The sequence below is a fragment of the Thamnophis sirtalis genome, unplaced genomic scaffold (assembly GCF_051295495.1).
Source record: "Thamnophis sirtalis isolate CommonGarterSnake01/CBP01778 unplaced genomic scaffold, rThaSir2_p1.2 scaffold_7, whole genome shotgun sequence".
NCBI lineage: Eukaryota > Metazoa > Chordata > Lepidosauria > Squamata > Natricidae > Thamnophis > Thamnophis sirtalis.
The window spans coordinates 93,685,266-93,756,774 of record NW_028261387.1 but is presented as its reverse complement, the minus strand read 5'-3'; the positions used below and the strand labels follow the sequence as shown (position 1 = coordinate 93,756,774).

General features: G+C 45.6%; 2 protein-coding genes and 1 long non-coding RNA gene across 3 annotated transcripts in view; 1 reads left to right on the top strand and 2 right to left on the bottom strand.

Moving 5' to 3' along the window:
- LOC148044777 (tyrosine-protein phosphatase non-receptor type substrate 1-like) overlaps positions 1-8,608 on the top strand; it is a 143,815-nt gene extending 135,207 nt beyond the window's left edge. Inside the window, exon 8 of the mRNA XM_087720875.1 lies at positions 7,023-8,608. Coding sequence (XP_087577001.1) covers positions 7,023-7,280 — 258 coding nt within the window. The 3' untranslated portion in view covers positions 7,281-8,608. The remainder of the gene's footprint in view (positions 1-7,022) is intronic.
- Positions 8,609-16,589: 7,981 nt separating this feature from the next.
- LOC148044776 (uncharacterized) lies at positions 16,590-24,388 on the bottom strand. Its single transcript, XR_015697415.1, has 3 exons — positions 24,232-24,388; positions 19,411-19,540; positions 16,590-16,772 (listed from the first exon to the last, which is right to left on the bottom strand). It is a non-coding gene; the product is annotated as an uncharacterized LOC148044776 (long non-coding RNA).
- An 11,849-nt stretch (positions 24,389-36,237) lies between these two features.
- Positions 36,238-38,536, bottom strand: PDYN (prodynorphin). The gene is made up of 3 exons (XM_014054287.2): positions 38,408-38,536; positions 37,487-37,636; positions 36,238-36,681 (listed from the first exon to the last, which is right to left on the bottom strand). Exons 1-3 carry the CDS (start codon positions 38,534-38,536, stop codon positions 36,238-36,240), a joined length of 723 nt encoding a protein of 240 aa, XP_013909762.2.
- Positions 38,537-71,509: the final 32,973 nt, after the last annotated feature.

Here is a 71,509-nt window from a genome sequence, read left to right as displayed (position 1 = left end):
CAAGTAGAAAAATAGGAACCACCTTTGGTGGGAAGGGAACAGCGTTCTGTGAGCCTTCGGCGTTGAGTCATGCCGGCCACATGACCACAGAGACGTCTTCGGACAGCGCTGGCTCTTCGGCTTTGAAACGGAGTTGAGCACCGCCCCCTAGAGTCGGGAACGACTAACACATCTGTACAAGAGGAACCTTTAATTTTACTTCAAGGAGGTTAAAAATGAATTAAAAGACGAAGGCTTTCAGGGGCTTAACCAGCCCCGCCCCTTTGAATTTCCATCACGAGGACTAGAAACTTGGTGTGTGTGTGTTTTTTTTAAAACAACAAGCAGGGGGGGGCGGTTCCCCCCCTTCCCCGAAGCGAGCCTTCCTCCCTCCCTCCACCACCCCGTCCCCAAACTCGATCTTGTACCGTACAAAAGAGAAGACTTCGTCCCTTTTGACAAGATTGCTGGCTGTACGAATTTTATTTTATTTCCTTTTTGTTTTCCCCCCTTTCGTTCCCGTCTCCCCGAAAAGGTTTTATGAAAAGGCCCAGCTGCGCAAAAGAGCCGAGCCCGAGTCGTATTTTTAGAGGGAGGCTTTTGAATGGCACCATTGTGCGATTTTTGCTGAGCCAACTGAGCTCCCCGCCTGGGGGTTTGGGGGGGGGGAGGTTGGTACCGTCACTGCTTTCTCGCCGTCCCGGTTAGACAGTTGTGCGTCTCTGCAGCTGTCTGCAGGAAACGGAGCCGCGACAACTTGGCTCACACAATGGAGGCTTGACTGGCTTTGTCTGCAGACAAACTCAAAACTGCTGGAATCGTTTGCAGAACAGCTGCCCGGCCCACCCACCCCCCAACCCACCCACCCCGATATCCATTCCTGGGGCTGCAGAGAATAGCAATAGCAGTTAGACTTATATACCGCTTCATAGGGCTTTCGGCCCTCTCTAAGCGGTTTACAGATTCAGCATATCGCCCCCAACAACAATCCGGGTCCTCATTTTACCCACCTCGGAAGGATGGAAGGCTGAGTCAACCTTGAGCCGGTGAGATTTGAACCGCCGAACTGCAGATAGCAGTCAGCTGAAGTAGCCTGCAGTGCTGCACTCTAACCACTGCGCCACCTCGGCTCGGAGAAGAGCAACAAAGATGACCATAAGGGATCTGGAGGCGAAATCATAGGATGAACCAGGATAACTGAGTCGGAAGGGACCTTAGAGGTCTTCTAGTCCATCCCCCTGCTGAAGCAGGAGAACCCTATATATCAAAAGAGAATAGCACGGGGTTAAACTGGGGTGGGTGGGTGGCATTATCTGAGCTCGCTGGTTTTCTTGAAGACGTTTTAATACCCAACTAGGTAACATCATCAATGCAGAAGAAGGTGGTGGAGGCGGAGGAGATTCAGGAGCAGGAATAACAGAGTTGGAAGGGGCCTTAGAGGTCTTCTAGTCCACCCCCCTGCTCAAGCAGGAGACCCTATATCAGAAGAGGGTTGAACTGGGGAGGGGGGGGTGTTCCTTGGTGTTCTCTGAGCTCGGTGGTTTTCTTGAAGATGTTTTAATGCCCAACTAGGTAACATCATCAATGCAGAAGCAGGAATAACAGAGTTGGAAGGGGCCTTAGAGGTCTTCTAGTCCATCCCAGTGCTCAAGCAGGAGACCCTATATCAGAAGAGGGTTGGACTGGGGGTGGGGGGGGGGCGTTCCTTGGTGTTCTCTGAGCTCGGTGGTTTTCTTGAAGACGTTTTAATGCCCAACTAGGTAACATCATCAATGCAGAAGAAGGTGGTGGAGGCGGAGGAGATTCAGGAGCAGGAATAACAGAGTTGGAAGGGACCTTAGAGGTCTTCTAGTCCACCCCCCTGCTCAAGCAGGAGACCCTATATCAGAAGAGGGTTGAACTGGGGAGGGGGAGGCGTTCCTTGGTGTTCTCTGAGCTCGGTGGTTTTCTTGAACACGTTTTAATGCCCAACTAGGTAACATCATCAATGCAGAAGGGGTGGTGGAGGAGGAGGAGATTCAGGAATAGGAATAACAGAGTTAGAAGGGACCTTAGAGGTCATCTAGTCTGACACCCCCCCTGCTCAAGCGGGAGACCCTCCACCATTTCAGACAAATGACTATCTCTTCTTAAAAACCTCCAGTGATGGGCCATCCATGAGTTCTGGTGGCAACTTCTATCCCACTTGTTCATTGTCCTCACTGTTAGGAAGTTTCTCCTTAGTTCCGGTTTGCTTCTCTCCTTCATTAGTTCCCATCCATTGCTTCTCGTCCTGCCTTCAGGGGCTTTGGAGAACCGAACCACAGGGTAACAGAGTTGGAAGGGATGCTGGAGGTCTTCTAGTCTGACCCCCTGCTCAAGCAGGAGAACCTTGTACCATTTCAGACAAGTGGTGGCCCTACCTCCTCTTCTCAATTCAGTTGAACGATTGAGGGAGTTTGGTATGTCTAGCCTAGAGAAACAAAGGACCAGGGGTGAGATGATAGCCGCATTCCAGCATTTGAGGGGCTGCCCCAAAGAAGAGGGAGTCAAGCTATTCTCCAAGGCACCCGAGGACAGGACAAGAAGCAATGGGTGGAAACTAATCAAGGAGAGAAGCAACTTATAACGCAGGAGACATTTCCTGACAGTGAGAATATTCCTAACACAAGGCATGGTGGGAAATGTGCCTAGGTGAGCAAACACACACACACACACACACACACACACACACACACACACACAGTCCCCATTCGAAAGCAAGCTCACTTAGCGGGAAGGTGGCAGAATTAGAATTGCAGTCCCTCCAGATTTACGCCTCTTTTTTTTAGCCATATGTTGTTTATCCATTTGCCCACTAAGAAAACGTGGATTCTACCAAGGGTAGACAGATTGAAGCTGGTTGGTGTTAAGATCTTAATTTAAAAGGAGCGAGGAGAGAACTTGCATTATATTTGAGGACCAGCTGAGAAGAGCCGAGGTGGCGCAGTGGTTAAATGCAGCACTGCAGGCTACTTCAGCTGACTGCAGTTCTGCAGTTCGGCTGTTCAAATCTCACCGGCTCAGGGTTGACTCAGCCTTCCATCCTTCCGAGGTGGGTAAAATGAGGACCCAGATTGTTGTTGGGGGCAATATGCTGACTCTGTAAACCGCTTAGAGAGGGCTGAAAGCCCTATGAAGCGGTATATAAGTCTAACTGCTATTGCTATTGCTATTGCTACTCGGGCTTTGCAACAAAACTATGTGATCGGGAATGCAGGAAACATCCAGTTCACTCCGGTTTGATCCGTTCGCTCAGTGGTTGGTCGGTGATTGAAACACAGAGGTGTAGACATTGTGATGAGGTACCGACTTTTAGTACTGTAAGGAGCTCCAGACAACTCCTGAGGGAAGGAGTGTTCACAATCCGTTGGCTCAGTGGTGGTCGGTGATTGAAACACCTAAGGGAATATCGCTCCCGCCGCCTTGAGTCCGGAAGCCGTTCCGTAGATGGAAGGCGTAGACATTTTGGTGAGGTACTGATGTTTAGTACTGTAAGGAGCTCCAGACTGCTCCTGAGTGAAGGAGTGGAGCGTCAGCCAGTTTGAACTGAGGTAACGGAATGTGAGGCAACTGGCAGTTGGAACAGAGTTCTTTTCAGGTGGGGAGGGGGAGTAGAACTCCTTAGCATCAGAGCGTGTGATTTACTGTATAAGAAATACTAATGATCTGACGGTCATTTCGAATAATCCTTTCTTAGCGAGTACCTAGAAGCCAAGAGGAACATAACTGTACGTGCCAAATTTCAAGGTTGTAGGCTTTACGGTTCTGGAGATTTCGTGATGAGTGAGTGGTACTTGGCATTTAGATAGATGATAGATAGATAGATATTTGAATTGAATTGAATTTATTAGGTTTCTATGCCGCCCAATCCCGAAGGACTCCGGGCGGCTTACAGAATAAAAAGAAATTAAAAGAACTTAAAAACAATAGGACACACAAAGTTAAAAAAGGACGCAGATAGATAGATAGATAGATAGATAGATAGATAGATAGATAGATAGATAGATAGATAGATAGATGATAGATAGATAGATAGATAGATAGATAGATAGATAGATAGATGATAGATAGATACATAGATAGATACATAATGATAGATAGACAGATATGATAGATAGATAGATAGATAGATAGATAGATAGATAGATAGATAGATAGATAGATAGATAGATGATAGATAGATAGAGATAGATAGATAGATAGATTGATAGATAGATAGATATAGATGATAGATAGAGAGATAGAGAGATAGAGAGATAGAGAGATAGAGATAGATAGATAGATAGATAGATAGATAGATAGATAGATAGATAGATAGATAGATAGATGATAGATGATAGATAGATAGATAGAGAGAGAGAGAGAGAGAGAGAGATGATAGATAGATAGATAGATAGATAGATAGATAGATAGATAGATGATAGATAGATAGATAGATAGATAGATGATAGATAGAGAGATAGAGAGATAGAGAGATAGAGAGATAGAGAGATAGAGAGATAGATAGATAGATAGATGATAGATGATAGATAGATAGATAGATAGATAGATAGATGATAGATAGATAGATAGATAGATAGATAGATAAATAGATGATAGATAGATAGATAGATAGATAGATGATAGATAGATAGATAGATGATAGATAGATAGATAGATGATAGATAGATAGATAGATGATAGATAGAGAGAGAGAGAGAGAGAGAGAGAGAGAGATGATAGATAGATAGATAGATAGATAGATAGATAGATAGATAGATAGATGATAGATAGAGAGATAGAGAGATAGAGAGATAGAGAGATAGAGAGATAGATAGATGATAGATGATAGATAGATAGATAGATAGATAGATAGAGAGAGAGAGAGAGAGAGATGATAGATAGATAGATAGATAGATAGATGATAGATAGATAGATAGATAGATAGATAGATAGATAGATAGATAGATAGATAGATAGATGATAGATAGATAGATAGATAGATGATAGATAGATAGATAGATAGATGATAGATAGATAGATAGATAGATAGATGATAGATAGAGAGATAGAGAGATAGAGAGATAGAGAGATAGATAGATAGATAGATAGATAGAGAGAGAGAGAGAGATGATAGATAGATAGATAGATGATAGATAGATAGATAGATAGATGATAGATAGATAGATAGATAGATAGATGATAGATAGATAGATAGATAGATAGATAGATAGATAGATAGATAGATAGATGATAGATAGATAGAGAGAGAGAGAGAGAGAGAGAGAGAGAGAGAGAGATGATAGATAGATAGATAGATAGATAGATAGATAGATAGATAGATAGATAGATGATAGATAGAGATAGATAGAGAGAGAGAGAGAGAGATGATAGATAGATAGATAGATAGATAGATAGATAGATAGATAGATAGATAGATAGATAGATAGATAGATAGATAGATAGATAGATTTATAGCAGAGTTTCTCAACCGTAGCCATTTTAAGATGGCAGGACTACAACTCCCAGAATTCCACAACTCTTTGCTTGTGTTTTCTGAGATTGGTTGCTTAGGTTGTTTTATTGCAGATGTTTCATGACCCAACTAGGTAACATCATCAGTGCTAGAAGGGAGGGAGGTTTGCAGAGAAGGAGAAAGAGAAGGGAGAGAGGAGGAAGAAGAGGAGGAGGAGGTGGATAGACACAGATGACAAATCTCCTTCTAGCACTGATAATGTTACCTAGTTTGGTAACGAAACATCTGCAAGAAAACAACCAAGTTCAGAGAGCCTCAAGGACCCCACAGTGCTCCTCCTCACCACAAACCCCACTCCCTGGTAGCACTGATGATGTTACCTGGTTGGGTAATGAAACGTCTGCAAGAAAACAACCAAGCTCAGAGAGTTTGAAGGACCCCACAGTCCTTTTCCAGGTGTGGTAAGACCACATTTGGAATATTGCATCCAATTTTGGTTGCCATAGTACAAAAAAGATATGGAGACTCTGGAAAGAGTGCAGAGAAGAGCAACAAAGAGGATTAGGGGACTGGAGGCTAAAACATATGAAGAACGGTTGCAGGAACTGGGGATGTCTAGTTGAATTAAAAGAAGGACCAGGGGAGACATGATGGCAGTCTTCCAATATCTGAGGGGTTGCCACAAAGAAGAGGGAGTCAAGCTATTCTCCAAGGCATCTGAGGGTAGAACAAGAAGCAATGGGTGGAAACTAATCAAGGAGAGAAGCAACTTAGAACTGAGGAGGAATTTCCTGGCAGTGAGATCAATTAACCAGTGGAACAACTGGCCTCCAGAAGTTGTGAATGCTCCAACACTGGAGGTTTTTAAGAAGAGATTGGACAACCATTTATCTAAAACTGTATAGGGTTTCCTGCTTGAGCATGGGGTTGGACTAGAAGACCTCCAAGGTCCTTTCCAACTTTGTTGTTCTGTTATTCCTGTTCCTCCTTCCCTTCTCCTCCACTCCCTTCTAGCACTGATGATGTTACCTAGTTGGGTCATGGAAGGTCTGCAAGAAAACCACCAAGCTCAGAGAGCACCAGGGATCCCCACAGTTCTCCTCCTCCTCCTCCTCCTCCTCCTCCTCCTCCTCCTCCTCCTCCTCCTCCTCCTCCTCCTCCTCCTCCTCCTCTTCCTCCCCCTCCTCCTCTTCACCCCACTCCCTTCTAGCACTGATGATGTTACCTAGTTGGGTCATGAATTGTCTGCAAGAAAACCACCTTAGCTCAGAGAGCACCAGGGATCCCCACAGCTCTCCCCCTCTTCTTCCTCCTCCTCCTCTCTGTAAACCCCACTCCCTTCTAGCACTGATGATATTATCTAGTTGGGTCATGAAACGTTTGCAAGAAAACCACCAAGCTCAGAGAGCACCCAGAACCACCTCAGTTCAACCCCGAGTAATTCCCTTCTATCAGAATCCATCCTATTATTTAAAGAAAAATAATAATAGAATGTCTCTTTTTCTCTTCCCATCCCTCCCTTCCCCGCTCCCCACTTCCCTCCCTTTCCCGCGGCTGCCCCGCTTAGGACACCGATCCCAACAACGTGGCCTACGCAGACCTAAACTTCGAAAAGGTAGTCCAGAAGAGACCCGTCCCGGGGGTGGAAAGCCCCCTGCAGTCGGAGTACGCCACCCTCCAGGCGGTGCAGCCTTTGCCCAATGACGACAACGTAACCTACGCGGACTTGGATATGGTCCAGCTGAACAAAGCGCCGAAACGGCCGGCGCCGAAGGCCGAGGAAGCCGGTTCGGAGTACGCCAGCGTCCAGGTGCAGAATAAGTGACGGAGAGGAAGAGGAGGCAGCCATCTTAGGCGCTCCAAGGATCTCTGAACCAAGCGGGTTGGGGGACATCTTCTGCTAGGGCTCGGACTCTCGGTGTCGTGCTCCTCCCAGGTCTCGGCGGGAATCCCTTGGAAACTGTTTGGTGCTACTCACCGGCTGCGTCCTGGTTTATGTGCGTTTTATTTTGGGAGCGTCTTCTTTCCCTGCTCGCCCGAGCGGACGGAAGGCCTCACGACGGATCTAACACGGCTTTTCTCACCCCGAGCACCTCCGCTCTCTCTTCCTCATACTTCGTCAACCACACGCCTCCCCCATACACACACACACCCCACCTCGCCCAAGGACAAACAGACCACGAGAGGCCTGTGTGTGGGTGCAGGCTGGTTGCCGTGTCTGGCTCTTCCCTTGATGGAAGCTCTCCTCGTTGGCCGTGGAGGTCCCCAAGCTGCTGAGATGCCACCTTGAGATTCCTCCCTCCGTTCGGTGGCCCCAGCTCACCCCTAAAACTGAAACCAACTTCAGGGTTGGGCCCTGTGGTTCCCTTCCGAGGTCAGGAGGACGATGACGACGACGGCTTCCCCGGTGCGTCTGGGCAAGAGGAAGTCTCCATTTTTGGCCAAGATGGTGTCTACTTTCACTTTCTTTTACTCTAACCCGCAGATACTTCCTCGGTTTCTCCTTTGAGGAGACGTGCCTCCTTCAGCTGAGTTAGCTTCTGTCAGGCTTTTGCTGGCAAGGCCACAATCCGTAGAAAAAGCAGCGTCCATCTCTTCTTCTTCTTTTTCTTCTTCTTTTTTTTAAATCAGCACTTCTTCCCTTAAGGACTTCTCGTTTAGGGGAGGCCACAGACCACGTGATGCAACCTCGGTGGTCCATTCGGGCCTTAGGAAATTAGGAACCTCACTCGCTTGAGTTCCTGACCCATCCACGATCTCCGTTACTAGCCTTCTCCCGTAGTAAGCTAAGAGTAGCTCCTTTAACGGTAAAGATCTGTGCGTGCGTGCGTGTTTGTGGGTGGGTGGGTGTGTTTCGGAAAGGTGGCCCACCCTTCTCTTTCCACCGTCCTCGTGGAAAAGGCCACCTGCCTCCAAGAAGATAGGTTCTACAGCAGAGGTCTCCAAGCGTGGCCACTTTTGAGACTTGTGGACTTCAACTCCCAGAATTCCCCACCCTCTCGCGGTCTTAAAACTTCATTTGAAAGGAGCGGGGGAGAGAAACGGCATGATAGTTGAGGATTGAAACCCGGAGATTTAAACCAGAGCGTGGCTGGCTGGGGAATTCTGGGAGTTGAAGTCCACCTGTCTTAAAATGTGGACCAACCTTGGTCTACAGCAGTGGTCTCCAACCTTGGCAACTTTAAGACTTGTGGACTTCAACTCCCAGAGTTCCTCAGCCAGCTTTGCTGGCTGAGGAACTCTGGGAGTTGAAGTCCACAGGTCTTAAAGTTGCCAAGGTTGGAGACCACTGGTCTACAGCATCCCTGTGTCTTCTCTGTAGCCCCACCGTAGACCTTCCCTCATGAATTCATCCGATGGGTGTCGAGAAGGACAACGGTTGACCTTGATAGCAAGGATGAGGCCTTTGGGAGGAGAGGGCTGTTGGTTGGGGGTCTTCTTGATCTCCTCCCAAGTGGATGGAGTTTCGGGAAACATCTCCAGATGAACTGAGAGGACCAGGGCCTCCACGTGGCTTGGCCGGATGTCTCTTTAGGGAGACCCCAACCCATCCCCTTCTTCACTTCCGAACCCGTCAGATCTGTGGAGCTGATTTTTCTTTCCCCCGTCTTCTTTAAGTCACTCATTATTTTAATTTTTTCAATTCTGGAAGTGCAGTTGAATCAGAGTGAGGGAAGGAGAGAAGACAGTCCCTAAAAAATGGAGGTCCGTTTTGCCAACCTTACGGGTTTCGGCAGGGGATGGTGGGCCTCACGAGATGCTGCTGCACTGGCCGACGGTGACTGTTCCACATTATAACCGTGTACTCCTTTTACGACTAAAATACCAATATTTGTGTACGTTCTTTGTAAGTGAGTGTAGTACTGTGTACTTAGCACTAGTGTGAAAAGAGAAAATAAGGGAAGGGCCTGAGCGTTGGGGAAGAAGAAGAAGAAGTCCACGTCAAAGGTTGGGCCTTCCCAGGCCTGAGGCCCTCCAGATGGTGAGGATGGGATCTGTAGCCCCAACTTCTTGAGAAGTTGCCCAGCTGAGGGAAGGCTGCTCTGAACCTCCACAACCAACTTTCTGTGGCTCTTGCTACCAGTAACCAAAATTCTTCTTGATGGTCCTTCTTGTTTTTATACCTCCTTACTATAATGTTTAGGGGCTAACTGGCAATTTTGGTGGACATGGAAGGATGGAGGGAAGCAGAAGGGATGTCTTCCAACATGCCCGTGTCCATCTTGCAACCAATGTCCATCTTGAGCACCCAAGAAGATCTCAAGAGGTCCCAGGGAAGGGAAAATGGGACCACTGTGAGGGATCTGGCATTACTTCCAAAGCAGAAGATCCCTCACCTTCTCCCCCCTGTCCTCTGCTGCTTTTGGCTGGCTCTCCATCAAAGGCTGTGAAGGCCATCTTCATCTTGGACAGCCTCTTTTCACCACGTAGCTCATTCAAGGTCACATCTCAGAGCCCTGGAGTTGACCCTCCCTTGGAGGTTCACCAGGTAGAGCCAAGCGGGGAAGGGGATTTGAGGGTCCAGATACTGCTGAAGTCCTTGCTTTTTCTTAAAACTCTACGGGAGAAGTCGTACCTGCATTAAGGATCTCAAAGGGGAGATGTGAGAATGGAATTCGGGGATCTGGGCCCCACGGACCTTTCTAGGTTGCGAAGACCAAGTTAGGTGAGAACTTAAGGCCCTCCAGACCTTGAGGAACTACATCTCCCGGGAGGTCCCCTTCTCGCGTTGTAGTTCTGCAACATCTGAAGGCCTCCATTCCTCCATCCCTGTTTGGGAAGGACAAAAGGATGGAACGTCCTTTGGGAAGGACAAGGGTTGGCAGGTCCCTCAAAGCCAATGTAGATGTTCCTTTGGGCAAGCTACTGAAGCTTGGCTCTTTCGTTCCACCTCCCCTTCTCTATCTGTCTCATCCAGCTCAGCTCTGAATTCTCACTCCCCCGGGCTGTGCCACAACTGGAGTGGGGGACAAAGCCAGTTGCGATGCTTGTAGGCTCATGGACACCACGGAGGAGGAGGTCGGTGGCCCTTTAGGGTTGACTCGCTGGTGCCATTTGGGACGGACACACCAGCATGGTGGAGATCTCACACCGGCTGTTTGCCTGCTTTAAATTACAAGCGCTCCCGTAGTGACAACGATTGTCCAATCTTCTGCAAAGCCAGGGAATGGGGATGTGATTAGTGATTGTGTAGAGCAGGGATGTCCAACGTCGGGGACTTTAACGATTTGTGGACTTCAGCTCCCAGAATTCCACCATCCGGCAGCTGAATTCTGGGAGCTGAAGTCCACAAGCCTTAAAAAGTATGGCCGTCTGAGGAATTCTGGGACTTGAAGTCCACGAGTCTTAAAAGTTGTCCAGGCTGCACATCCCCGACGTAGAATAAACCTTCACCCACCTGCCTTGGATTTCAGTTCCCAGAATTCCACCCTCCACAGCTAAAGGGATTATGGGAAACGAAGTCCAAACGACGGCGAGCGTCCCGCTCCGATTGTGAAGTTGCCTCAGTGCTTGGCCTCAGTTTTGCAGGAAGGATAATGGAACGAAGGCCAGGGAGGGGAGGGAGGGGAGGCGTTATTGGAGTCGTTGGGATATATTTGTCGTGGATCAGAAAAGTACGTGTTTGTATGAATTTGCACCTTAATAATTATTATTTTCCTGTTTCGGTTCGGTTTCTTCTTCTTTTTTTTTTTCGCTTGCAAGATATTTTTGTAATAAAAGGTTCTGCATCATCCGTCAGATTTGTCTGAGTGATCCATGGCTGAGCGGGATTTAAAGGCCTCCGGCGGGTCCTCGAGTTACGATCACAACGGAGCCCCCAATTCAGGCAGTTTGTGAAGTGGATATGGCTCCGTTTTTACGACCTTCCTTGCCGCAGTCGTTAAGTGAATCGCTGCGGCTGTTAAGTCAGTCACATGGTTGTTCGATGAATCTGGTTTCCACGCTGCTTGTCCGGCGGTTGCAAAAGGGAGTATCACATATGACCCCGGGAGACTGCAACCGTCATAAATATGAGTCGGTTGCCAAGGATCTGAATTTTGATCTTGTCACCATGGAGATGATGCGACTGTCCTAAGTGTTAAAAACAACAGTCGTAAGTTGCTTTTTTCGATGCTATTATAACTTTGGACAGTCACTAAATAGTGGTTAATACCACTTTACGGTTCCACCACAAAACCGCGCTCGACTAAACCGCGCCCGACTGAACCGCGTCGCTGACGTCATCAACAGGGCGACAACAGCGCAGAGACAGAAGCACGATGTAAACCCTAAACCAAAAATTAACACCTAAACCTAAACCTAACCCCCCTAAACCTAATCCTAAACCCAACCCTAAACCTAACCCTTAACCTAACCCTAAACCTAACCCTTAACCTAACCCTAACCCTTAACCTAACCCTAAACCTGACCCTAACCCTTAACCTAACCCTAAAGCTAACCCTTACCTTAAGTTGAATCGGCTTGCTTGCAAAGCGCTATTTAAAGCACCCTTCTTTCTCTGCGCTGGCTGTTGTCGCCCTGTTGATGACGTCAGCGACGTGGTTTAATCGGGCGCGGTTTTGACGGGTCACGCCACTTTATAATGCCTTGGTAAAGCCACACTTGGAATCCTGCATTCAGTTTTGGTCGCCACGATGTAAAAAAGATGTGGAGACTCTGGAAAGAGTGCAGAGAAGAGCAACAAAAAGGATTAGGGGACTGGAGGCTGAAACATAGGAAGAACGGTTGCAGGAACTGGGTAGGTCTAGTTTAATGAAAAGAAGGACTAGGGGAGACATGATAGGATTAGAACAGAACAGAACAGAGTAGAAAATATAGAATGGAATAGAATAAAATAGAATAGAATAGAATTCTTTTATTGGGTAAGCGGACACACAAGGAATTTGTCTTTGGTACAGATTTGCTACAGTCTTTGCTACAGATACAGATACATAAAAAGACAAGATACATTCATTAAGAATCATAAGGTGCAACACTTAACGATAGTCATAGGGTGCAAATGAGCAATCAGGAAACAATCAATATCAATATAAATCTTAAGGAAAAAGCAACAAGTTACAGTCCTGCAGTCATAAGTGGGAGGAGATGGGGGGATAGGAAGGATGAGAAGACTAATAGTAAGGCAGCCTTAGTGAATAATTTGACAGTGATAGCAGTCTTCCAATATCTCAGGGGTTGCCCCAAAGAAGAGGGAGTCAAACTATTGTCCAAGGCACCTGAGGGCAGAACAGGAAGCAATGGGTGGAAACTAATCAAGGAGAGAAGCAACTCAGAACTGAGGAGAAATTTCCTGAGAGTTAGAACAATTAATCAGTGGAACAGAATTTGCCTCCAGAAGTTGTGAATGCCCCAACACTGGAGGTTTTTAAGATGATTTTGGATAGCCATTTGTCTGAAATGGTGTAAGGTTTCCTAACTAAGCACGAGGTTGGACTAGAAGACCTCCAAGGTCCCTTCCAACTCTGTTATTCTACTCTACCCTACCCTACTCTACTCTACTCTACTCTACTCTATTCTATTCTATTCTATTCTATTCTATTCTATTCTATTCTAAATGAACTATAATAAATCGAGGACTATCAGTGCGCATTTCCGGCCGGAAATAACAAATCTTTTCTGCTCCATTGCAAGGAGAAAAGTAGAACTTGAAAAGAAAGTCCGATCTCAATCGTCCATCCAAATATTTGAGCACAGCGATGCAAAATAGGAAAATAGCTTGCGTTTGCAAAAAAAAAAAAAAAAGGCATATATTTCACGCTGGCACAAACCAGTAATTATCGAGGGGGGGAAAAACACAAGGCAATCTACAATTACCCAGAAGTGCTCCGCTGAATGGGAAGTCCAATCCTTAGCTTATTCGCCATTCTGAAGGAGAACAATAATTCTAATTATTATTGTTTGGACTTCAGCTCCAGATGTTTTATCTCTCGGCTAGCAGCCACGGGACAGATGGGGGAAAGGGGGCTAGTGGTTCTTTATTTCCCACACACCCATCTTGAAGAAGAAAAAAAATATTGTGATTTTTTTCTCCCCACCCCGAGTTGTGTCTCCCAAAACTCTGCGCGTAAGCAAAAAACAGCTTTCTGTAATTTGGGATTGCATCTGTTCGCATAATCATCGGCCTATGAATTGATTTTGCACTCCGGGTTATTTTCCCCGATCTCACAATGCGCACAATGCCAGCTTGGGTGTATGTATTTCGCAAAACAGCTCTCGGGAAGTTTGGCGACTGTTGATCGCACAACCGATCAGGCCCATGGGGGGCACACACCCGTTTCCCCCAACTTTTAAAACTGCGTTATTGCTCATTTTGGGGGGGGGACGCGATGATTCAGTGGCTGAGACGCTGAGCTTGTCAATGAGAAAGGTCGGCAGTTCGGCGGTTCGAATCCCTAGCGCCGCGTAACGGAGTGAGCTCCCGTGACTTGTCCCAGCTTCTGCCAACCTAGCAGTTCGAAAGCAGGTAAAAAAATGCAAGTAGAAAAACAGGGACCATCTTTGGTGGGAAGGGAACAGCGTTCCGTGCGCCTTCGGCGTTGAGTCATGCTGGCCACATGACCACGGAGACGTCTTTGGACAGCGCTAGCTCTCCGGCTTTGAAACTATCGATCTGTTTCTCTATCTGTCTCATCTTCCTCTCTCATCTCTGTCTATCTGTCTGTCTATATACCTATCTATCTATTTATCATTCTATCATTTTATCTATCTGTCTATCATCTCTCTCTCTTCCTCTCTCTCTTCTATCTCTCTATCTGTCTACCTGTCTATCATCTTCTATCTATCTATCTATCTATCTATCTATCTATCTATCTATCTATCTATCTATCTATCTATCTATCTATCTATCTATCTATCTGGGACATGGTGGCTCAGTGGCTAAGATGCTGAGCTTGTCGATCAGAAAGGTCGGGAGTTCAGCGGTTCGAATCCCCAGCGCCGCGTAACGGAGTGAGCTCCCGTGACTTGTCCCAGCTTCTGCCAACCTAGCAGTTCGAAAGCAAGTAAAAAATGCAAGTAGAAAAACAGGGACCACCTTTGGTGGGAAGGGAACAGCATTCCGTGTCCCTTCGGCGTTGAATCATGCCGGACACATGACCACGGAGACCTCTTCGGACAGCGCTGGCTCTTTGGCTTTGAAATAGAGATGAGAACTGCCCCCTAGAGTGGGGAACGACTAGCACGCATGTGCAATGGGAACCTTTACCTTTTATTGCTCATTTATTTATTTTTATTCCATCTTGATTTTTTTATAGACAACTCAGGGTAGCAAAGATACCTAATGCTCCTTCTTCTTCCTACTTTCCCCACAATAACAGCCCTGTGAGGTTGGTTGGGCTGAATGATTGTCTCAAAGTGATGCAGCTGGCTTTTGTGGTTAAGAAGGGACTAGAACTCCCATCTCCTGGTGATTGGCCCAAGGTTACCCAGCTGACTTTCATGCCTAATGTGGGACTAGAACTCTCAGTTCCCTGGTGATTGGCTCATCACCACCCAGCCAGCTTTCCTGCCTAAGCCAAGACTAGAACTCACAGTCTCCTAGTAATGGGCCCAAAATCACCCAGTCAGTGTTCATGCCTAAAGTTGGACTAGAACTCACCCTTACAGTTCCTACACCACTGCACTAAAGTGACTCCTTCTCTTCTCTTCTCCTCCTTTCTTCTTATTTTATATTTCCTTCTTTCCTTTTCTTCTCTCCCCTTCTTTTCTCCTTTGCTTTCTTCTTCTCTCCACTCCTCTCTCCTCTGCTCCCTCCTTATTTTGTATTTGGCTTCTGATGTTCCCTCCCAAAGATTAAGATTAAGATTTAGTTTATTTGTATGCCGCCCTTCTCCGGGAGGGACTCAGGGCGGCAAACAACTCAAAGGGGGGAAAAGGGAACATAAAACACAATACACGTGATTAAAATACACAAGAGTCATACAACTATACAAGTCGAGAGGGGAGGGGAACTCATCAACCCCAGGCCTGCCGGCACAGCCAGGTTAGCCAGATTGGCTAACTGTTCCATCTCTCAGGCTGGGGGGTGAAATTATACGCCCCTCAGAGAGGGCTCACAATTTGGGAGTCCTCCTGGATCCGCAGCTGATGTTAGAACATCATCTGTTGGCTGTGACCAGGGGGGCCTTTGCCCAGGTCCGCCTGGTGCACCAATTGCGACCCTACCTGGATCGGGAGGCCCTTCAGACAGTCACTCACGCCCTTGTGACCTCAAGACTGGATTATTGTAATGCGCTCTACATGGGGCTGCCCTTGAAGAGTGTTCGAAGGGCCAGCCACTGCTTGCAAAAACCGGTTCGGCGAACGAGATATAAAATTAGCATCCAGTTCACCCAAACCAGTCCGAACTGGCTGAATCCAACCCCCTGCTCTGATCAGAGGATCTAGTCCAGTGTTTGTCAACCTTACTAAGGTAAAGATGGGTAAGTATTGCAGCGTCGGAAAGATATCGGCCTGTCTGCTCTCCAAGACTGAGAAAGTTCGGTAATTGTGAACTACCTTGAAAGACTCTGGGAGAGGAAAGACTTTGGTGGAGAGGAATTGACTGTCAATTAAATAAAAGAGGTTTATAGCAATAGCAGTTAGCAATAGCAATTAGACTTATATACCGCTTCATAGGGCTTTCAGCCCACTCTAAGCGGTTTTACAGAGTCAGCATATTGCCCCCAACAACAGTCTGGGTCCTCATTTCACCCACCTCGGAAGGATGGAAGGCTGAGTCAACCCTGAGCCGGTGAGATTTGAACCGCCGAACTGCAGATAACAGTCGGCTGAAGTGGCCTGCAGTACTGCACTCTAACCACTGCGCCACCTTGGCTCTTCCTTATCAGGACGAGGACGAGGCTCTGTGCTGCTGGGGAAACCCAGGTCAGAGCACCCCCAGTAATTGGGCTCGGGAGAGAGAAATCCCACCCGCGGGCCCATCTGTTCCGTGGCACGGTTTGTCCTCCTTCCCCGGGCCGTACTCCGTCGGCCACTTCCCCTGAGCACAATCTTCTCCTGAAAGCGCGTGGAAGGAGCCCTTTGGATGTCAGGGAAGGTGACCGTAGTAAGAAATAACTCAGGGGTGGTGGTGGGGGGGAAGCCGTGACTCTCGGGTGACGGAAATGGAGGCATGTCAGCGGGGGCCATTTGGAAATCAATTCCTGCAGATTTTCTGCTCCAATCTCTCAAGGCTTTGAATTCCATTAACCTTGATGTCAAGGAAGATGGGGAACGGAGTTCCATCTGCCTCCTCCGATTTATTTATTCTTCCTTTCCATCCGGATTCCTTCGCTATGTGACTTTGAAGGAGTTGTAAGGAGGTTTGGCTTCCTTCCTATAAGAAGGTAAGGGGAAAAACCAAAATTCTATTCCATTCCATATTCCATATTCTATTGTACTCTACTCCAGTGTTTTTCAACCTTGGCAACTTGAAGATGTCCAGACTTCAACTCCCAGAATTCCCCAGCCAGCGAATGCTGGCTGGGGAATTCTGGGAGTTGAAGTCCGGACATCTTCAAGTTGCCAAGGTTGAAAAACACTGCTCTACTCTACTCCATTCCGTTCCATATTTTCTATTGTATTCTACCCCATCCCATCCTATCCTTATATTCTATTTCCTTCCTTTCCCTTGCCTTCCTTATTCTATTCTATTCTATTCTATTCTAGCCAAGGTGGCGCAGTGGTTAAATGCAGCACTGCAGGCTACTGCTAGATCAGCAGGTCAGCGGTTCAAATCTCACCGGCTCAGGGTTGACTCAGCCTTCCATCCTTCCGAGGTGGGTAAAATGAGGACCCAGATTGTTGGGGGCAATATGCTGACTCTCTGTAAACCGCTTAGAGAGGCCTGAAAGGCCTATGAAGCGGTATATAAGTCTACTGCTATTGCTATTGCTATTCTATTCTATCTCTTCCCATTCCACTCCACTCCATTCCATAGTTTCTTTTGTGATATATTCTACCCCATCCCATCCTATCCTAATATTGTATTCTATTCCATTCCACTCTACTCTACTCCATTCCATTCCACATTTTCTTTTCTATTATATTCTACCCCATCCCATCCTATCCTATCCTTATATTCTATTCCCTTCCTTTCCCCTTCCTTATTCTATTCTATTCCATTCCATTCCACTCTACTCTACTCCATTTCCATTCTATTCCATATTTTCTTTTCTATTATATTCTACCCCATCCCATCCCATCCTTATATTCTATTCCCTTCTCTTCCTTATTCTATTCTCTTCCATTCTATTCCATTCCATTCTATTCCGTTCCATATTTTCTATTCCATTCCATATTTTCTATTCTATTCCATTCCACTCTACTCTATTCCATTCCATATTTTCTTTTCTATTCTATTCTACTCTACCCCATCCCATCCCATCCTATCCTTATATTCTATTCCCTTCCCTTCCTTATTCTATTCTATTCTATTCTATTCCATTCTATTCTGTTCCATATTTTCTATTCCATTCCATTCCACTCTACTCCATTCCATTCCACATTTTCTTTTCTATTCTATTCTACCCCATCCCATTCCATCCTAATATTCTATTCTAAAAAAAAATAAAACTTAAAAAAAACCTTGAATTATTATCCTTCATTTGACTATGCTTGTCGGAAGCTCATAAAGGGGGATCATGTGACTCCGGGGCACTGCAATCGTCATAGATATGAGCCCATTGCCAAGTGCCTGAATTTCGACGGTGGGGGACGCTGGCAAAGGTCACAAGTGTGAAACGTGACCTAAGTCACTCTTTTCAGTGCCATTGTCACTTTGAACGGTCATTAAAGAAAACGTCGTAAGTCGAGGACTGCTTGAAAATAATAAGTAAATAGAATGTCTATAGAAGGGATGGAGCTGAAAATGCAAAGTTGGTTTTGGTGTGCCGTCTATCCTGCAGTCCCCTCAGTCTAGGCCAGAGGTGGGGAACGATGGCCCTTTAATAACTTGTGGATTTAGACTCCCAGAATTCCTGGAATTCTGGGAGTTGAAGTCCACAAGTGATAAAGAGACCATAGCGGGCATGGCTGCCTCAGGGATTCTGGGAGTTGAAGTCCACAAGTGATAAAGAGGCCACAGCCGGCATGGCTGCCTCAGGGATTCTGGGAGTTGAAGTCCACAAGAGATAAAGGGGCCACAGCCGGCATGGCTGCCTCAGGGATTCTGGGAGTTGAAGTCCACAAGTCATAAAGAGACCATAGCCGGCATGGCTGCCTCAGGGATTCTGGGAGTTGAAGTCCACGAGTCACAAAGGGGCCATAGCCGGCATGGCTGCCTCAGGGATTCTGGGAGTTGAAGTCCACAAGAGATAAAGGGGCCACAGCCGGCATGGCTGCCTCAGGATTCTGGGAGTTGAAGTCCACAAGTGATAAAGAGACCATAGCAGGCATGGCTGCCTCAGGGATTCTGGGAGTTGAAGTCCACAAGTCATAAAGGGGCCACAGCCGGCATGGCTGCCTCAGGGATTCTGGGAGTTGAAGTCCACAAGTCATAAAGGGGCCATAACCGGCATGGCTGCCTCAGGGATTCTGGGAGTTGAAGTCCACAAGAGATAAAGGGGCCACAGCTGGCATGGCTGCCTCAGGGATTCTGGGAGTTGAAGTCCACAAGAGATAAAATGGCTGCCTCAGGAATTCTGGGAGTTGAAGTCCACAAGAGATAAAGGGGCCACAGCCGGCATGGCTGCCTCAGGGATTCTGGGAGTTGAAGTCACAAGTCATAAAGAGGCCATAGCAGGCATGGCTGCCACAGGGATTCTGGGAGTTGAAGTCCACAAGCCATAAAGGGTCCATCGTTCCCCACCCCTGGTCTAAGGAGACCACCACTTGGGGTTCCTCAAAGCCCCTTTTGGGAATCAAAGTCTTGACCAAAGAACCTCTCCTGGCCAAGACCACGTTCAGAGAATATCACACACACACCCCAAGTTATGAGCACTAAACAGAAACTTTTGGGAGAGCTGAATTCTCACGCTGATGTTTTGAAGTCAGCGGAGGGATGGAAGATGGAGTTGCAGGATGATTTTTCTCACGGAAAAATGACATCTGGGTAGGCGGGAAGCTCAGAACTGGCAACGCTTCAAACGCCGCTGAGGAAGGTGGCTGGGAAAAGTGTTGTTTTTGTTTTGTGTTGCTTTGTTCTGTTTTTTTCACCAAGCTCCCTCCCCCAGCCTGAATAATAAAATGGAAAAACTAAAAAGGACATTACGAGAATCAATTCTTTCCCTTCTCTCCCTCCCTCCCTTTGCACTCCTAACCCATCCATTTCCTTCCTTCCTCCCTCCTTCCATATTCTTTCCTTCCTTCCCTCCCTCCTCCCTTCCCAACCCTAACCCATTCCTTCCTTTCCTTCCCTCCCATCCATCCATTCCTCCTCCCCTCTTCCCCTCCCTCCCCAACCCTAACACATTCCTTCCTCCCTCATTCCCAGTCCTAACCCATCCATTCCCTTCCTTCCTCCTTCCTTCCTTCCTTCCTTCCTTTCCTTCCTTCCTTCCTTCCTTCCTTCCTCCCTCCTTCCATACTCTTTCCTTCCTTCCTCCCCTCCCTCCCTCCATCCCTCTCCCCCCCTCCCCAACCCTAACACATTTCTTCCTCCCTCATTCCCAGTCCTAACCCATCCATTCCCTTCCTTCCTCCTTCCTTCCTTCCTTCCTTCCTTTCCTTCCTTCCTTCCTTCCTTCCTTCCTTCCTTCCTCCCTCCTTCCATATCTCTTTCTTCCTTCCTCCCCTCCCCTCCCCTCCATCCCTCTCCCCCCTCCCCAACCCTAACACATTTCTTCTCCCTCATTCCCAGTCCTAACCCATCCATTCCCTTCCTTCCTCCTTCCTTCCTTCCTTCCTTTCCTTCCTTCCTTCCTTCCTTCCTTCCTTCCTTCCTTCCTTCCTCCCTCCTTCCATACTCTTTCCTTCCTTCCTCCCCTCCCCTCCCCTCCATCCCTCTCCCCCCTCCCCAACCCTAACACATTTCTTCCTCCCTCATTCCCAGTCCTAACCCATCCATTCCCTTCCTTCCTTCCTCCTTCACTCCCTTCTTCCCTCCTTTCTTTTGTCCCAACCCTAACCCATTCCTTCCTTCTTTCCTGCCTCCTTTCCCAACCCTAACCCATTCCTTCCTTTCTCCTTCCCTCCCTCCTTCTTTCCTTCCCAGTCATAACCCATCCATTTCCTTCTTTCCTTAATTCCTTCAATTCTCCCTCCCTCCTTCCTTTTGTTCTAACCCTAACCCATTCCTTCCTTCTTTCCTTCCTACCTCCTTCCTTCCCAGTCCTAACCCATCCATTTCCTTTCTTCCTTTCCTCCCTTCCCCCCTCCTTCCCTCCTTCCCCCCCTTCCTTCTGTCCCACCCTAACCCATTCCTTCCTTCCTCCTTTCTTCCCTCCCTCCCCCCTTTCTCCTTTCCTCCCTCCCTCCCTTCCCTCCCACTTCCCCTCCCCCGTCCCTCCCTCCCTTCCTTCCCAGCCCTAATCCACCCCTCCCTCCCTGTTACAACCCTAACCCACCAGTGAGGGATTCAAAAACTTTTACTACCAGTTCTGTGGGCGTGGCTTGGTGGGGATGGCAGGAGAAGGATACTGCAAAATCCCCATTCCCTCCCGATGAGCTGCGACTCGGGAGGCAGAGAATAGATGTGGGCGAGGCCAGCCAGAGGTGGCATTTACCGGTTCTCCAAACTATTCAAAATTTCTGCTACCTGATCTCCAGAACTGGTCAGACCCTGCTGAATCCCACCTCTGATTCCCACCCACCCTTCATTCCAACCCAATATTTTTTCTTCTGTTGTCAGTTGTGTATTATTAGAGGTTCTTTCCAATAAGTTTGTTGCAAGACACCAGACAATCAGCAGATGACAGCCGTCATATCCCAAACTCATAATCTACTTGTGGACAGGGGTGGTTTACGGCTGGTTTGCAACACGCGCACAACGTGCGCAGTTCACTGTAAATTGTGGCGCGCAGTCACTAAAATCCAAAATGGCGGCGGCCAAGCGGCACCGAGGGAACTGGCTCGGGGGCGTGGCACGTCTGGGCCGCTGCCAGTTCTGCGACCCAGTCCTGAATTCCACTACTGGCTTGGCCGAACCAGGCCGAACCAGCCGAATCCCTCTCACCTCTTCCACCCCTTTCTGAAGACCAGGGCTGCATTCATTTAACCAGAGTTTCTTAATCTGACTGGAGGATTCTGGGGATTGAAGTCCACCCAAACTTGTCCAGAGGGAGAAAAATCCCCATCGAGCCCCAGGTGATTCAGAGTCCTGAAAAGTTTTCAATTGCTCCTGATGTTTTTCCCCCTCTACCCTTTGTAACTGACAGACCTGCCACCAGAGGGCGCCGTTGTCCTAGCTATGATGGAATTTGAATCCAGGACATCTCCCGCAATCTATAGGAGTGATTCTCCTGGACTTTTGACCAGGGGCAGCTTTGTTTTTCCTCGAACTCGGATCTCAGATTGTCCCTCAGAATAGAATTGACACTAGGAGACTGTGAGTTCTAGTTCACCTTAGGCATAAAAGCCAGCTGGGTGATTTTGGGCTAATTAACAGGAGATGGGAGTTCTAGTCTCACCTTAAACATGAAACTTGGCTCGATGATTTTGGGCCAATCACTAGGAGACAGTGAGTTCTAGTTCACTTTAAGCATGAAAGCCAGCTGGGTGATTTTGGGCTAATTAACAGGAGATGGGGAGTTCTAGTTCTAAATATTAGGTATGTTCACTACCTTGATTAATTTATAAAAATAATAAAGGCAGGATATAAGTGTGTGTCTGTGTGTATACATACACACACACACACACACTCACACACACTTATATCCTGCCTTTATTATTTTTATAAATTAATCAGGGTAGTGAACATGCCTAATATTTCTTCCTACTCCTAGTTTCCTAACAACAACAACAACAACAACAACAACCCTGTGAGGTGGGTTGGACTGAGAGGAAGGAACTGGCCCTAAGTCACCCAGCTGGCTTTCATGCCAAAGGTGGGACTAGAACTCACAGTCTCCCGGTGATTGGCCCAAAGTCAGCTGGCTTTCATGCTTAGGGTGAACTAGAACTCACCATCTCCTGGTGATTGGTCCAAAGGACTAGAACTCACCGTCTCCTAGGAATTGGTCCAAAATCATCCGGCCAAGTTTCATGTTTAAGGTGAGACTAGAACTCCCATCTCCTGTTAATTAGCCTGAAATCACCCAGCTGGCTTTTATGCCCAAGGTGAACTAGAACTCACTGTCTCCTGGTGATTGGTCCAAAGGACTAGAACTCACCGTCTCCTAGGAATTGGTCCAAAATCATCCGGCCAAGTTTCATGTTTAAGGTGAGGCTAGAACTCCCATCTCCTGTTAATTAGCCTGAAATCACCCAGCTGGCTTTTATGCCCAAGGTGAACTAGAACTCACTGTCTCCTGGTGATTGGTCCAAAGGACTAGAACTCACCATCTCCTAGGAATTGGTCCAAAATCATCCGGCCAAGTTTCATGTTTAAGGTGAGACTAGAACTCCCATCTCCTGTTAATTAGCCTGAAATCACCCAGCTGGCTTTTATGCCTAAGGTGAACTAGAACTCTCTGTCTCCTGGTGATTGGCCCAAAATCATCTAGCCAAGTTTCATGTTTAAAGTGAGACTAGAATTCCCCATCTCCTGTTAATTAGCCCGAAATCACCCAGCTGGCTTTTATGCCCAAGGTGAACTAGAACTCACTGTCTCCTGGTGATTGATCCAAAGGCCCCAGCCAGCTTTCATGCCTACGGTAGGTCTAGAACTCACGTCTCCTAGGGATTGGCCCCCAAAAAAACCATCCAGCCAAGTTTCATGTTTACGGTGAGACTAGAACTCCCATCTCCTGTTAATTAGCCCGAAATCGCCCAGCTGGCTTTCATGCTTAAGGTGAACTAGAACTCTCCATCTCCTGGTGATTGATCCAAAGGCCCCAGCCAGCTTTCATGCCTAAGGTAGGTCTAGAACTCACGTCTCCTAGGGATTGGCCCCCCAAAAGAACCATCCAGCCAAGTTTCATGTTTAAGGTGAGACTAGAACTCCCATCTCCTGTTAATTAGCCCGAAATCGCCCAGCTGGCTTTCATGCTTAAGGTGAACTAGAACTCTCCATCTCCTGGTGATTGATCCAAAGGCCCCAGCCAGCTTTCATGCCTAAGGTAGGTCTAGAACTCACGTCTCCTAGGGATTGGCCCCAAAAAAACCATCCAGCCAAGTTTCATGTTTACGGTGAGACTAGAACTCCCATCTCCTGTTAATTAGCCCGAAATCGCCCAGCTGGCTTTCATGCTTAAGGTGAACTAGAGCTCACTGTCTCCTGGTGATTGGCCCAAAATCATCCAGCCAAGTTTCATGTTTAAGGTGAGACTAGAACTCCCATCTCCTGTTAATTAGCCCGAAATCACCCAGCTGGCTTTCATGCTTAAGGTGAACTAGAACTCTCCATCTCCTGGTGATTGATCCAAAGGCCCCAGCCAGCTTTCATGCCTAAGGTAGGTCTAGAACTCACGTCTCCTAGGGATTGGCCCCCCAAAAGAACCATCCAGCCAAGTTTCATGTTTACGGTGAGACTAGAACTCCCATCTCCTGTTAATTAGCCCGAAATCGCCCAGCTGGCTTTCATGCTTAAGGTGAACTAGAGCTCACTGTCTCCTAGTGATTGGCCCAAAATCCTCCAGCCAAGTTTCATGCCTAAGGTGGAACTAGAGCTCACAGTCTCCTAGTGATTGGCCCAAAATCATCCAGCCAAGTTTCATGCCTAAGGTGGAACTAGAACTCACAGTCTCCTAGTTTCTTACCGGGTACATTAATGACTAGACCAGAATTGATGTGCAGCTAGTATCAGTTCAATATCTGCAACCACGCCAGAAGCCAACATTGGCCAAATTGCAGATTGCAGCCGGCCGTTCACCTCCACAGCAACATCATAGCTGAAAGGGGGTGTGGTTTCCCCTCTCTGCCCCGCCCTCCCCACCCCCACCACCACCCTATCCCCCCCAAGCCCTCCAACCACTAAGAATGCCCTTCCTTGTTTCCATCCTTCCACCTTTGTTAACCTGCCAGGAACAGAAGAAAAATCTTCCGCAATCGCCATAGAAACAGTTTTGTCGCCCTCGGAAACTGTTTCTAAGGTGGGAGCTAAGCGATGGGATGGAGGGCAGAGGAGGGGGGGGCAGAGGGAGCCCTCTCCAATCGGGGTGGAGTGACCTTGGAGGCCGAGGCTTGCCTGCTCTGTCCCCGGCTGAAAATTAACACAAACACAACACACACACACAGAGAGAGCTTTTTATTTTTTGCAAAATTCTCCCCTTAGTCACCATAACGACCGATGCTATTGCTTTGTCTGGATTGGTTCCTCTTCTTTTGTGTGTGTGTGTGTGTGTGTGTGTGTGTGTGAAGAGCCCCCTCCCCAGAAAGAGCAGGAGGAAAGGCACACCTCCCGCCCACCCACTTTGCTTTCCACCCATGAAATTTTTATCATGTGCTTTTTATTGGATGAGTCAACCCTGCTGAGAATCTCAAAAGTGCCTTTTCGTTTTTTAAAGGCAAACCGGATCCCCCCCTCGCGATTATATTTTCTTTCGTTTCTCACCCGAGAAGTTTCTTCGGGGCACGAAGCTTCCTGGAGGAGAAGCAAAATGTTTTCAAAAGGGAAACAAGGACCAGGAAGTCCAGCTGACTTTAAAACGGTTTCCTGCCAGAGGGAGGGGGGGTGGACTAGAAGACCTCAAGGAATAATGGACGGACACTGTTCGAGGAGCGATTCAACCTGGAAATAAAGAGGAATGTTCTGCCCATGAGAACAAGCAACCCATGGAACAGAAGTCGTGGGGGCTTCATCCCTGGAGGCTTTCAAGAAGAGACTGGACTGCCATCAGTCAGAAATGGTGTAGAGTCTCCTGCTTGGGCGGGGGGGTTGGACTAGATGACCTACAAGGTCCCTTCCAACTCTGTTAATCTGTTATTCCTCGACTTACGAGGCTATGAGTCCAAAATTTCTGTTGCCAAGCCAGAGAGTTGTCAAGTGAGATTTGCCCCCCCCCATTTTTACGACCTGTCTTGCCACCGTTGTAAAGTGAATCACTGCAGCTGCTAAGTTAGTAACACGGTCGTTAAGTCAACCTGGCTGCCCCGTGCACTTTGCTTGTCAGACGGTCACAAAAGGGGAATCACGTGCCCCCCCCCCCTCCCGGGGGCACCGCAACCATCGTAAATATGAATCGGTCGCCAAGCCGCTGGATTTTGATCACGTGACCACAGGGATCCTGCAACGGTCGTCAGGGTGAAAAAAATGGTCGTGTGAAAACGATCAGGGCCCTTGTAACTTTGAATCGTCACTAAAGGAATGGTTGTAAGTCGAGGCTAACCTGTATTCCTTTTTTTGAAGAAAGCCAATCAGAAGCAGCTTTCGGATGACCAAATGTGGCAAACTCTGTGGCCACTTGGTGGCAGCAAAATGCCAGTTTTCGCTAAGGTTTGGCTGCCACCTAGTGGCCATGTAGATTCCTGCAGTTGCCTCTGCCATTGCGTTAACAGAGGGAGGTCAAGGGAGGTACTAATACCACTTGATAAAGCCTTAGTAAGACCACACCTAGAATCCTGCCTCCAGTTTTGGTCACCACACTATAAAAAAGAGATTGAGACTCTGGAAAGAGTGCAGAGAAGAGCAACCAGGAGGATGAGGGGCCTGGAGGCTCAAACATACGAAGAACGGTTGCAGGAACTGGGCAAGGCTAGTCTAGGGAAGAGAAGGACCAGGGGAGACAGGAGAGCATCTTCCAATATTTGAGGGGATGCCCCAGTGAGAAGAATCCACCCATGGAACAGAAGTGGCCTTCAGAAGTTGTGGGAGCTTCATCCCTGGAGGCTTTCAAGAAGAGACTGGGCTGCCCTCTGTCAGAAATAGTGCAGAGTCTCCTGCTTGAGTGGGAGGTTGGACTAGATGACCTACAAGGTCCCTTCCAACTCTGTTAATCTGTTAATCTATCTACATTTATCTCTCTATCTCTATCATCTATATGAAGAACGGTTGCAGGAATTGGGCCTGGCTAGTCTAGGGAAGTGAAGGACCAGGGGAGACAGGAGAGCATCTTCCAATATTTAGGGGGCTGCCCCAGAGAGGAGGAAGGGGGTCAACCTATTCTCCAAAGCACCTGAAGGCCAGACAGGGAATAATGGATGGAAACTGACCAAGGAGAGATTCAACCTGGAAATAAGGAGGAGTTTCCTGACAGTGAGAACCATCAAGCGATGGAGCAGAAGTTGCCTTCAGAAGTTGTGGGGTGGACTAGATGACCTACAAGGTCCCTTCCAACTCTGTTAATCTCTCTCTACCTACCTACCTACCTACCTACCTGAAGAACAGTTGCAGGAACTGGGCCTGGCTAGCCTAGGAAAGAGAAGGACCAGGGGAGACAGGAGAGCATCTTCCAATATTTGGGGGGCTGCCACAGAGAGGAGGAAGGGGGTCAAGTTATTTTCCAAGGCACCTGAAGGCCAAACAAGGAAGAATGGATGGAAACTGACCAAGGAGAGATTCAACCTAGAAATAAGGAGGAATTTCCTGACGGTGAGAACAATCAACCCATGGAACAGAAGTTGCCTTCGGAAGTTTTAGGAACTTGATTGAGTTTTTTTTGCAACCGATGCCGAAACTGGGACGGCTGTCATTTTAAACGTCAACATTGACGAAACAATCTTTTCAAAATTCTCCGGTCTGCGTACCATTCCAAAAGTTTCACTCCCGTTTCTTAGCAAGGGCGTCGGAAAGCTTTTGCAGTCCAAAGGAAGGAAATATTGCACACGCAAACACACACACACACACACAAACAGACACAAAATTTCGGAATTAATTGAAAGAAAGCTCAGAGACAGACACTAATACAATAATTTTATTTATCGCAGAGCAAAGAACGAGGGGAGACAATTCAACCAAATTCCTGGCGGGCCAGACTTTCTGCTGTTTCGTTTCACTTCACTTGTCTTCTTGAAAATTACAGAATACTCTCATCCCAAAAGACACACATTTAAAAAAGAAAAACCCACGAAGGAGAGGAAGGTTTTTTGGGGGGGGGCAGGGGAAGTGCTGAGCCAAGCGGTGCAGAGTTCGAATCCAACCATCGGATTGGACCTTTGGGTTCACTGTCCTAGCCCTCCGCTTACTACCACAATCGGGGCAAAAAATTCCTGTCGTTAAGCAAGGCGGTTGTTAAATACTCCTGATGTCCTTTTTTTTCGGCCAGGGTGGTTAAGCGAATTGCTGCGGTTGTTAAGAGAGTCATGCGGTCATTAAGTGAAACAAGTTTCCCTTTTGACTTTGCTTTGATCATGTCATACCAGGATGCTAAAGGTAAAGGTTCCCCTCGCACATATGTGCTTGTCGTTCCTGACTCTAGGGGGCGGTGCTCATTTCCGTTTCAAAGCCGAAGAGCCAGCGCTGTCCGATGACGTCTCCGTGGTCATGTGGCCGGCGTGACTCAACGCCAAAGGCGCACGGAAGGCTGTTCCCTTCCCACCAAAGGTGGCCCTGTTTTTCTACTTGCATTTTTTACCTGCTTTCGAACTGCTAGGTTGGCAGAAACTGGGACAAGTCACGGGAGCTCACTCCGTTATGCGGCGCTAGGGATTCGAACCGCCGAACTGCCGACCTTTCTGATCAACAAGCTCAGCGTCTTAGCCTCTGAGCCACTGCGTCCCTTTTAAGTCACACCTTACCTGTATCCAAAAAAAAAAAGCATATCCCACCACAAACCTCTAGATGGCAGCAGAGATCCAAAATGGCTGGATTTTTTCAAGCTCAGCTCTAACCGCAGTGCAGAAAGGAGGGTGAATCTCTGCTCACCTGGGAAGCTACAGACAGCTCCAGTAGTGGGATTCAAATAATTTAACAACCGGTTTTCTGCCCTAATGACCGGCTGGGTAGGCGTGGCCATGGTGGGCGTGGCCAGGGGGTGTGACCGGCAGCACTCGGCCTCCTGCATCTCCATGGGAGCAAAAATGGGCCGCGGGAAGAGGATCACTGCCCCCCCCTCGTGCGCACCCCATTTTGGGCCCATTAGGCCTCCCTGCAGCCTCCTGGGAGCCAAAATGGAGCACGAGTGGTGGGGAGTGAGGCAGGAAGGGGCGGGGCCAGCCAGCAATTTAACAACCGGTTCGCCCAAACCAGCCCTGAACGGCTGAATCCCATCACTGGCTCACTCCATTACGCGGCGCTAGGGATTTGTACCGCTGAACTGCCGAACTTCTGATCGACAAGCTCAGCGTCTTAGCCACTGAGCGTCCCAGGATGCTACACCATCAAATATAAAACTTGCCTTTAGAAGTTGTAGGAACTTCATCACTGGAGGCTTTCAAAAAGAGATCGGACTACCATTTGTCAGAAATGGTGTTGGGTCCCCTGCTTGTGTTTGGGGGTGGGGTTGGGGTTGGACTAGATGACCTCCAAGGTCCCTTCCAACTCTGTTAATCTGTGGAATACATACATTCCAGGTGTCCAGGTAGCCAAATTTTGATTATGTAACTGGGGGGGGGGGGCGGTTAGTGACAGTCCAACCTAAATGCTACAAATATTTAAGAGCCGAGGTGGCGCAGTGGTTAGGGTGCAGTATTGCAGGCCACTTCAGCTGACTGTTATCTGCAGTTCAGCGGTTCAAATCTCACCGGCTCAAGCCTTCCATCCTTCCGAGGTGGGTGAAATGAGGACCCAGACTGTGGGGGCGATATGCTGACTCTGTAAACCGCTTAGAGAGGGCTGAAAGCCCTATGAAGCGGTATATAAGACTAACTGCTAACTGCTAACTGCTATTAATTATCTCTAGCAATTCCTAATTCCTCGTGGTTTTGAAATGTAAACGTTGATGCAAATTTAAGAAAAATCCACGTGATGTTACGTTCAAATCCAGAGGATATGAGTGCATGGATTTAGTCTGTAGTTTTCTAGAAATTTTACTTTTCTTCCTGGATGCTCAATCATTAATCTACACCCCGCACCCCCAATTGATCCAAGCTAGGAAAATAGCAAATGAAAGGGGAGGCGGGGATGAAAAATGAGTCAGAGCACAATCTTTGTCTTCCAAAGATCTAATTTAGGCAGGATCATTCCTGCATTCACTGAAAAAGTGACTTTTCGCTTACGATAAATACACGTTCGGTTGCTTTCTAGATTTCTGCTATGGCAGTTGGGTTTTTTCCCCCTCCCCAAATTTGGGGAGTTTTAAGATGGGTGGACTTCAACTCTCAGAATAACCCAGCAGACGCACTCGTATTATAACGGAGCCCACCCATTACGGTCACAAGTCGTGACGATCGTAAAGTCAGTCACCTACACGACCAACTTGATTTTACTACCATTTTTCAATGTTAGAAGAAGGTAATAAAATTCGGGTCGGGCGTGTGGATAACCTGATTTATGACCATCACGACTTAACCATCATAATGGTTTCGTTACGGTTATAAGTGAAGGCTTAAAGGGGTAACGGTTCCCCTCGAACATGCGTGCTAGTCGTTCCCGACTCTAGGGGGCAGTGCTCATCCCCGTTTCAAAGCCGAAGAGCTAGCGCTGTCTGAAGACGTCTCCATGGTCATATGTCCTGCATGACTCAACACCAAAGGCGCATGGAACGCGGTTCCCTTCCCACCAAAGGTGGTCCCTATTTTTCTACTTGCCTTTTTTACGTGCTTTCGAACTGCTAGGTTGGCAGAAGCTGGGACAAGTAATGGGAGCTCACTCCGTTACGCAGTGCTAGGGATTCGAACCGCCGAACTGCTGGCCTTTCTGATCAACAAGCTCAGCGTCTTAGCCACTGAGCCACTGCGTCCCTTTTAAGTCACAGCTTATCAAAAACAAAAGTGTATCCCACGACAAACCTCTAGATGGCAGCAGAGATCCAAAATGGCTGGATTTTTTCAAGCTCGGCTCTAACCGCAATGCAGAAAGGAGGGTGAATCTCTGCTCACCTGGGCCTGGGAAGCTACAGACAATTCTTGAATTACGGCCATAACTGAACCGCAAATTTCTCTTGCTAAGTGAGGCAGTTGTTAAGTGAGTTTTGCCCCTTTTACGACCTTTCTTGCCACGGTTGTTAAGCGAATCTCTGCAGTTTTTAAGTTAGTCACCCGGTGGTTAAGCGAATCCGGCTGTCAGGCCTGCCACCATCTTTTCTTTTGGATCTTTAGCCTGCCACACTTTCTATTATTCTGCTGTGCATTTTCTATGGTGGGAAAATGGGAAGGGGGATTGTATGGAGTTAGATGCTATGTAGCCATAACAACATCCTTTCTAGAAAGCCAAGGTCATCCTTTGTCTTTGCACCTGACCGGAACTGGATAGGTGGAAGCTGCCAGCATGGCAGTGGGAGATTGGACCATGGGATGGACTTGTGGGTGTGGGGGAAAGATCCTGAACTTTCAACTGGGTAGGGGAAACTGGGGAAGCTTTCAGATTCGAATTTCCCCAGATGTGATAACATGGCTCTCTTCATCAATTGGAACTTTGAGGAATCCTTTGCCTCAGACTCGGATTTAATTTTGGGTGCTATTTGGAATCCTGACATTAACCCGAATCTGAACGCTTCCCCATTGACTGGGCTTGTCAAAAGGTCATAAAAGCGGATCCCAGGACGGTTCAACCATCATAAATATGAGTCAGTTGCCAAGTGTTTGAACCTTGATCATAGGATCATGGGGATGCGCCAACCGCCGTAAGTGTGAAAACCGGTCATAGATTACTTTTTTTCAGTCTGCTGTAACTTTGAAATTGACTAAATGAATGGTTGTAAGTCGAGGACTGCCTATCCTTTGATTGCCAGTTGCTTCGAGGGAGGGGGAAAGTCAGGCTATGTTTCACATTACAGCAAGCCACAGTTTAACATGGATAAAAACAAGCCAGGCGTGAGAGAGAACCCATTATAGTGTGTAGGAGAGAAAAGAAATTAACCTTAGAAGACTTTAATGGAGAGTGGAAGAATGGTGGCCTCGTCACAATAGCAATAGCAGTAGCAATAGCAGTTAGACTTATATGCCGCTTCATAGGGCTTTCAGCCCTCTCTAAGCGGTTTACAGAGTCAGCATATCGCCCCCAACAACAATCCGAGTCCTCATTTTACCCACCTCGGAAGGATGGAAGGCTGAGTCAACCTTGAGCCGGTGAGATTTGAACAGCCGAACTGCAGAACTAGCAGTCAGCTGAAGTAGCCTGCGGTGCTGCATTTAACCACTGTGCCACCTCGGCACAAAACGGGGACCGTCACGCTGTTCACAGTTTGACCTCCTGCTGGGACAAAAGAAAATTGCCCGGGCGAAAGACTGTTAATGCTCCAGAAATGAGAAGTGTGTGTGTGTTTGTGTGTGTGTGTGTCCGTCCCCGCAATAATTAGAAGTGGGATTTGAATCTTGAGCTCTGCAGGGAAGTGCCCAGCAATGGCCTTTGTGCGCACATCGCACAAGTTGTGGCTTCCAATAACAGGGAATATTTGTAGCTCAGGGTTGACATGAGGGGTCTCTGAGCTTGGTGGTTTTCTTGCAGACGTTTCGTGACCCAACTGGATAACATCATCAGTGCTAGAAGAGAGTGGGGTGTGCAGGGAGGAGGAAGAGAAAGATTATGGGGTCCCTGGTGCTCTCTGAGCTTGGTTGTTTTCTTGAAGGCATTTCATGACCCAGCTAGGTAACATCATCACCGTCTGTATTTCAAGAGACAAAGCTTAATTTCCAAGGTTTTCATGCAATTTTTTTGTTCCTTGCCTCTCACTGCTGCCCATCACTTGGTGAAGCCAACCAAACATGGCCACTGTGTGTAAACCTGGACCGCACCAGATATTGTTGTATGTCACAACTAACCTGAGTTTGGGGCAAAGTAGACCCTTGTTCAACATTTGCAGCGATGACATGAATATTGGATGCGATTTTTTTTCAACCACCTGCTTCTCAAACCTACCCCGAATGTCCATTTGAGCTACAGCTTTTAAATTAATCTTAAAACAAGTTTAGCAACCAAAACCAACTGTGAATGAACGCCTAACATCAAAAACGTCACCAAAAAAGCACAACAAAGATTGTTGTTTCTGCGCCAACTCAGGAAGCTCAAACTGGCCAAAGAGCTGCTGATTCTGTTCTACAGAGGAATGATTGAGTCTCTCGTCTGCACCTCCATAACTGTCTGGTTTGGCTCTGAAACCCAACAAGACAGACACGGACTTCAGAGGAGAATCAGAACGGCAGAAAAAACAATGGCTACCAACCTGCCTTCCGTTGAGGACCTGGACACTGCAGGAGTCAAAAAGAGGGCTGTGAAAATATTTATACACCCCATCGCATCCTGGATATAAATTGTTTCAACTCCTGCCCTCAAAACGAGGCTATAAGGAACTGTACACCAAGACAACTAGACACAAGGATGGTTTCCCCCCGAATGCCATCACTCTGCTAAACAAATAATTCCCTCAACGCTGTCCAACTATTCACTAAGACTGTGTTACTATTAGTCTTCTCATCGTTCCTCTCACCCATCTCCTCCCACTTATGACTGCAGGACTGTTGCTTGCATCCTTGCGATTTCTATGGATATTGATTGTTTCCTGATTGCTTATTTGCACCCTGTGACGATCATTAAGTGTTGTCCCTTATGATGCTTGACAAACGTATCTTGTCTTTTTATGTACATGAGAGCATCTGCACCAAAGACAAATTCCTTGTGTGTCCAATCACTCTTAGCCAATAAAGAATTTCTATTCTATTCTATTCTATTCTATTCTATTCTCTATTCATTCCATATTCTATTCTATTCTCTATTCATTCCGTATTCTATTCTATTCTCTATTCATTCCGTATTCTATTCTATTCTCTATTCATTCCATATTCTATTCTATTCTATTCTATTCTCTATTCATTCCATATTCTATTCTATTCTATATTCATTCTGTATTCTATTCTATTCTATTCTATATTCATTCCATATTCTATTCTATTCTACTCCTATTTCTATTCTATTTCTATTCTATTCTATTCTCTATTCATTCCGTATTCTATTCTATTCTATTCTCTATTCATTCTGTATTCTATTCTATTCTATTTTCTATTCATTCCGTATTCTATTCTATTCTATTCTATATTCATTACATAGTCTATTCTATTCTATTCGCTATTCATTCCATAGTCTATTCTATTCTATTCTCTATTCATTCCATATTCTATTCTCTATTCATTCTGTATTCTATTCTATTTTCTATTCATTCCATATTCTATTCTATTCTATTTTCTATTCATTCCGTATTCTATTCTATTCTCTATTCATTCCATATTCTATTCTATTCTATTCTCTATTCATTCCATATTCTATTCTATTCTCTATTCATTCCATATTCTATTCTATTCTACTCCTATTTCTATTCTATTTCTATTCTATTCTATTCTCTGTTCATTCCGTATTCTATTCTATTCTATTCTAGTCTAGTCTACTCTACTCTACTCTATTCTATTCTCTATTCATTCCGTATTCTATTCTATTCTATTCTATTCTCCATTCATTCCGTAGTCTATTCTAGTCTATTCAATAGAGGCCTCAAAGGAATATAGGTAGTCCTCGACTTACAACAGTTCATTTAGTGACCATTCAATGTCCTGATTTTTCATATTTCATTTCCCTCCGGTCTGCCGGTTTGTGAATTCATGAATCCCGAACCCCAAAATTTTACAACACAAGTGTTACAACAACACGGAAAAAGTTAATTAATGACCATTTTTCACACTTATGACTGTTGCAGCCACCCCCTACTATGGGGGTCATGTGATCAAAATTCAGAGGCTTGCCAACTGTCTTATATTTATGACGGTTTCAGAGTCCTGGGGTCATGCGATCCCCTTTTGCGACCTTTTGACAAGCACAGTCAATGGAGAAGCCCGATTCGCTTAACGACCGTGTGTCTAACTCAACAACTGCAGTGATTCACTTAATAACTGTGGCCAGGAAGGTCGCAAAATGGGGGAAAGCTCACTTAGCCACGGAAATTTTGGGTTCGGCTGCGGCCGTAAGCCGAGGACTTACCTGTATAGGATGAGAAATCTAACTAACGGCCCTTTCTTTTCAACAAAGAAAACAAGAAAGGAAAATCTATTGCTTTAGTCACACAGAGTTTTGCTTAGGATTGATTTATTCCTACCGAGAGTTTTGATATTGCTTTCCCAGGAAAATTGTGAGTCACAGCTTTCCGTGTTTCACACAACATTTCTAAGGAGGGGGTAAGCCCCACCGAATTCAAGAGAATTAATTTAGAATTGCGCAACACTGGCGTAGCTAACCAAGGGCATTGTTGACGGAAATCAATTATTATGGATTAAAATATGTTTTGGAATTCATTGCTGGGGATGTAATTTTTACGCAACAACTGCAGTCGTATTCAGCCAGCAGATGGCAGTGTTTACAAGTTTGGATCTATGGCCAGGGTCACACCAGCCTTTTCGGACCTCAGGGACCACTACATTCATAATTTTAAATCCTGCAGACCACTAATATGAATTTTTTAAAAATATAAATAGTATTTAGTGCAATATAAAAAGGACAAATATTTTGTCTGCGGACCACCAAAATTTTCTCATGGAAAAAAAACCACTGGTCTATGGTGTATATTTCATGTTCTTTTCCTCTGAGTAGAGTTTCCTGTTACAGTTAAACAGTTGAGCAGTAAAACACATGGTGACTGTACCGTTTGTTCACTATCACTGCTGCTATATCTAAACTGATTTTCTAACAATATTGTTGATATCAAGGACTTTCCCAGGAGGGTCAAAAAATTTTAAATGGTTTCTGCCGTTACACAATCAAAATTCCACTTCCTTTTTAGATGTTGTGCATGCCAAAAAAGAGGGAGGGGCTTTTCTAAGCAGCTGGGGGGGGGCATATTGATTTCTTTAACCCTTCTGTGGACACTCAGGATAACTATTAATATTAGTAGAGGTCATTGTTAGCTTTCTGGCCTGATTTGGCAGAAAAAGCATACAGATAGTCCTCAATTTACAACTCTTGGTTTAGCAACCAAAGTTACGACGGCACTGAAACAAGGGACTTATGACTGGTCCTCGCACTTACAACAGTTGAAGGATCTCATGAGCAAAATTCGGGCACTTGGAAAGAGCCATTTATGACAGTTCCAATATCCCGGGGTCAGGTGGATGCCATTTGTGGCCTTCCGATAAGAAACGCCAATGGGAGAAGGCAGATTCACTTAACGACCGCATGATTCACTTAACAACTTCCATGTTTTGCTGAACAGCTGTGGGGAGGGGTGATTGTAAAACCAGGCATGACTTACTGAACAACATAAAGCCTTATCTAAAGTTGAGCACTTTAAGACTTGTGGACTTCAACTCCCAGCATTCCCCAGCCCGCCATGCTGTGCTGAGTAGGGAATTCTGGGAGTTGAAGTCCACAAGTCTTAAAGTGATCAATGCTCAATCCCTCTGTTTTAGAGGTGGAAGAGAGCTGAACGGAGAACTTCAACCCACCCACCCACCCAAAATATAAGATTTAATCTAATCCAGCTTAGCTCGTTGCATAAATGCAGCCAGGGGTCTGACTAAGGCTGAGCCCACCATCCCAAACCAAGAAACATCTTAAGCCATCAATGCTGGTTTATTCACACAGCTCTCCACCCCTGTCCTTCCTGGTTAGATTGACAGGCGTTCTCTGCACAGCTTGGTTGGCACAAGGAAGGGGGAAGCTTGGGGCAGGGGTTTCGGGGGTCTCTGAGACCCACAAGATTGGGGGAAGGGTTTGAGCTGGAGAAGGACTTCACCTGCCATCACCTGGGCCTCTATAGGTCAGCGGCCTCCTCCGAGGCACCCTTGGGCCCTTCCTCGGACCTCGTGGTCACCTTGAACTGACGGCGCAGAAAGCCGCCGTAACGCTTCTGCTTGTCCCACTTGAGCTTGGGACGGATCCTGCGCATGAAGCCCCCGTAACGTTTGTGGAGATCCTCCTGGTCGCCACCATCCTCCTCTTCCTCAGTCCCCGCCACCCAGGAAACCCTCTTGGGGAATTTGCGAAGGAAGCCCCCGTAGCGTTTCCTCTCCGCCTTGGGAGAGGCCGGATCAGGTTCTTCCTCCTCCTCCTCCTCCTCCTCCTCTCGGTGGGAGACCAGACCCCGAATCTCCAGCATCTCCGGGTTGTCTCCTCCGGCCTCTGGCCGTGATCTCTCCACCATCTTCGGGAAGAAGCGCCCGTAGGACCGGCTGGCATCTCCCTTGGTGAGGACGCTCTGCTTGGAGGAAACGGGAGAGAAGAGAGGAGAATAGGACAAAGAAGAGAAGAAGAACAGAGAAAGAGCAGACCAGAAGGAAGGAAGAAGGGAAGGAAGAGGAAAAACAGGAGAAGAGACGACAGGAGGAAATAAGAAGAGGAAGAAGGAGGAGAGGAGAGGGGAAACGGAAGGAAGGAAGGAGAGAGGGGAGAAAGGGAGGAAGGAGAAAGGGGAGGAGAAAGGGGACGAAAGACAGGGAGGGGGAGAGATGAGAGCAGGGAGGGAGGGGAAAGGAAGGAAGGGAAGGAGGGAGGGGAGAGAAGGCAGGGAGGGGGAAAGGGAGGGGACAGCAGGGAGGGAGGGAAGGGGAGAGGAAGTCAGGGAAGGGGAGATATCAGGGAGGGAGAGGAAAGGAAGGAAGGAAAGAAAGGAAGGAGGGAGGGGGAGAGAGGAGACCAGGGAGGGGGGAGAAGAAGGAAGGAAGGAGGGGAGTGAGTGAGTGAGTGGGAGGGAAGGAGAACAATGAAAACAGTGGAACAGTGAGAACAATTAACCAGTGGAACGACTTGCCACCAGAAATTGTAGGTGCTCCCTCTCTGAAGGGCTATGAGAAGAGACTGGAGAACCATTTTGTCCGAAATGGTACAGGGTCTCCTGCTCGAGCAGGGGGTTGGTCTAGAAGACCTCTGAGATCCCTTCCAACTCGGTCATTCTTTGCCCTCTGGCTATGTTATCTTCCGAAAACTCTAGTAAGCCTGCCAGGTTTGAACCTTGTCTGGGTTTGTGTGTATGTCCGCAACCGTGAACACCTTTTCCGACTCACCTGGGATCTGCCCGCCTCTCCCTCCTCCTCCTCCTCCTCTTCCTCCTCTTCCTCCTCCATCGGAAAGGACGTTAAGAGCGAGAGGATCCTTTCGCACCTCTGCCACTCCACGCCTGTCACGGAGGGATGTTGACACCCCAAAGCACAGCCCTGCAAGAGGAAAAATTAAAAATGAAAAGCAGCCAAGAGAATTACAGGTAGTCCTCGACTTAACAACGGTTCCTTTTAGCGACCATTCGAAGTTACCCCACTGAACAGAGGGACTTATGACCGTTTTCACGCTTAACGGCCGTCGCAGCGCCCTCATGGTCACGTGATCAAAATTCACTCCCTTGGCAAGTGACTCGCATTTCTGACGGTCACAGATGTCCCGGAGGTCACGTAGTCCCTTTTTGCGACCTCCCGACCAGCAAAGTCGACGGTGAAACCAGATTCACTTAACAACCGGGTTACTAAGACACCCACTGCAGGGATTTGCTTAACAACGGTGGCCAGGAAAGCCTGTCGAATGGGGCCAAACTCACTTAACAAGTGCCTCACTGTGGTGATCAATTGGGGTCGTAAGTCAAGGACTGCCTATATTTACGGTGTGCTTGTTTCCAAAAGAACCAATTGCCTGGGGCCCCGATCCCTGCCCTGGTCCTTGTCAAAACGGCCTCGTGGCCAAGCCAAAGGTGCTTTCCCCAAAGGTAGAACTTCCTTGTGTTTTTGCCTGAAGACATTTCGCTTCTCATCCAAGGAGCTTCTTCAGTTCTTCGTGAACCAAAAAAGCTTCTTGCACAGGGAGCTAAACTTCTTCAAGCCAAAACGCAAAAGAAAGTCCAGTTTTACCTTTGGAGAAAGCACTTTTGGGACCACCGTGACCTGGATGACTGAGATACTCCGTAGACGGCCTTCCGGTCATCGTCTGTTGTAACTTACTAGAGGGTTGATGGGCTTCTCTCCATCCTGGTTGTGAAGAATACATAAGGAACAGCGAGAGACGCACTCCCAGGAAGCTGAGAAAGCCACGTGGAGGTAGAAAACCAGACCCCAAAGCTGCCAATCCATGCTTCCCAAAAGGTACCTGGGGGGGGGGGGGGGGACAGAAAGACAAGAATTAAGAGCACCTACTACTGGAGAGGTCGGTGTAGAAAGTTTATCACCCAGCCCTCTCCCAGAAAAATGAAATATGCTAGGAAATATTGAAAAGGCAGAATATTTCTCTGGATGCGAAAGGAAAGAAACATGTTTTAAAAGACAGAATAGCTGCCTGCAGCTTCCTGCCCATCCCCACTTTGTCAATGAGCCGTTAAGAAGGCCGAGCTAGTCCACTTTACATAATAAAGGCTTCTCCACTTCAGCTCCAGGGAGATGGGATTAAAGCATGATAATATTGGCCCCAACTCACCACATGGCATCTGAGAATTCAACCAAATTCAAAACGCAGCCTAGAGAGTTGCCCCTGCATGGCCCCATGGGAGTCTGACAACCAATCAGAATACATTTCTTACACAGGAACAGGAAACAGAGAGGTGGGACTGAACAGGGTATAAAAAGCCTAGCAAGCCCCTCCCTCGGTCCTTCTCTTCTTCTCCACCAACATTGAAGCATGTGATCACCTTTTCTGTTCAGGGCTCAAGCCATGTGGTCCTGTCCACCAATAAACCATCTTTCCAAGCAGCCTCCATGTCTCCAGTGTCTTTTTCCCCCACTTGGAGCCGAACCCAGGAGGACATTTCTTTCATCATGGCAAACATGTTTAAAGACAACTCAGCTAAATGTTGGAAGAGCCACCAAATACCTGGATCTTATTATCCTAGGTGGTGAACAGGTGGAGAGGCAAAGAAATATTGGACAAAAATTTAGACATGGTTGGAAGAGATGAGACAACAACGCACTGAGCTGAAGCCAGAAACATTTCTGCTGGGAAACCTACCTGAAATTTATAATAAAGAGAATGTATATTTAATCATTCGTGTATTAATCGCAGCTAGAAGGGTATTTGCACCACATTGGAAAAGTGTAGAGATTCTCACGGAAGAGAAAGTGATAAGGAAAATATTAGAATGTGCAGAAATGAACAGATTAACATTAGCAATGAAGGAGAAAGAGCACATGAATATTACATGATTTGGGAAGTGTTTTACCAATGGTTGGAGAGAGAGAAAGGAGTTTGGAAATGAAGAAAACTAAAAAAAAATAAGTAGACAATACACTTGGATAAAAATATAAAATGGTTAGTTATGTGTATGATAAGAATAATGGAAAGGAGAAAGGAGAGGAATAGGAGAAAGAGAAAGGCAGAGGAAGAATGGGAGGGAATGTAAGAGTAGGAAAGAGGGAGGAATGGGAAGAAGAGGGGAAGGGCAAAGGGGAGGAAGGGGAAGGAGAGAAGGGAAAGGAGAGGAGGAAGGAAGGAGAGAAGAAAGAGAAGAAAGGGGGGTAGGAAGGAGGGAGGGAAGGAGGGAGGGAAGCAATGTTACCTAGTTGGGTGATGAAATGTCTTCCGAAAGTCTGTTAAGACCTGGCTTTTCCGGCAGGCCTGGGGCTCCTGATCTTGATTGACCTTCAGCCCCATTAAGAACGAGTGCATGTTGTGTCCTTTTTTTAATCCGTTCTGTCTTATATTTTAATTTTTTTTTATATTTTCTTTTTTAAACTGTTTTTATGTAAGCCGCCGCCCGGAGTCGTCCGGGATTGGGCGGCATACAAATCTATTAAAATTGAAATTGAAATTGCAAGAAAATCATCAAACTCAAAGAGCATTAAGGACCTCACAGTCCTCCTCCTCCTCTTCCTCCATTCCACAAAACCCACTAGCACTGATGATGTTACCTAGTTGGGTCATGAAACGCCTGCAAGAAAACCATCAAACGCAGAGTGCACCACAGTCCTCCTCCTTCTCTTTGTCCTCCACCTCCTCCTCCTTCATTCCACAAACCCCACTCCCTTCTAGTACTGATGACGTTGCCTAGTTTGGTCATGAAATGCCTTCAAGTTGCAAGCGCACTGAAGGAGCCCACAGTCATGGCAATCTTCTTCCCTTTGAAAATGGAGCACGCAAACACTTAACCTTCCTAGATGCTCCCGCCAACACCTCGCTTACACCCTTCATCTCCCCCCTGGCAGACTATCTGCCAGGCCTGCAATTATAATCCTTTTAGAATTTTCTCTTATTTCATTATGCTTTTTCATTACTGTAGTAGTTGGGAGGGAGGAATAGAAAGGAGTAGGATTGTGGAATGTATAGTTGTCGTTCTTTTCTAGAAGACCAAGGTCATCTCTTGTCTCCACACTTTTACACCTGACCGGAAGCAGCTGGGTGTGGATGCCAGCGTGGAAGAAGAAGATTGGACCATGTGATGGATTTGTGAGTGTGGGGACAAGATCATGAACTTTTAACTGGGTGGGATTCTGATGTCATTTCCAGAATTGGGATTCCACAGCAATGTGCTAAGATGTCTGCTTTATTAAATTGGAACTTTAAGGATCGTTTTGCCTTGGACTCTGATTTAATTCTACATGATACTTGGAACGCTGACACCGTCCTCGTGCCCTCAGACTCAAACGTGGGCCCAAGCCAGATCCGTGCCCTGAATTCCTGTCAGGAGTTTAAGCCTTCTCCCCAGGGTGACATCGCTGACTTTCTTAGCGAGCGTCCCTTAATTGGGGCTGATGGAGAAAAAGGGAACAAACACTCAGAGAGTCATCTGTGCTAAATTAAGCCGTAATTTGAGTGATACGCATTATCATATGTCAAATTATCAGCTTGAGCAGAACATAAATTACGCCGAAGCTGCCGGCTTCGACAAAGTGGCATGAATCATGTCCCGATCCGGGATCACTTGGTGTTTTTCATCTGCTGATTCCAAATTGCCCTTAAGAGCGTTTAATTAATGGAGCCTCACAACATGATGGAAAGATCTGAGGGCCGCCCTTTGGAATACACACACACCAAACAAAAATGTTTCAACATTTTTTAGAACTTCTTCTGTAGGTGTGGCCTGCTTTGTGGGAGTGGCTTGCTGGCCATGTGACTGGGTGGGAGTGGCTTGCCAGCCATGTGACCGGGTGGGAGTATCCAACTTGTAAAATGTGGTGAAACTCACTTAACAACGCCCTTGCTTAGCAACCAAAATGTTGGCTCAGAAACTCTGGCATTTGAAGCACGCAAGTCTTAAAGCTGTCAAGTTACAAGACCCTTTAGGAAAAAAAAACCAGGGGTGTTCAAACTTGGAAGCTGTAAGACTTGTGGACTTCAACTCCAATCATGTTGGCTCAGGAACTCTGGCATTGAAGTGTGCAAGTCTTAAAGCTGTCAGCTTTGCACCCCTAACCCTTTAGAAAAAAAAACCCCAGGGGTGTTCAAACTTGACAGCTTTAAGACTTGTGGACTTCAACTCCCAGAATTCCTCCTCCAGTCATGTTGGCTCAGGAGCTCTGGCATTGAAGTGTGCAAGTCTTAAAGCTGTCACGTTACAAGGCCCTTGCACCCCTAACCCTTTAGGGGAAAAAACCCAGGGGTGTTCAAACTTGGAAGCTTTAAGACTTGTGGACTTCAACTCCCAGAATTCCTCCTCCAGTCATGTTGGCTCAGGAATTCTGGCATTGAAGTGTGCAAGTCTTAAAGCTGTCAGGTTACAAGACCCTTGCACACCTAACCCTTTAGAAGAAAAACCCCCAGGGGTGTTCAAACTTGAGAGCTTTAAGACTTGTGGACTTCAACTCCCAGAATTCCTCCTCTCGCTCTTCATCTTGATGATGTGCGGACAGGCGGGGGGGGAGAGAGCTGGAACCGGTTCTAAACGGCACTGTAGATTTGTGGAACCTCTTCTATAGAAGAGCTTAGAACTGGCAGGAACCAATCCCTCACACACACACACACACACACACACACACACACACACACACACACACACCAGGGGTGGGTTCCAGCAGGCACTACTGCCGGTTTGCTCGTGTGTGCATCCTGCATGTATGCACCAGGGATGAGTTTGAAAATTTCTTACTACTGGTTCTGTGGGCGTGGCTAGGTGGGGGAAGGCATGTGACCGAGTGGCTGTGGCCAACCTGATGTCACTCACTCACACACACACAGTCACATGACCCCACCCACCACCAAGCCACGCCCAGAGAACCAGTTCAGGGGCGTGGCAGGCAACCGCTTCCAATGACCCAGGCCGCCAAGTTTCTCTCTCTCTCTCTCTCTCTCTCTCTCTCTCTCTCTCTCTCTCTCTCTCTCTCTCTCTCTCTCTCTCTCTCTCTCTGCCTCTCTGTCTCCCTCTGTCTCTCTGTCTCTCTCTCTGTCTCTCTGTCTCTCTCTCTCTGTCTCTCTCTGTCTCTGTCTGTCTGTCTGTCTCTGTCTCTCTCTCTCTCTCTCTGCCTCTGTCTCTCTGTCTCTGTCTCTGTCTCTCTCTCTCCCCCTCCCACTGGAAAGATTAGCAAAGATGCTTAAAGATATATCAGCCAAATGTTGGAAATGTCACCAGATACCGGGATCGTACTATCATATGTGGTGAACATGTGTAGAAGCTAAAAAATATTGGACAAAAATTTCATATGTGATCGGGAGAAGATGGTGCAACAACATATTGACTTCAAACCAGAATTATTCTTGTTGGGGATCTTACCAGAAATTTAAAGAAAAGATATATTGGTTTGTTCACGTAATAACTGCAGCTAGAATTGTAGTTGCACAAAACTGGGAAAGTGAAGAGATCCCTACGGATGAGAACATGATTAAGAAAATACCAGAATGCGCAGAAATCAATAGATTAACACTTCCAATTAAAGAACATGAGGAATCTGACTATTATAGTATATGAGAGTTATTTTATCAATGGTTAGAGAATAAATATGAAAATTAGAAATGAAAGCAGAGGAGTGAAATAGAGAAATTGTATTAACAAAGGCAAATAAGTAAAGAAGGGGATCGTTATAATAGTATTATGTATTAGTATTAAGAATAGATAAAATAATGAATATGACTGTAAATTTAATTGTTATTGCAAAAAAAAATTGTACCCAGATGACACACTGTTTAACAAAAGATGATATATTTGTATTAAAATAAAATAAAAACTTTTTTTTAAAAAGGAATGGTTGAGTCAGGGCCATTTGTACAGGTAGTCCTCGAACATATGACCTCAAGGGAGCCCGAAATTCCTGTAGTTAAGTGAGACATTTGTTTAGTGACAATGGCCCAGTTGTTAAATGAATCTGCCGCAGTCAATAAATTAGGAACATGGTTGTTAAGTGAAGCTGCCTTCCATGTCAACTTGGCTTGTCAGAAGGTCGCAAAAGGGGGAATCACGTGATCCCAGGATGCTGTGACCGTCATAAATATGAAGCAGTTTCCGAGAGCCTGAATTTTGACCGCAAAGGTCCTACAAAAGTCATAAGTGTGAAAAATGGTCATAAGTCACTTTTTTCAGTGCCGTTGTAATTTTGAACAGTCCCTAAATGAAATGAAATGACCAGGGGGCCTCTTCCATCACTAGGCCCCCACATGGCCTTCCCCACCCTGAGATACCCCAAGCGTTTAACCACCGGCAAATTCGATTACAGAATCCGTGTGCGAAAGGAGGGAGTGATCATGCTTAACGAATGAGATTCACTCCCACGAATCCTCGGGTTACGAATGGAATGGGCAAGTCCATGAGGTTCATAACTCAAGGACCACCTGTATTCCTTCCTCTCCCTATTTTCCCCACAACAACTCTATGATGAGGTTTGCACTGAGAGAGGGACTAGCCCAAAGGCACCCAGTTGGCTTTCATGCCTAAGGCAGGACTAGAACTCACCGTCTCCTGGCGATTGGCCCAAAGTCACCCAGATGGCTTTCATGCTTAAGGCAGGACTAGAACTCACCGGCTCCTGGTGATTGGCCCAAAGTCACCCAGCCAGCTTTCATGCCTAAGGCAGGACTAGAACTCACCAGCTCCTGGCGATTGGCCCAAAGTCACCCAGATGGCTTTCATGCCTAAGGCAGGACTAGAACTCACCGTCACCTGGTGATTGGCCCAAAGTCACCCAGATGGCTTTCATGCCTAAGGCAGGACTAGAACTCACCGTCACCTGGCGATTGGCCCAAAGTCACCCAGATGGCTTTCATGCCTAAGGCAGGACTAGAACTCACCGTCACCTGGCGATTGGCCCAAAGTCACCCAGATGGCTTTCATGCCTAAGACAGGACTAGAACTCACCATCTCCTGGTGATTGGCCCAAAGTCACCCAGCCAGCTTTCATGCCTAAGGCAGGACTAGAACTCACCGTCTCCTGGTGATTAGTCACCCAGCTGGCTTTCATGCTTAAGGCAGGACTAGAACTCATAATCCCCTAATTTCTAGGACAGCGCCTTCACCATTACACCAAACTGTCTTTGTTGTTTTTCTTTTGTTGTTGTTGTTACACACAAAGAGTTTGTCACAACAGCATCTCTTTACATAGCCCTAACTATCAACGTGACCAACTCCCTGTGTCTTCTTCACTTTTTCCCAAGAGTAATTGATATTTTTTTTTGCTCTTCTTTTCTAAATTTTGCGTCTGTTGCTGGGTTAACACCTTTGCCTAACTTTGTGGCAGCTGGCACATCTCACAACTGCATCCCTCAAATGCTCCCCATCGCGCCATTGTATTCCCTTCAGCCCAATCGAGGGGTTCGGGCAGTGGTTGAACCCTCTGAATCTCAAGATTCCGGTTGATCTCTGACAGTTGCTTTACGAGATTTTTTTCTAACATGGGGAAAACCTGGGTAGTTGAAAAAAATGGGCAGTCTCTTCCTTTTTTAAAAAAATATATATTATTTCATCTATATATATAAAAACGGCTCTATGTATGTGTGTTTTTCAGCATAACTCTGGAAGGCCTTGAGCAATTTCAGCCAAATTTGGTACAGAGATGACTTACTCTCTGGAAACAAATACTGGGGGTGTAAAACACCCCTAACGCTCATTGGCGTGTTTGTTCTTTTAAGATATAGCCTGTTGTGCCTTAAAATGGCTTCTACCGTACTGCCTTAAAATGGCTTCTACTGTACAGCGCTGTAGAGTTGCCATGGTAACAGCTTCAGAGTACTCCACAAGGGGGCTCCCTCTGGTAAGGGGGAAAATCCAACATTAGAAATTGCAGCGACGTTCATGGAAGGAGGGTTGGGATAAATATATACCCAGGCAGTGCCCGGTTATCCGCTAGTTATAGAATAAAAAATAATTGCAACTCTACCACCACCAAAATATATTTTTAAAAATGTTATTATTTCATTATAGGATTAAAAACAATTGCACCCTACCACCAACAAAGTATATTTTTAAAAGATTACATTCATTAGAGAGTGATTAAAATAATACCTAGAAGAATTGGGGGGGGGGGGAGAATTAATAAAGAGATGTCTATTATAACAATTTGCATCAATATGGAGTTAATTTAATCCTTAAACCTGTTATTAAATCTAGGCTACTTAAAAACATACCATTCCACTTTCTCATTTTTAAAATGAAGAGAAGTGCACAAAAGATTCATATCGGAAATCCATCCCTTCATATCAAAAGGATAAGTTTCTTTGAGTAAGATTTTCCTCTTGGTTAAGTCCCAGGCTTAACCTGGGAAAAAGATCCTCATAAAATGGGAAAAATCCGTATTTTAGGAATGTAATTTAACAACACACTGACGTCTTGATTAATTCAATTTCCACCTCCCTCCCACAAATCAGATTGAAAGATGAATTAAACCAAAACAATTATGGATGAAGAAGATTCTGAAAATTCCAGACAGAATGGACTTATCCGGGGCTGATAAAACTTGATCATCGCGTAATGAAAATAATCAGTGGTTAAGACACTGAGCTTGTCGATCAGAAAGGTCGGCAGTTCAGCGGTTCGAATCCCTAGCGCCACGTAACGGAGTGAGTTCCCGTGACTTGTCCCAGCTTCTGCCAACCTAGCAGTTCGAAAGCACGTTAAAAAAATGCAAGTAGAAAAATAGGGACCACCTTTGGTGGGAAGGGAACAGGGTTCCGTACGCCTTCGGCATTGAGTCATGCCAGCCACATGACCACGGAGACGTCTTCGGAAAGCACTGGCTCTTCAGCTTTGAGACAGAGATGAGCACCGCCCCCTAGAGTCAGGAACAACTAGCCCATATGTGCGAGGAGAATCTTTACCTTTACGTATTAACATTATTTACAATTTACAAATTGTACAGTGGGATTGACAAGGATTAGGTTGCAAATGGCCCAGGAGGTTTTCAAGAAAAGACTGGACATGCATTTATCCGAGATGGTATAAGGACTCCTGCCTTGGGCAGGGGGTTGGACTAGAAGACCTCTGGAGTACCTTCCAGCCCTAAGCTGCTTCTTCTTTTTTTAAATATATAAATTTTATTTGTACTTTATTCTTTGACATACATGAGTGCTTAATAAACAGTGTATTGTCTGGGTCAATTCACTTTGCACAACATCAATAATAATACCAATATTTTATAGATAGATAGATAGATAGATAGATAGATAGATAGATAGATAGATAGATAGAAGTTTATTTATATGCCGCCCTTTTCCCTGGGGGGACTCAGGGCGGCTCACAATCCAAGAGGGAGGGGGAGACAAACTTTTTAACATATAAGACAATACATAATTAAAAAACACAACATTCATACCATTCGGGCGGGTTACAGTCTTAGCCCCAGGCCTGACGGGATAGCCAGATTCTGAGGGCTGTGCGGAAGGTCTGGAGGGTGGTGAGGGTACGAATCTCCACAGGGAGATCGTTCCATAGGGTCGGAGCTACCACCGAGAAGGCTCTCCTCCGCGTAGTTGCCAGTCGGCATTGACCGGCAGATGGAACTCGGAGGAGGCCTAATCGATGAGATCTAATTTACTTGTAGAGAGTGGAATTCTTCCAACTTCTAATTTCTACCTTTATTGTCTAACTGTTGGTAAAACAAATCCCATGTTAAAAAAATATTCTGTATCTTCTTTGGCCTTTATCTTTAATGTTAACCTATCCGTTTTCGCACGTTCCAATATTTTTTTAATTGCGTTTTCATCTGTAGGAACCTCCTCGTTTTTCCAATATTGTGCAAACACAATTCTTGCTGCTCGTAATACACGTAATATCCCAGCCCTAAGCTTCCATGAGAAACAACAGGCATTGGAAACCGAGCCTCTGGTGATAGTGACTGAGGAGAAGAAATGGTGTAGAGCTGTGATGGCGAACCGATGGCAAGTGTGCCAGAGATGGCACGCAGTGCCCACTCTGGTGGCATGTGAGCTGTTGCCCCAGTTCAGCTCTGCTGCGCATGCACAGGGGTGGGCACATATGGGGGATGCATATACATGCTGCTTGAGCAGGAGGTTGGACTAGAAGACCGCCAAGGTCCCTTCCAGCTCTATTCCGATTTAATGATTTATTTCATTGCATTTTTGCCAAGGAGTTGCTCTCCGTGGTACTGACTATAACTCACCGTCTCCTGGCGATTGGCCCAAAGTCACCCAGCCAGCTTTCATCCCTAAGGCAGAACTAGAAGTCACCGTCTCCTGGTAATTGGTCCAGAATCACCCAGCAGGCTTTCATGCCTAAGGCAGGACTAGAACTCACCGTTTCCTGGTGATTGGTCCAAAATCACCCAGCAGGCTTTCATAGCAATAGCAATAGCAGTTAGACTTATATACCGCTTCATAGGGCTTTCAGCCCTCTCTAAGCGGTTTACAGAGTCAGCATATCGCCCCCCACAGTCTGGGTCCTCATTTCACCCACCTCGGAAGGATGGAAGGCTGAGTCAACCTTGAGCCAGTGAGATTTGACCCGCTGAACTGCAGATAACAGTCAGCTGAAGTGGCCTGCAGTACTGCACCCTAACCACTGTGCCATCTCATGCCTAAGGCGGGGCTAGAATTCACCATCTCCTGGTAATTGGTCCAAAGTCACCCAGCAGGCTTTCATGCCTAAGGCGGGACTAGAACTCATCATCTCCTGGTGATTGGTCCAAAGTCACCCAGCAGGCTTTCATGCCTAAGGCAGGACTAAAATTCACCGTCTCCTGGTGATTGGTCCAAAGTCACCCAGCAGGCTTTCATGCCTAAGGCGGGACTAGAACTCACCCAGCAGGCTTTCATGCTTAAGGGAGTACTAGAACTCACTGTCTCCTGGGGATTGGTCCAAAGTCACCCAGCAGGCTTTCATGCCCAAGGGGGGACTAGAACTCACCATCTCCTGGCGATTGGTCCAAAGTCACCCAGCAGGCTTTCATGCCTAAGGCGGGACTAGAACTCACCATCTCCTGGCGATTGGTCCAAAGTCACCCAGCAGGCTTTCATGCCTAAGGCGGGACTAGAACTCACCATCTCCTGGCGATTGGTCCAAAGTCACCCAGCAGGCTTTCATGCCTAAGGCGGGACTAGAACTCACCATCTCCTGGCGATTGGTCCAAAGTCACCCAGCAGGCTTTCAGGCCTAAGGTGGGACTAGAACTCACCATCTCCTGGCGATTGGTCCAAAGTCACCCAGCAGGCTTTCATGCCTAAGGCGGGACTAGAACTCACTATCTCCTGGTGATTAGTCACCCAGAGATGGTCACAACAGCACCTGTTTACAAAGCCCTAACTATCAACTTGACCAACTCCCTGTGTCTTCTTCACTTTTGCTCTCCATGGTGCTGAAATTGTAAATCAAGTCCTAACTATACTTCCCTACTGTGGATTTGACTTGAGAGAAAGGAGAACGAGAATTACGAACCTTTACAGAGAAGGTACAGATAATCCTCAGCTTATGACCACACCTGAGCCCAAAATTTCTGTTACTGAGCAAGACAGTTGTTAAGTGAGTTTTGCTCCATTGCATGACCTTTCTAGCCATCGCTCTTAAGGGAATCGCTGCAGTTCTTAAGTAACACAGTTGTTAAGTGAATCTGGCTAGCTTGTTGGAAGGTTGCAAAAGGGGATCGCATGATAGCTGGGATCTTGCAACTGTCATAAAAATGAGTCAGTTGCTAAACGTCTGGATTTTGACTATGTGATTGGGAATGCTGCGACGGTTGTGTGAAAGACATGTCATTTTTTCCAGTGCTGTCGTAACTTTGAACAGTCACTAAATGAATGGATGTCAGCCAAGGATTACCTGTATGCCATAGAGGAGCAACCAGGATGATGAGGGGACTGGAGGCTAAAACATATGAAGAACGGTTGCAGGAACTGGGCCTGGCTAGTCTAATGAAGAGAAGGACCAGGGGAGACAAGAGAGCATCTTCCAATATTTGAGGGGCGGACTAAAAGAGGAGGAGGTCAAGCTATTTCTCAAAGTCCCCGAAGGCCAGACAAGGAAGAATGGATGGAAACTGATCAAGGAGAGATTCAACCTGGAAATAAGGAGGAATTTTCTGATCGTGAGAACCATCAACTAATGGAACACAAGTGGCCTTCAGAAGTTGTGGGAGCTTCATCACTGGAAGCTTTGAAGAAAATTGAATTGAATTGAATTTATTTAGCTTGTATGCCGCCCTCTCGGAAGACTCAGGGTGGCTTACAAATAAGAAGGGAAGGGGAACACAAGAAATAAAAAACAACAATTTAAAAAAATCAACAACATTCATAACTTAGGATGGGGCTGGGTAATTCAACAGCCCCAAAAGACTGGACTGTCATAGGTCAGAAATGGTGTAGGGTCTCCTGTTATAACAATACCACTAGCAGTTAGCCTTATATACCGCTTCATAGGGCTTTCAGCCCTCTCCTAAGCGTTTACAGAGTCAGCATATCGCCCCCAACAACAATCCGGGTCCTCATTTTACCCACCTCGGAAGGATGGAAGGCTGAGTCAACCCTGAGCCGGTGAGATTTGAACAGCCGAACTGCAAAACTGCAGTCAGCTGAAGTAGCCTGCAGTGCTGCATTTAACCACTGCGCCACCTCGGCTCTTGTTGGGTGGGGGGTTGGACTAGATGACCTACACGACCCCTTCCAAATCTGTTACTCTGTATTCTGTATCCATCATCTATATTTATCTATATTTATCTATTCACCTCTATCTATCTATCTATCTATCTATCTATCTATCTATCTATCTATCTATCTAGTATCTATCTATCTATCTATCTATCTATCTATCTATTTCTATCTATTCTATCTATCTACCTACCTACCTACCTACCTACCTACCTATTTTCTATGAGGAACAGTTACAGGAACTGGGCCTGGCTAGTCTAGGAACGAGAAGGACCAGGGGAGACAGGATAGCATCTTCCAATATTTGAGGGGCTTCCAGAGAGATGAGAGGGGTCCAGCTATCCTCCAAAGCACCTGAAGGCCAAAACAAGGAATAATGGATGGAAACTGACCAAGGAGAGATTCAACCTGGAAATAAAGAGGAATTTTTTGACAGTGAGAATAATCAACCGGTGGAACAGAAGTTGCCTTCGGAAGTTGTTATTCCGATAGCACCGAGCATATTACAATAAAAAAATAAATCAACACATTATCAGCCATCACAAACCCCCATCACAAACCGACACAGCTTACTAATAGAATAGAAGGCTGGGGCCCCTTTTCAGCCTAACACGTTTTAAAAACATTTTCACTACATGGTATACGTGTCCTTGGCCTGTAATAATAAACCATCTCCAATGCTTGAATGTGGGGTTTAAATTGGGAGGAAGGATAGACGAGAGATGGGGAGATGGGGATAATACAATACAAATGTGGGTTACGATATATGAGATAGATGACAAGTACCTCATCCATTAACAATTGCATTGTGTTTTTTGAAAAATATATTGTGTTGGTTGAGTCCTCTCTAAATAACCGGAAACCTTTTGCTGTAGCGCTATTCCCAGCCTCTCCCTCTCCACAGCATTGGTGTCGGTTCTTTGTTCCCAGAACAGCCACTTCATGATCCATAATCGAACGTCCTGGGAGATTAGCGAGAGTGATTCATACCTAAAGCAGAATTCAGTAATCCCTTATTAAAGGCGAGAGTTTGGAGAAGAAGAATGACAATGTGGCTTGCTTGTCCTAATGCCTTTATCCTGGTTTGCAGAACAAATAGGGGCCTGTTTAAGAAAGCTTGCATTGGAGGGAGGAAGGAAGGAAGGAAGGAAGGAAGGAAGGAAGGAAGGAAGGAAGAAAGAAAGAAAGAAAGAAAGAAAGAAAGAAAGAAAGAAAGAAAGAAAGGCAGGTGGGAGGGAGGGAGGAAGGAAAAGTAGAGGGAGGGAGGGAAGGAAGGGAGGGAAGGAGACCAGAAAAAGGGAGGGAGAAAGGGAAAAGCGAAGGAAGGAAGCAAAGAAGGAAGGAGGGAGGGAGGGAGGGAGGAAGAAGACAGGGAGAGAGAAAGGGAAGGAAGGGAGGGCAGAAGAAGGGAGGGAGGGAGGAAGAGTGGGAGGGAGAAAGAAGAGAAGGGAAGGAAGCAAAGAAGGAAGCAAAGAAGGAAGGAAGGAGGACAAGAGGAAGGAAAGAAAGAAAGGAGAGAGGGTGGGAGGAAGAAGGGAAGGGAGGAATCAAAGAAGGAAGCAAACAAGGAAGGAAGAAGAGGGAGGGAAGGAGGAAGACCAGAAAAAGGGAGAGAGGGAGGGAAGAAAAAGGGAAGGAAGGAAGGAAAGAAAGGGAGGAAGGAAGAAGGCTTAGAGGCAGGCAGGAAGGAAAGGAAAGGAAAGGAAAGGAAAGGAAAGGAAAGGAAAGGAAAGGAAAGGAAAGGAAAGGAAAGGAAAGGAAAGGAAAGGAAAGGAAAGGAGATAGTGTTTGGGATTCTGGCCACATTTTGAAACCCTCTGATTTAAAGAAGTTTTCTCAAAGACACCGAGTAATGCAAGATTGTCAAAACTGGCCTCTTTTAATATTCCAAGTGTTGTCAGTTTTTTGGGACCCATAAGTCGTCGCTTGTCCCCAATACTTTAGAATGTTTCTCGGAGCCTCTGAATTTCCCACACCAAAGGTTGGGGGACCCGATCCGTCCCTCTACCGCCCCCAATCCACGCCGTTTGTCAGAATGAGCTGAGTTATCGATTTCCCCCCTCCCAGAGACTGAAATCTCCTTCTGAAAGCCGAGATCAGCCCTGGCTTCCCTGCGGACAAAGCTCGCCGAGAACTGAGGCGTTGCTAAGAATTTTGCAAGGGTCACTTCGTGGCCAGAAACAACGATATAAATAGGACCCTCATTGTGCAAATGTTCCCAACGCCAGGAAGACTTTTATATTCTAAATATACTATGTAATAATATGTCACAGATGGAAAGAATTCAGTGGCCTTGAGGGCCCATAGGAGGAGACTTGGCAGATTAGCTTAGTATGTTCGCAGGAAATGTCTAATTTGATGAAAAGAAGGATTAGCAGGGACATGATAGCAATATCAATAGCTCAGACATTGCCATAAAGAAGAGGAAGTCAAACTATTCTCCAAAGCACCTGAGGTCAGGACAAGAAGCAATGGGTGGAAACTAATCAAGGAAAGAAGCAATTTAGAACTGAGGAGAAATTTCCCGACAGTGAGAATAATTAATCAGTGGAACAGAATTTGCCTCCAGAAGCTGTGAATGCCCCAACACTGGAAGTCTTTAAGAAGATGCTGGGTAGCCATTTGTCTGGAATGGTATAGGGTTTCCTGCCTAGGCAGGGGGTTGGACTAGAAGACCTCCAAGGTCCCTTCCAACTCTGCTATTGTATTGTATTGTATAAACTCTAGAAAGAGTGCAGAGAAGAGCAAGAAAGAGGATTAGGGGACTGGAGACTAAAACATATGAAGAACGGTTGCAGGAACTGGGTATGTCTAGTTTAATGAAAAGAAGGACCAGGGGAGACATGATAGCAGCCTTCCAATATCTCAGGGGCTGCCCCAAAGAAGAGGGAGTCAAATTATTCTCCAAAGCACCTGAAAGAAAGATAAGGAACAATGGGTTGAAATTAATCAAGGAGAGAAGCAACCTAGAACTAAGGAGATATTTCCTAACAAGGAGGACAATTAACAGTGGAACTGCTCGCCTCCAGAAGTTGTGGGTGCTCCATCACTGGAGGCTGTTAAGAAGAGACTGGGCAGCCCCTTGTCTGAAATAGTATAGGGTCTCCTGCTGGAGCAGGGGGTTGGACTTGAAGACCTTGAAGGTTCCTTTCAGCTCTATTCTGATTGATTGATTGATTGATTGATTGATTGATTGAGAAGGTGTCAACCTAGTACCAGAGGGCAGGCCCACAATCAGAAATTCTAAGGATTTGATAGAAGAGAGTAATTGTAGCTCAGAATTGAACCGTGGTGTTCTAACCGAGGCTTCCCAAGAGCACGAAGCAAATTCCTGGTCCCGACAAAAAACCCTTTTATTCATTGACTGTGAATTCTGCTCATTCACATCCAGCAAAGTCTTTCAAGGGAGGATTTACGGTCACAGACCTTATCTGGCTTGGAGAGCTGCCAGGCCGATCTCTGCAGAACTTGACAAGGAATCTCGGAGAGCCACGAACCAATTAAGGGAACTAATTGTCTCCTGCAAACTCCACTCCCCTTTCACTCCTCTTTTATTTCCTCTGGGAGGGGCCATTCACCGTCCACCTGGGGCCTTACTCCAAGTCGACCCCTGTTCTTTCACTGTTCCCTTTCTCTGGCAACTCTGTGCATGCGCACACTGGGAACAGGCTCCAGCTGTTCTTCCGCCTCACTGATGTCTGACTCCGAAGGCAGCTGATAACTGTCAGATGGCCCTGGCCCCCTCTCTGCCTCTGACACAGAGCCCTCATCCGAGCCTTCCCCAGACTCCAGGACTGGCCCATCTTCCTCCCCAACCTCCTCACTGTCCGAATCTGCTGCCAGCTCCACTGGGTGCTGGCGAGCCACAACAGGCTGCCATAAAGAAGGGGGGGGTCAACCTATTCTCCAAAGCACCTTGAAGGCAGAAGAAGCAACAGATGGAAACTAACCAAGGAGAGAAGCAACTTGGAATTAAGGAGAAATTTCCTAACAGTGAGAAGAATTAATCAGTAGAACTGTTTGCCTCCAGAGGTTGTGGATGCTCCAACATTGGAGGTTTTTAAGATGAGATAACAGAATAACTAACAGAGTTGGACGGGATCTTGGAGGTCTTCTAGTCCAACCCCCTGCTCAGGCAGGAAACCCTACACCACTTCAGACAAATGGCTGTCCAACGGCTGTCTTAAAAACCTCCAGTGTTGGGGCATTCACAACTTCTGGAGGCAACTTCTGTTCCACTGATTAATTGTTCTCACTATCAGGAAATTTCTCCTCAGTTCTAAGTTGCTTCTCTCCTTGATTAGTTTCCACCCATTGCTTCTTGTCTTACCCTCTTGGAAAGGTATGGTAGATGCTTGGAAGTTGAGGTTTAGGTTTAGGTTTCATTTTATTTATATGCCGCCCTATTCCCAGCGGGACTCAGGGCAGCTCACAAACCCAAGAGGGGAAGGGAAACACAAGAACTACAAATACAAGCATTTAAAAATAACCAACAACCACACGATTTGAGAGGGGAAGGGAACTCATCGACCCCAGGCCTGCCGACACAGCCAGGTTTTAACGGCTTTCCGGAAGGCCTGGAGAGAGGTGAGGGTCCGGATCTCTGCGGGGAGCTCCTTCCAAAGGGCCGGAGCTGCCACAGAGAAGACCCTCCCCCGGGTGGTAGCCAGATGGCATTGGCTGGTAGACGGAACCCGGAGGAGGCCACCCCTGTGTGATCTAATGGGTCTTTGGGAGGTAATTGGCAGCAAGCAGTCTCTCAAGTACCCAGGTCCAATACCATGAAGGGCTTTATAAGTGACGACTAGCACCTTGAAGCGTATCCGGAGACCAATCGGTAACCAGTGCAGCTCGCGGAGGATAGGTTGAGATGCTTGGAATAGCAATAGCAATAGCAGTAGACTTATATACCGCTTCATAGGGCTTTCAGCCCTCTCTAAGCGGTTTACAGAGAGTCAGCATATTGCCCCCAACAACAATCTGGGTCCTCATTTTACCCACCTCGGAAGGATGGAAGGCTGAATCAACCCTGAGCCGGTGAGATTTGAACCGCTGAACTGCTGATCTAGCAGTAGCCTGCAGTGCTGCATTTAACCACTGCACCACCTTGGCTCTTGGAAGTTCCAAGATGCTTGGAAGTTGAGCAGACACACCCATAACTCTAACCTATTTATTGGGTTCATTAAAAGTCTAGCTTGAAATGTTTAATTCACATTTAATTACTGGGCACATTTTGAATCACTCTTTCTCGATCTGGAACACTTGAAGATGGGTGGACTTCAAGTCCCAGAATTCCCCAGCCAGCTGGCTGGGGAATTCTGGGACTTGAAGTCCACTCCTCTTTTTTTTCTATCAAGTTTTTATTTTATTTTTTACAAATGTATGTTTTTTACAAATCAATGCGTCAACAGTGTGATATCTGAGTGTCATGTATTCCAATACAAATAAAACTAAGTGAATCATAATTATTACATTCAATCAACATATATTTCTAGTAAATAATACACGTTTGTCTTACATTGCAATCTATCACCGTTCAGTTATTCCACATTTTCTCTTGTTATTGCTTTCATTTTATTATATAAAAATATATACATTGATATTTCCCCTTCTCTGATTTCTATCATCTATTCTAGCTTTTGATCATATCGCCTTTATTAAAAGACTTTTCCTTTCTTTTCTTTTTAACTTCTAATCATTTCTAATCATTGTTTTGATTTGCTTTTCTTTCTCCCTCTCTTTCTCTTAAAGCATAGCAATTAAAAGTATTGAAGCAGACGAGACAATGGATGGATGATTTATTTTCTTTTATGTTGTTGTTCTGATTTGCTTCTCCCTTTCTTTCTTTCTTTCTTTCTTTCTTTCTTTCTTTCTTTCTTTCTCTCTCTCTCTCTGTCTCTCTCTTTTCTTTTCTCCTTTTTTAAGGTAAGTCCACTCATCTTTAAGTGGTCCAGATTGAGAAACACTGACTTAAATTTTGGTTCTCACCTTTAAAGTCCGAAATGAACTTTTCTCTCTCGTTACGATTCTGTCAACTCATTAAAAATCTGGAGACAAGGTTATATTCAGGAAGGCCTATCCGTTTATCCTGAAGAAAAGCTCTTATAAAAATTATTTTTACAGTTTTTAACCTACGTCTTTGTGGACGCTCTCTTTAGAAAAACTGTTCGTGCGAACTTTTCAGCCAAACTTTAGAAGGTCCAAAAGAATGATGGAATGACGCAGAATTTAGAAAGATGGTGAGATTTTCAAATGCTTTTAATTGCTTTATAGTTTTGCAGCGATGCATGATAATTCCGGTAGCTTCCCCACTCATCTTTCTGAGATATAAATCGAATGAATAAGAATGGATACTAGCAACGTGGCTAAAAAGGAGATGATAATAAGATGGGGGCTACGCAAATGTTTTAAAGAAATGAAATTAATAAATATATATAAAGCCAAATACCACTCGCTCATCACGAAATCTCCAGAATGGTACGCCTACAAACTTGAAATTTGGCACCTATGTTCCTCTTGGCTTCTCGGTGCTCGCTAAGAAAGGATTTGTCGAAATGACCATCAGCTCATTCGTATTTCTTATACAGTAATTAACATGCTCTGATGCTAAAGAGTTAGATGTTCTACTCCCCCTCCCCACCTGAAAAGAACTCTGTTCCAACTGCCAGTTGCCTCACATTCCGTTACCTCAGGCCAAACTGGCAGATGTTCCATTCAGGAGCGTTCTGGGGCTCATTACAATACTAAACGTCGGTACCTCACCACAATGTCTACACCTTCCCCCTATGGAATGTTTCCGGACTCAAGACGGCGGGAGCGATATTCCCTTATGTGTTTCAATCACCGACCACCACTGAGCCAACGGATCGAACCAGAGTGAGCCAGATTTATCCTGCATTGCCCAATCACATGGTTTTGTGCGGAAGAACGGGTATCCAGCTAGTAAATTATAAGAACGGGTATCCAGCTAGTAAATTATAAGAACAGGTATCCAGCTAGTAAATTATAAGAACGGGTATCCAGCTAGTAAATTATAAACCAAAGATATGCACCTGTTAAAAAAAAATTGTAGCAAAAGAAATTCTAACAGATCTGAAATCACCATTATAGGATTCACATATTTTATGTGTTATTTATTCCCTAGCATATAAAAACATTTACCAAGAATATAAGGTACTGTATACTTATTAGTCATCCATTTGAATTTTTCCCCCTTTTTTAAAATGTCAAGGCTGTGGCCTCCTAGAACTTCGTGGCCTCTAGCTGAGAACAGGAAAAATGAAGTTCCAGATCCTACTTTTGATATAAATAATATTGCAGGGGTGGATAATGGCGTGACAATTAATTCTGTTGGGTCAAACTCAGCATGGCAATTAAGCGTTCGAAACCAATTAAGGAACAAAACCTCTTGAGTTTTCTGCTTTTTGTCATTGTGGCGATGGATAAAGAGAGAAATGTTTGCATTGAATAGATGTCCTTGTCCATCTCCTCGGAAGTGATTCCTGGTTGCTATCGTGATTTACACCTGGATACAGATGGATAGAGTTAGAACATGAAGCATGGAATCATAGGGTTGGAAGGGACCTTGGAGGTCTTCTAGTCCGACCCCCTGCTCAAGCAAGATATAGAGAGAGACACCTTGCCCTGTGAACCTGCCAACAAAAGTGTGTATAGTCAAGGCTTATGGTTTTCTCAGTTGCAATGGACGGCTGTGAAAGTTGGACCATAAGGAAGGCTGAGCATAAGAAAGAATGGAGACCTTTGAACTCTGGTGCTGGAGAAGAAGACTCCTGCATTGAGTCCCTTGGACTGCAAGGCCATCCAACCGGTCAGTCCTAGAGGAGATCCACCCTGGCTGCTCTTTAGAAGGCCAGAGCCAGAAGAGGAAACTCAAAGACTTTGGCCACCTGATGAGAAGGAAGGACTCCCTGGAGAAGAGCCTCATGCTGGGAACGATGGAGGGCAGAAGAAGAAGAAGGGGACGACAGAGAAGGAGGGGGCTGGATGGAGTCACTGAAGCAGTCGGCGTGAGCTTCAATGGACTCCAGAGGATGGGAGAGGACAGGAAGGCCTGGAGGAACGTTGTCCATGGAGTCGCGATGGGTTGGATATGACTTTGCAACTAACAACAACAATATATAGATATGATAGACAGACAGATAGGCAGACAGACATTGATTGAGAGAAAGATGATAGGTGATAGGTGATAGATAGATAGATAGATAGATAGATAGATAGATAGATAGATGGGTGGGTGGGTGGGTGGGTGGGTGGGTGGGTGGGTGGGTGGGTGGGTGGGTGGGTGGGTGGATGGATGGATGGATGGACGGACAGAAACTGATTGAGAGAAAGATAACAGGTAATAAATAGATATAGATAGATAGATAGATAGATAGATAGATAGATAGATAGATAGACAGACAGACAGACAGACAGACAGACAGACAGACAGACAGATATTAATAATGATATAGACTAGAGAGAGACAGACAGACATTGATGGAGAGAAAGATGACAGGTATTATATAGATCTTTGAACTCTGGTGCTGGAGAAGACTCCTGCATTGAGTCCCTTGGACTGCAAGGCCATCCAACCGGTCAGTCCTAGAGGAGATCCACCCTGGCTGCTCTTTAGAAGGCCAGAGCCAGAAGAGGAAACTCAAAGACTTTGGCCACCTGATGAGAAGGAAGGACTCCCTGGAGAAGAGCCTCATGCTGGGAACGATGGAGGGCAGAAGAAGAAGAAGGGGACGACAGAGAAGGAGGGGGCTGGATGGAGTCACTGAAGCAGTCGGCGTGAGCTTCAATGGACTCCAGAGGATGGGAGAGGACAGGAAGGCCTGGAGGAACGTTGTCCATGGAGTCGCGATGGGTTGGATATGACTTTGCAACTAACAACAACAATATATAGATATGATAGACAGACAGATAGGCAGACAGACATTGATTGAGAGAAAGATGATAGGTGATAGGTGATAGATAGATAGATAGATAGATAGATAGATAGATAGATAGGTGGGTGGGTGGGTGGGTGGGTGGGTGGGTGGGTGGGTGGGTGGGTGGGTGGGTGGATGGATGGATGGACGGACAGAAACTGATTGAGAGAAAGATAACAGGTAATAAATAGATATAGATAGATAGATAGATAGATAGATAGATAGATAGATAGATAGATAGATAGATAGACAGACAGACAGACAGACAGACAGACAGACAGACAGACAGACAGACAGATATTAATAATGATATAGACTAGAGAGAGACAGACAGACATTGATGGAGAGAAAGATGACAGGTATTATATAGATCTTTGAACTCTGGTGCTGGAGAAGACTCCTGCATTAAGTCCCTTGGACTGCAAGACCATCCAACCGGTCAGTCCTAGAGGAGATCCACCCTGGCTGCTCTTTAGAAGGCCAGATCCTGAAGAGGAAACTCAAAGACTTTGGCCACCTAATGAGAAGGAAGAAGGACTCCCTGGAGAAGAGCCTCATGCTGGGAAGGATGGAGGGCAAAAGAAGAAGGGGACAGCAGAGAAGGAGATGGCCGGATGGAGTCACCAAAGCAGTCGCCATGAGCTTCAATGGGCTCCAATGGATGGTAGACAGTGGTGGGTTGCTACCGGTTTGTCCCGATTCAGGAAAACTGGTAGTGGTATTTTGGCCCTGGTTGTCTGAACCGGCAGCGACCCAGGCTGGCCATGCCCCTGAACAGATTCTTTTTTAGTAATTTTTTAATGTTCTGTGCATATGGAATAGGTTTAAGATACAGAAGGATCTTGAAAGATTTGAATGCTGGGCCCTATCTAACAAGATGAAATTCAGTGGTGAGAAAAGTGAGGTTTTGCATTTAGGCAAGAAAAACGAAATGCACAGGTACAGTATAGGTGGTACCTGGCTCAATAGGGGTAACTGTGAGAGGGATCTTGGAGTCCTAGTGGACAACCATTTAAATAGGAGCCAGCCGTGTGCAGCAGCTGCCAAAAAAGCCAACACAGTTCTAGGCTGCATCAACAGAGGGAGAGAATCAAGAATCTAAGATAAGTCATTCAATGGATAGATTGTTCTCACTGCCAAAACAAAAATCCCCTTTATTTCTAGGTTGATTCTCTCCTTGATTAGAACAGAACAGAAAGACAGAGTTGGAAGGGAACTTGGAGATCTTCTAGTCCAACCCATTGCTGAAGCAGGAGACCCTGTATACCATTTCAGACAAACAGCTGCCCCATCTCTTCTTAAAAACCTCCAGTGATGGAAAAGAAAGGAAGAGAGAGGGGGGAGGGAGGGGGAGAGAAAGGGAGGGGAGGGAGAGAGGGAGGAAGGGAGGAAGGAAGGGCGAAGGGTGAAGGGAATGGAGAGGGAGGAGGGAGGGGAGAAGAGAGGGAAGGATGAAGAAGAGAAGGAAGGAAGGAAGGAAGGAAGGAAAAGGAAGGAAGGAAGGAAGAGAGAGAGAAGGAGAAGAGAGGGAGGGATGAAGAAGAGAAGGAAGGAAGGAAAAGAAAGAAAGAAAGAAAGAAAGAAAGAGAAGGAGGGAGGGAGGGAGAAGAGAGGGGGGATGAAGGGAAAGAAGGAATGAAAAGGAGGGAAGGCAGAAAAGGAGGGAGGGATTAAGTTGGGAGGGAGGGAGGACAGGAAGGAAAAAGGAAGGGAGGAAAGAGAGCGAGTGGAAGAAAGGAAGGAAGGAAGGAAGGACAGAAAGAAAGAAAGAAAGAAAGAAAGAAAGAAAGAAAGAAAGAAGAAAGAAAGAAAGAAAGAAAGAAAGAAAAGGAGGGGGAGTAGAGATGCGAGGGAGGAAGGACAGGAATGAAGGAGGGAGGGGGAAAGAGAATGAAGGAAAGAAGGAAGGAAGTTGGAATGAAAGAAGTTGGAAGGAAGGAAGGAAAAGAGAGAGAGGAGAAGAGAGGGATGGATGAAGAAGAAAAGGAAGGAAGGAAAAGAAAGAAAGAGAAGGAGGGAGGGAGAAGAGAGGGAGGGATGAAGGGAAGGAAGGAATGAAAAGGACGGAAGGCAGAAAAGGAGGGAGGGATAAAGTTGGGAGGGAGGGAGGACAGGAAGGAAAAAGGAAGGGAGGAAAGAGAAAGAGAGTGGAAGAAAGGAAGGAAGGATAGAAAGAAAGAAAAGGAGGGAGGGAGTAGAGATGCGAGGGAGGAAGGACAGGAATGAAGGAGGGAGGATGAAAGAGAATGAAAGAAAGAAGGAAGGAAGTTGGAACAAAAGAAGTTGGAAGGAAGAAAGGAAGAAAGGAAGGAAGGAAGGAAGGAAGAGAGAGAGAAGGAGAAGAGAGGGAGGGATGAAGAAGAGAAGGAAGGAAGGAAAAGAAAGAAAGAAAGAAAGAAAGAGAAGGAGGGAGGGAGGGAGAAGAGATGGAAGGATGAAGGAAAGGAAGGAATGAAAAGAAGGGAAAGCAGAAAAGGAGGGAGGGATAAAGTTGGGAGGGAGGGAGGACAGGAAGGAAAAAGGAAGGGAGGAAAGAGAGAGAGAGTGGAAGAAAGGAAGGAAGGATAGAAAGAAAGAAAGAAAGAAAGATAGAAAGAGAAAGAAAGAAAGAAAGAAAGAAAGAAAGAAAGAAAGAAAGAAAAGGAGGGAGGAAGGGAATAGAGATGCGAGGGAGGAAGGACAGTAATGAAGGAGGGAAGGGGGAAAGAGAATGAAAGAAAGAAGGAAGGAAGGAAGGAAGGAAGGAAGGAAGGAAGGAAGGAAGGAAGGAAGGCAGGCAGGCGGAGGGAGGGAGGGATTCGAAGGAGAGATTTCGTTCTCCAGCCTCAAGCGCAGAAAACTGAGTCCGTCAGCTGCTTTTCTTGTGTCTATTTTGCAATTCTCTCTGCTGTGTTTTCTAAATAGACCTGTGACCCAGGTGTTCTTTTAATGCTGTGCTTCATCCCTGGAAGTTTTCAAGAAGACATTGGACAGCCCTTTGTCCCGAATGGTACAGAGTCTCATTCCCAAACAAGGGGTTAGACTAGAAGACCTCCAAGGTCCCTCCCAACCCCATGATTCTGTGTTCTATGTTCTAACCGCATATTGGGCCTCATCTTTGTATTTGAGGCCATGGGAAAAATGTCTCCAGTTATTCAACAGGTGCATAAAATTTCTAATATAAAACACCCTTTTTTTCCCCTCTTCCCTTCTTTCTCCCGTCTATCACACGAAGCCGCAGTCTAAATAATTCACAAAAAGCGAAAACCATTCATTTTTACTGCATTTTGGATGAAGCCGTGTTGCTGCAGGAGCAGGGGGTTGGACTAGAAGACCTTCAAGGTCCCTTCCAATTCTTTTGGTCGTTCTGTTATTGAAGGAAATCCCTTCGGGAATGCAGTCCTTGTAAGTGTTTCTCCCCCCCAAACTCCGTCGTTGCACATGGAACCTAAAGTTGATGGGGAAACAATATTCCCACAGAATTTGTTCCAAACACATTTCCCATAAATTGCTATCCAAGTCTACTTAGAAGCAAGATCCTCCAACTCAGAAGAAGAGAGTCGGAAGGGACCTTGTAGGTCATCTAGTCCAACCCCCTGCTGAGGCAGGAAACCCTGCACCCCTTCAGACAAATGGTTCTCCAATCTCTTCTTTAAAAAATCTCCTGTGTTGGAGCATTCATAACCTCTGGTGGCAGGTTGCTCCGCTGGCTAATTGTTCTAATTGTCAAGAATTGCTCCTTAGTTCCAAGTTGCTTCTCTCCTTGATTAGTTTCCACCCATTGCTTCTTGTTCTACCCTCAGGTGCCTTGGGGAATAGTTTGACTCCCTCTTCTTTGTGGCAACCCCTGAGATATTGGAAGACGGCTATCATGTCTCCCCTAGTCCTTCTTTTCATTTCTATAAAGTTGTTCATTTATTTAGAATAGAATACAGCTGGAAGGGACCTTAGAGATCTTCTAGTCCAACCCCCTGCTCAGGCAAGAAACCATATACCATTTCAAAGAAATGTCGGTCCAATCTCTTCTTTAAAACCTCCAGTGTTGGAGCACCCACAACCTCTGGTGGCAAGTTGTTCCGCTGGTTAATTGTTCTCACTATCAGGAAATTTCTCCTTAGTTCTAGATTGCTTCTCTCCTTGATTAGTTTCCACCCATTGCTTCTTGCCCTGCCCTCAGGTGCCTTGGAGAATAACTTGACCCCCTCCTCTCTGTGGCAACCCCTCCAATATTGAAATATTACTATCGTGTCACCTGTAGTCCTTCTTTTCATTAAGGTAGGACAAGAAACAATGGATGGAAACTAATCAAGGGGAGAAGCAACTTAGAACTAAGGAGAAATTTTCCTGACAGTTAAAACAATTAATCAGTGGAACAACTTGCCTCCAGAAGTTCTGAATGCTCCAAAACTAAAGGTTTTTAAGAAGATGTTGGATAACCATTTGTCTGAAGTGGTGTAAGGTTTCCTGCCAAACAGGGGGTTGGACTAGAAGACCTCCAGGGTCCCTTCCAACTCATTCTATTCTATTCTAATTCTAATTCTGTTAAAATAGACATAACCAATTCCAGCAAGGGAGACCATAACTATAAAATCCCATTGATTTCAACAGATAGAAGTCCACCGCATTCAAGATAATCTGATTTGGAAAGGATCAACCTTCGCCTTTCTGTTATTGAATGGAGTAAATACGTCTGATTGTTTATACTACTGAATATTTCAGTATATTTCCTTCTGTTCTGAGAAATTAGATGAAAGCAGTAAAAACCCACCCTTGTGTGTATAGGGAGGATTTTTATAGCTTTCTCTGAATTTCAGAAAAGGAAATATTCAATATATAGCAGTAGAGTCACAATTTAGAAGGAAAAAAAATGATCAAAAGAGATCAACAGGCTCAGGGAAAAAAATGTTTAAACGAATAAGAACTTTTTCTAAACATGGATTAGACTACTCCCTTTACATGAAAGATTTTTATTTCTTTTGATTAAATATATATTTATTTATTATGTTTTACTAATGAGAATAAAATAACAAACAGGAAAATAAACCACATATCTAACAGTAGCTGCGAGAACAAAGAAATAGTGTACCAGAAAAAGAAAAATTGATTCAAACATCAAATAAGCCCAAAATTAATCATAGAAAAAAATCCATCCTGGTTGGATTCTAGTTTAATATTTAGGTTAAACTGCTATCTGTTGTTTTTTTTTCTTTCACTTTTTATATATATTCAATGTTTGGTTGATTTGATTATTAGATAGAGACCGCCTCCTCTGAAATATTTGTTTATATAATATAGTTTTCTTGTTAAATAAGGATGAGAAAGTTTAAAAACTATTTGCAGACCCAGTATATAAGGGGAGGAGAATTTATTCGGGTTTTTTATGTTTCTTTTCAGCATCCAGCCCAAAAAAATTATATTTCTATATATAAAATGCAAAATAAATTTATATTTCCATATCTTAAATATGTAATACTTGCGTATTTCTAAACATTAAAAATGCACCACAGCAAAAATCTCTTTTGCCCCTCTTATGTCAAGATTCTTAGTTAATCCAGAATTGACGCTTACATTGTACTTCCAATAAGTAGATAATAGACAGATAAATTCACTCACACACTCATACGTTACTTTAAATCAAAAGGAACAGCTATTGCAAGAAAAGGGGGGAAGAATGAATAGAGCTAGAAGCGTGAATGAATAACAGAACATATACAAAGATTTGTAATATAATGAGGCACACTCTTATTTTCCATTTTGTCAACTCCTCTCTTCAACCTGTTCCTCAAAGCAAGATATGCATTCCACACAACTTTAAATAAAAAGGAACACCTATTGCAAAAAGGGGGGTGGGTGGGAAGAATGAATAGAGACATATGCAAATAAATCACGCAGCATATTATATACCATTTTTTTTCTTTTTTTCCATTTCTCTTTTCAACCTGGCCCTCGTAAAATTGACAGATACCAACGAAGGAATAGAACCGGTTGCTAGTGAAGATTTTTAAAAAGACACACGTGGAGAGAATGAAGAAGGGGGGGGGATTCAGATAGATAGATAGATAGATAGATAGATAGATAGATAGATAGATAGATAGATAGATAGATAGATAGATAGATAGATATAGACTATTTCTCTATCTCTCTATATCTCTATATCTCTATATCATATAAAGATATAGAGATATAGAGATAGATGGATGGATGATAGATGGATGGATAGATGGATGGATAGATAGATAGATAGATAGATAGATAGATAGATAGATAGATAGATAGATGATAGATAGATAGATAGATAGGTAGATGATAGATAGATAGATAGATAGATAGATAGATAGATAGATAGATATAGACTATTTCTCTATCTCTATATATCTCTATATCTCTATATCATATAAAGATATAGAGATATAGAGATAGATGGATGGATGATAGATGGATGGATAGATGGATAGATGGATAGATAGATAGATGATAGATAGATAGATAGATAGATAGATAGATAGATAGATAGATAGATAGATATAGGTAGGAAGGGAGGAAGGGAGAGAGAAAGAGAAAGAAAGAGAAAGAAGGAAAGAAAAAAGAAAGAAAGAAAGGAGGGAGGGAGGGAGAAAGAAAGAAAAAAGAAAGAAGGGAGGAAGGAAGGAAAGAAAGAAAGAAGGGAAACAGAGAGAGAAGGAAGGAAGGAAAGAAAGAAAGAAAGAAAGAAAGAAAGGAGGGAGGGAGAAAAAAGAAAGAAGGAAGGAGAGAAAGAAGGAAGGAAGATAGGGAGAGAAGGAAGGAACGAAGATAGGGATCAAAGGAAGGAAGGAAGGAAAGAAAGAAAGAAAGAAAGAAAGAAAGAAAGAAAGAAAGAAAGAAAGAAAGAAACAGCAGGCTAAGAACTTAGCAAATTGCAACTGAAAATAAAATGAAGTTACCAGGACAGAGAACTTGGAGAAGCAGATTGAATTTTGAGGTTTGGGTTCCTTTTGATGGTCTCTGTAAAAGTTGCAGGCTGATCTTGAATTATTCGTATTCTTATTTGCCTTCAACAGGCTTGGCACCCCTTTTTTCTTTCAACCCCTTGCCGAGGGGCTGGTAAGCTTGTCCCTTCTCTGGCTTGGCAACTCCGATTTCCCCACTCTTTGGAAGAGATTCTGCGCTCCCTTTCTTTTTATTGAGGCTGGATTTCCTGGATTTCATTGAGCCACAGCTCAACTCACGCTGAGCCAATAAGGGAAGAGGAAGGGGTTTAAATCAGAAAAGGCTTGGAAATGCCACGCCAGAGAACGGGAGAAACGGCAGCATTGGGCAGCATTGGGGAAAGGATGTTTTCTTTCTTTGTAAAAAAAGGTTTTTTATTTTTTACACATTTTATGAAGAAAGTTTTGTCTTGATCTTTTTCTTTTTACATCTTTCTCCTGTGCATAGTCCATTTTACATCGTCTCTCCATTTTCAATTTCAGCCATATTATTCTCTTTCCCTTTTCTATCTTAAACGTATTTTCTTCTTAGCACATAAACCATATCCCTCATCGCCCGTAATTTCCAATCTCTTCCTGAAATTCGCCATCCCCCTCTTTAACAGTTCGTCTTCATCGCTTGATTTAAATGCTCGTGGAGGTTAAACCAAATTATCCTTTCCCATTTCGTCTGTTTTGCTGTAGGCAACACACCTCATCGAATTCAATATTTTACACAAAGAACAGTAAACTTAACTAATTATCCACCATTAATAATATTGATATAATTCCATGGCATCTTAATTAACTACCCACCATTAATAGTACTAATACAATTCCCTTTAATCGACTAATATGTTCCTTGGGAAAAGAAGGATATCTTTCTTGAACTCGTGTCCGAAGAATAATCTGGGATTCCAACTCGAGCCAGGGGGGCACAAGAAGAAATAAAAATGAGACCCAGACAGCTGTGAAGGAAGAATATTTATCACTAAAAGCAAAAACACATTTGCTTTTAGGGACAGGCTGCAGAGAAATGGGGGTACAGCCGTTGATTTTTATTGGGGGGGAGCTTGTTCCGGGGTGTTATGTGCTGATCTTGTGTGTGTTTATTCTTGGGAACATGCTGTTTCTCTGGGAGAACTGAATTTATTTTATTTTTTTTGATAATTTATTTTTTATTTTATCAATTTCATATATACATTCACAATTATATGATCTCATAACCGTTATTAATAATATGTATTTATAACAATTTTTCCCTACTGTTGGCAATATACTTGAAGATCCATCTTATCTTACAACGGTCCTACTTCTTCTTCCCTCCCTCTTTCCTTCCCTCGTTTCTTCTCTCCCCTTCCTTCCCTCCCTCCTTCTCTCCTTCCCTCCTTCCTTCCCTCCTTTCTTTTCTCCTTCTCTCCTTCCTTTCCCCCTTCCTTTCCTCCTTCCTTCCCCCCTTCCTTCTCTCCTACATTCCCTCCTTCCTTCCCTCCTTCCTTCCCTCCTCTTCTCTCCTTCCTTCCCTCCTTCCTTCCCTCATTTCTTCTCCCCTTCTCTCCTTCCTTCCCTCCTTCCTTCCCTCCCTCCTTCCTACCCCCCTTTCTTCTCTTTCTTCTCTCCTTCCTTCCACCTCTCCTTTCCCTTCTCTCCTTCCCCTTCCTCCCCTTTACCCTTCCCCTCTTCTTCCCATTCCTCCCCTCTTTCCTACTCGTACATTCCCTCCCATTCTTCCTCTGCCTTTCCCTTTCTCCTATTCCTCTCCTTTCTCCTTTCCTTCCTATCTTTCCTTCTACTCCTCCCTCCATCCACTCTAACCGTTGTTGTTACCGGGAGAACTGGATTTAATTAGTTCTGTCCGTATTTGCGGACCTTATCCTTTGATATGTGGATGGGGTCCGGCTAACTTATTTGAGGGAGTCTGCCAAATAAATAAAGGGCAGGAATGGGTTGTTTTTTTTCAAAACCACAAAGCGGTGTGCGCACCCATGAGTAGATTCAGGGATCGAATTAAGCACTGACTCATTTTGAATTTGAACGTTGCTCTGCGTGTACAGTATTCGAGGCTCAATCCCTAGCGCTGGGTTGGGTCAAAAAAAGTCCAGGTGGTGGGTTTCAACCGGTCCGCGCCAGTCCGCGAGGACCGGTTGGTCGGTGAACCCAGACGTAAGTAACTTTCAGGAACGCCGAAAGGCCCACCCGCCTCCATGCGCTCCTTATCGGTCTTTGAAGGCTTCTGCGCTTCTGGGTTCACCGACCAACCGGTCCTCGCGGACCGGCGTGGACCGGTTGAAACCCACTCCTGGGCAGGCCAAAGACCCAAAAGAAAAAAATGCTTCAGGCTTGTCACGCAGTCTGAAAAGAGGCAAATCTTCAATTGGAAAGTTACGGCCACCACCTGGACTTTTTTTGACCCAACCCAGCGCTTGCTCTTGCTTAGCAATCCAAATGTTGGCTCAGGAACTCTGGCATTGAAGTGTGCAAGTCTTAAAGCTGTCAAGTTACAAGACCCTCGCACCCCTAACCCTTTAGAAAAAAAAATCCCAGGGGTGTTCAAACTTGACATCTTTAAGATTTGTGGACTTCAACTCCCAGAATTCCTTCTCCAGTAATGTTGGCTCAGGAACTCTGGCATTTGAAGCACGCAAGTCTTAAAGCTGTCAAGTTACAAGACCCTTGCACCCCTAACCCTTTAGATTAAAAAAAAACCCAGGGGTGTTCAAACTTGACAGCTTTAAGACTCGTGGACTTCAACTCCCAGAATTCCTCCTCTCGCTCTTCATCTTGTGGACGGGCGGGGTGGGAGGGAACTGGAACCGGTTTTAAATGGCACTGTAGCTTTGTGGAACCCCTTCGGAGAACCGGTTAAATACCACCTCTGGCTGGCCCCGCCCCATCTAGTCTCTGCTTCCCGAGTCCCAGCTGATTGGGAGGAAATTTGCAGTATGCTTCCCCTGCCACGCCCAGCAAGCCATGCCCACAGAACCGATAGTAAAAAAAAAATTGAATTCCACTACTGCCCCGCCCCCGGGAACCAGCCAAAACTGCAACACAGGGAGGCCAAAAACGGTATATGCGGAGGTCGGAAATGCAACACGCGGTGGCTGAAAATGGCCGAAGGGTGGGGGCCAGCGGGCGGGCGGGACTTCAGCAACATTCGCTGTATAAGGCACACCGACGTTTCCATCCGCTTTTAGGAGGAAAGTGCGTCTTATACTCCAAAAAATACAGTATTTACTTGTGTGTACTAGCTGGATGGCTACAGACGCTGAGATTTTATAATTTAAAAAATATATTTTAGCCAAGGACGACACATATGTGGAAGCCAAAGGATGCTGAGGTTAAGGGAAACCGAGTTCTGTGCGGTCCAAATTTCTTGTGACAAGGAAGGGTGAAAAAATAATAATAATCCGAGCAGGGAAGCGAAGTGGGGGGAAGGCGAGATCTTACATACACTCGATTGTACGTTTAATTAATATTCACCCTAATGGAAGACGGTCTGTGATTAAACGCTGACATTTTGCTGGGACAAAGACAATTAAGCACCGAGGTAAAAAGAAAGAAAAAAGAAAAAGAGAAAATATATGTAATGGCAAAGTTAAGTTTTGAACTTCATCATCGTTAATAGCTCGAGGAGGGGCGAGCAGAAGGTGGGCGTTAATTTAGCTTTATGTCACATTGTAATTCTTCCCCCCCCCCTTTTTCGAATCCAGCTGCATTTTGCACAAAAAAAGGAGAGTTTTTGAAGTTTTTTGAGCAATCCCGAGTTTCTTAAAATGCTGATTTTTTTAAAAATTAAAATAGGTGGACCTTGACTTATAATTGTTTTGTTTATTGATTACCGTTCAAAATCAAAACAGAAATGGGAAAAGTGACTGATGGCCGTTTTTCACACTTACGACCGTCGCAACGTGACCCAAATTTGGACACTCTGCACAGGTAGTCCTTGACGTACGACCTGGAGTGAGCCCCACATTTCTGTTGCTAAGCGAGACATGTATTAAGGGAGCTTTGCCCCGTTTCACGACCTTTCCTGCCACAGTTGTTAAGTGAATCTCTGTTGTTGTTAAGCTAGTCAGGTGGTCGTTAAGTGAATCTGATTTGGCTTTGCTGGTCACAAGGTCGCAAAAGGGGAGCACGTGACCCCAGGACACTGCAAACCGTCATAAATGTGAGACAGCGGCCAAGGGTCTGGATTTTGATCAGGTGACCATGGGGATGTTGCAATGGTCGTAAGCGTGGAAAATGGTCATAAGTCCCTTCTTTCAGGGCTGCTGTAACTTTGGTCACTAAATGAACTGTTGTAAATTGAGGACTATCTGTATTTATGATGGTGGCAATGATCCCCTTTTGCGACCGTCTAACATGCAAGATTCACTTAACACCTGTGGCAAGAAAGACCATCAAACAGAGCCAAATTCCCTTAACCGTTGTCTTGCTTAGCAACGGAAATTTTGGACTCATTTTCAGTCGTAAGTCGAGGATTACATTTATTTGATTATTCCTTTTATTGGGCACAAAACCAGCATTAATCAAAGGCGTTGCAATCAATTCCTTAAAAGGAAAGAAATGAAACAAGGGTAACTTTTTAAAAAGCCGATTGACTGAGAAAGCGACAGGAAGTGACTGTAAGGTAAACATCAAGCATTCCGTCCCCAACATGCCACATCCAACACGTCACGGAACCGGTGACGAATGTGGCAGCGTTGGCATGATGATGTCATGACGCATATGTGATGCCACCTCCTGCCTCACCAACACCCACATTGAATAGTCACCGGCTTTGAAGGTAACCATCTGGCGTGCAAAATTATTCCACTGATTTTTACCTGCTGGTGGGGAAAATGTGAATAGAATAGAACTGGAAGGGACCTTGGAGGTCTTCTAGTCCAGCCCCTTGTTTAAGTAGGAGACCCTATACCATTTCAGTGGCTGTCATTCCTCTTCTTAAAAGCTCTCCAGGGATGGAGTACCCACAATTTCTGGTGGCCGGCTGTTCCACTGGTTAATTGTTCTAACTCTCAGGAAATTTCTCCTCGATTCCAAGTTGCTTCTCTGCTTGATTAGTTTCTGTTGTGGCCCAGCAGGAGCCGTTGGAGCTGCCACCAGACTCCGACAGTGAGGGGCCCTATGAGTCGGCTCTGGAGGATGTGGAGGACCCTGGACAGGGTTCCGACTCCGAGCAGGGCGCAGAGAGGCTGGCTGGCCACCAGGAGGCACCTGAGCCTTGGACCAGTGGGGAGGA

Excerpts from the sequence above, each read along its gene's own strand:
- PDYN (XM_014054287.2), bottom strand. The coding sequence starts at position 38,536 with ATGGATTGGCAGCTTTGGGGTCTGGTTTTCTACCTCCACGTGGCTTTC. Across the intron at positions 37,637-38,407 it reads AGAAGCCCATCAACCCTCTA|GGCTGTGCTTTGGGGTGTCA; the intron begins GTAAGTTACAAC and ends TTCCTCTTGCAG. Across the intron at positions 36,682-37,486 it reads GAGAGGCGGGCAGATCCCAG|AGCGTCCTCACCAAGGGAGA; the intron begins GTGAGTCGGAAA and ends TCCTCCAAGCAG.